This window comes from Pan troglodytes, chromosome 3 (genome assembly GCF_028858775.2).
Source record: "Pan troglodytes isolate AG18354 chromosome 3, NHGRI_mPanTro3-v2.0_pri, whole genome shotgun sequence".
Taxonomy (NCBI): domain Eukaryota; kingdom Metazoa; phylum Chordata; class Mammalia; order Primates; family Hominidae; genus Pan; species Pan troglodytes.
In genome coordinates this window covers 134,559,180-134,631,268 of record NC_072401.2, presented here as the reverse complement: position 1 = coordinate 134,631,268, position 72,089 = coordinate 134,559,180, and the positions used below count along the sequence as shown (strand labels likewise).

The following is a 72,089-nucleotide window of genomic DNA, read 5'->3' as shown; positions in this document are numbered from 1 at the left end:
TAAGAAACTAGACATACTATAAAATTCATACGCTCTACTCTGTTTTCCCCACAACAATCTTTAGTAAATTTCTAACAAGACCCACTTAATAAAGAATAGTGATTTGAAAGAGCACCGCGTTAGTAATCTAAAGATGGCAATTGTATTTCTCAAATCCTTGTGCATAATGGATTTCACTTTATAAAGTCATGTCACATCAGTAGTCCTGGTAATATATACCCTGTAATGTTTCATGTGTTTGGGTATGAGTAGTCTCTTATAATGTCTGAAAATGTAGAAAACTGTGGTGGATACAGAATGACAATATCAGGAGCAGACGTACACAGGAGATTTCAGCAGGCTTTCTTGTCCAGCACATCATTCATTAGATGGCCCAAGATATTTTTATAACAAATGACAGAAGACATAAAAGTTACACTGTTTAAAGTGTTTCTGAGTCAAATGACATTGATGGTTTAAGTTACTGCAATATACAGACACAAAAAAAGAGAAATACATTCTCAGAAAAAAACATTTGCCTCTTAACACCCAAAGTTCAATACTGAGGAATCATTAAGTTTATCAGAGATTTCTTTTAACATTTTAAGTGTAAAGATCAGTTACTACTAATGCCTAACTTGCTTCCATGGGAAAATAAAAGCAGCATTTTCTGTCTGTCTATATATTATGAACTTTATTAGGCTACTCATATTTTGCTCTATTTTAGACTTGATTTCAAACTCAAAGAATAGTTTGTCTGCCTTGGAGCTCACAGCAGATCGTAAACCAGAAAATATGCTCAAGAAACATCTATTCTGAAGTTTTACGAAATAATAAGTAATGAGCGTATTATCCTTTACTATAGAGAGGAGAAGTTCTTCTTTGGTGGCCGTATGCTTACATGTATATTGTAAAAACAAAAAGATGCATTATTTTATTAATACAGAACTCAATAATTCGGAAAAATTCAATCATTCAATAATTTTTGTGTCTTGCTTGATAAAACTTTTCTTACGACAATATAATGGCATCGTCCTGATTATGGGTAGTTTCTTGAGTATGGCAGTGGAAGAGCGGTCACCTGCTGATGATAGATACGACAGTAGTTCTCCTGGAACTTAATCTTACAGCATGGCTTTCCTAAAATCTCAACCAAAAATCATTCCTGTTTTAGCACTACTCAGGATTACGTGAGCCATTTAACAATCTTTAACAAATTCCTTCCTGCTTAAAATACCTACAGGGGACTTTTTTTTTTCCCCAATTGTACTTTGACCAACAGTGTTTGTGGTAAGAATTACATGTAATGTGTATTGTTTAACAACATGATTAGGATACAGTCAAGGTTCAACAAAGGTTAGTGAGAATCATGATTATTGAGAAGTTCTCAAACTTACATGAAGCATTAGCTATAGTTAACCAATTATAGATAAAATACACTCCTAAAAAGTTTAAAAACAAAGTAAATTCATGGGAATTTTGAAATATGACTGGCTATGTTCTACAATTCATCCTTGTTGTCAATTGTAACTTACTTTAGAGATGTTAAATTCAGTGTGAAGAGTCTAACAGCATTCTGCCTCACTTATAATTCAGAAAATATTAAAAACTCATTACTGATTGCCTGCTTTGAAACAGAGTATGGAACATAAGATATAGTTGATGACTGAATGAAGGAATACAACTTATCTTTGGTTGTACTCCAAGCCTATTTTTCTAAATTTTGAATTCAAGCCAGAAAGGATGCTATTCTACTCCCTCTGATAAAAGGAGAAAATAAGTTTGTCAGACCAGACGAAGGCAATTCAGTCCTCATTGCTTCGCATTTTAGTGTTCTTCACAATTATAGAAAATTTGTGCATAATGGGAACATTAGAATATAAGTTTTTGGTTTGTTTGTTTGTTTGTTTTAAGACAGTTTCACTTTGTAGTCCAGGCTGGGGTACAGTGGCATGATCTTGGCTCACTGCAACCTCTGCTTTTGGGGTTCAAGTGACTCTCATGCCTCAGCCTCCCAAGAAGCTGGGGTTACAGGCGCACACCACCCCTCCTAGCTAATTTTTGTATTTTTGTTAGAGACGGAGTTTCACCATGTTGATTGGCCAGTCTGATCTCGAACTCCTGACTTCAAGTGATCTTCCCACCTTGGCTTCCCAAAGTGCTGGGATTACAGGCATGAGCCACCATGCCCAGCCAGAATATAAGGTTTTGAACACCAGAGCTGTCTTACTTATTGAATCTCATGGTCTTATCTCAGGACCTGTAGTACTGGCTCACTTAAAAATCACTATTTTTGCCATCATTAATATCAGAGCAACAGCAAAAAGTCTACCAGTTATTGTCACTTTATAAAATGTTCATATGACAATGCTTGAGAAAAATCATTACAAACTCAAATTTACCTAGGGGCTCTGAGGCTCAGGGAAGTTACCCACAGTTACAAAGACAGCGGCAAAACCAAACATCAAACACAGATTTGTTTAAAACAAATGTTAATGAGTGAATAACAGAAAGCACCTTTGGTGTGAAATATTGTTTTTCCTATGGTATTCCAGAGATTATGCCACTATCTGCCTTTTCTATTATTTTTTATCAGATGAGCACAATGGGAATTTACTGACCATTCTGTTTCTACAACTAAAGTTGTTATGGCTGTTCAAGTTTCTCCCCTAGCTTAAAGAAACAAAAATAAAATAAATAAGAATGTCCTGCTTGAAGCCAAATTATTCTCTGTGACTAAGTCAAAAAGATATTTAGAAAAAAAATATTTTATTAAGAAATAGAAAACTGCCAAAGAAAAGAAGATACATCTACATTGATTATGCAGATTCCATAGGGAAAAAATGACAAATATTTTCATTTTTTTATTTTTTGAGATGGAGTCTCGTTCTGCTGCCCAGGCTGGAGGTGCAGTGGTGCAATCTCGGCTCACTGCAAGCTCTGTCTCCTGGGTTCACGCCACTCTCCTGCCTCAGCCTCCCCAGTAGCTGGGACTACAGGTGCCTGCCACCGCGCCTGGCTAATTTTTTGTATTTTTTAGTAGAGACGGGGTTTCACCATGTTAGCCAGTATGGTCTCGATCTGCTGACCTCGTGATCCACCCACCTCAGCCTCTCAAAGTGCTAGGATTACAGGCGTGAGCCACCGCGCCCGGCCCAACATTTTGATTTTTTAAAACATTAAAGTATAACATAAAATAGTGAATTTTTTTGGAAAACTACTGTATGTCTATACAATTTTCTCTGCAGAATATGTCAATTATTCCTAGAAGTCACATCATTTCATTAAAGACAAGCCACATTAGGAAGATACAATTATAAAGAGTTGGAACGCTATCCAGGTATGCCTTCTGCTCCAAAGTTAATTTGTCTCTGCTTTTATGGCATAATAAAAAAAATTACATTACTTCTCAGATTAATGCAAAACATCAACCTGAATTGAGCAGCTTTATTCACAAATCCTTTCAATTTATATTTATTTAAACCATACTAAGCACTGGACTTGGCACAAAGCTCCTGAGTAAAAAAATGAATTCTTTATAGTTCCTGATTTTGAGAAGATTTATTTCAAACAAAACCCTGCAAATAGAAGAATCCTAAATAGTAATCATCAAAATAGTAATTTAAATTAACATGGAAAAGAACCTTCAAAATGCTTTTCATTTTATTGCTGTAAAATATCTAGAGTTCATTTGGATGATAATACATAGATAAGATAGTAACTGATATATTCAGCAAAAAGTTAACTATTCTTACACAAATTTAAAATTCCTCTGTGGTTGTTATATTAAATTCTTTATTTCATCAACATATTGCTTTAATATGTAAGTATTATCACATCAACAAAATAAAGTGAAGTAGTACCCACCACAACACTTAGGGTAGGAGCATACATATTTATTACCTATAAATTATAATAGACGTAATCTACTCACACTTGATTGAGCTTCATTTGTCTTCTGTAATCTCTACTTAAATCTAATCTTCACAAATAAATCATCCTCTACCTGCTTTCACTCCAAAATCTCTTACCTCATAAGTACACCTTAGACAATTCTTATATATTGTCTTTCTCATTTCTAAACATTTTGTATATGGTTTTTTGTTTTTGTTTTCGTTTTTTTCCTGAGATGGAGTTTTGCTCTTGTCACCCAGACTGGAGTGCAGTGGCACGATCTTGGCTGACTGCAACCTCCACCTCCCGGGTTCAAGAGATTCTCCTGCCTCAGCCTCCTGAGTAGCTGGGATTACAGGCATGCGCCATTACGCTCAGCTAATTTTTGTATTGTTAGTAGAGATGGGGTTTCACCATGTTGGCCAGGCTGGTCTCGAACTTCTGACCTCAGATTATCCTCCTGCCTTGGCCTCCCAAAGTTCTGACATTATAGGCATGAGCTACTGTGCCCAGCTTGTCTTAGATGTCACTAGATAATAAACTCCCTGAAGCCAAAAGTCATTCTTTGATTCATTTTCAAATCACAATAGTTTTCATCAAATCTAGATAAGTCAAAGACAGCTCTGGAAAATTAGCATATGACCCATTAAGGAATGAAGAATTAATAGGGATTCTTTGGGCAAAAAGTAATTGAGAATGTTTTATATGCAATGAAGTAGTTTATGTTTTAACCAGTAAGGCAGTGTGGTGTTCAAGCAATATTAACAGTGAAAATCATTTAAAATGTTATTTGATATCTTAGATATGAAAGTAGAACGCTAATAGTTAGAATAGTAACCCAAATATCCAAATATCTTCTTGTCACAACCCCATCTTCAACACAACTGGCTCTATCTTCTAAGTTTAAAGATTTTTAAATTAAGATCATGGTTTCATGTTCATGCAAATAATGCCTTCAGTAAGGGGAGGACTTGACTCATTTGAGTTGGAAGAGAAGCTTACCAGCTCTGAAAACGTGGGCAGAACTAAAAGCCGATTATAGTTAGCAATTGAATTATGCATGTGCTAGCTTTAGAGGGGACCTGTTTCACTTCTGTGACAAAGATAAATCTAAAGCAAAGAGGACAAGTTCTAAGGAGATTCAAAGTGAGGTTTTCATTTTCAGATATATTGAGTTTGAGGAGCTGGCTTTTAAAACAAGATTTGAAGTGAAAAGGCATCTGAGTGTTTGAGCTAGGATATCTTAAGACAAAGGGAGAGATTACACATAACAATGAATTTAGATGTTGTGGAAGGATATGTAAGTTTGGATAGACTGGACATGTTTATGTACTGAGGGAAAATACACTGGAAGGGATAAAGAAAAGGAGGAGACGATTGATGGACATCCAAGGAGGCAAGCAGGAAGAAATGGGATTCAAAGCACTAATGAACAGATGAATCTTGGAATTTCAAAATTAGTCTTCTCATTTGGATCCTTGAATGAACTCATGCAGGAGCCTTCCAGTTACCTGAGCCAACGTTGTCCTTTTCTCTTAATCCAGTGTGGGTGGATGTTCTGTTGCTTGTAATCTGACAAAATAAATAACGATCAAAACATGTGTCTCTTAAAATGTAAGGATGGCTGCAGATGACGGTGAGATTATGAGTGTCTTAGAGGATGTTATAGAATCTTTTCTGATGCCTAAATTATTTCTCTGAACTAGAAAGCAAGATTATCCACTGAATAGTGTGGGTGAGGCAGGCCTGAAAATAGTAATGGAAACATTGTAACAATTTAAAGGAAAGAAAGGAGAATAGAAGTATATGTGATAATCAACAATGAAATGTCACTAACTATAGAGTTACTAAGAGAATATCTTTCAGATTATCAAATTTGCTTAAAACTCCTTGTCTCTTGAATTTAGAATATATGCATACTAGAGCTATTCAAACTTGAAAAAGTTGTTACTCACTCCTGTAATCCCAGCACTTTGGGAGGCGGAGGTCAACGATTGAGGTCGGCTCACGAGGTCAAGAGATTGAGACCATTCTGGCCAACTGGTGAAACCCCGTCTCTACTAAAAGTGCAAAAATTAGCTGGGCGTGGTGGTGCTCGCCTGTAGTCCCAGTTACTCGGGAGGCTGAGGCAGGAGAATTGCTTGAACCCGGGAGGCGGAGGTTGCAGTGAGACGAGATCGCGCCACTGCACTACAGCCTGGCGACAGAGGGAGACTCCGTCTCAAAAAAAAAAAAAAAAGTTGTTACGTGACCTGCTATTACTGATAATTGCACACATCAAATATTAATCAGGTAAATCATGTTAGAAAGCCTTTCCGTAATAAAAGAAAAAAATCATAATTTCTTCCAGTGCTTACATTAATTCTTTTCTCTCCTCCAAGGTGTTATTTCAATCTCCTTTTTAATTAAGAATAAGTGATGAATATAATTTATCAGTGTCTTCAAGAGCTCCTTAGTGGCCTTGATTACATGCAAATCAATTACTTACTAATAATCTGTTTTTAAACAAACAGTATTATTTTTCACATTATTTCTGAAGAGCAATAGATATACTTTTAGATAATTCGGTAAAATATCATTACATAACAAATATAATATGTATATATACACAAAAATAGAAATATATGTGTGCATAAAATATGTGTGTATACATATACCCACACTCAGTATATACAGTCATCTTTTGGTATTTGTGGGGGGTGGGTTTCAGGACCCCCATGAATACCAAAATCCAAGGATAATCCCGTCCCTTGTATAAAAGGTGTGGTAATTTGTATAACTTATGTACATCTTCTCATACTCTTTAAATTACCTCTGGATTACTTATAATACCTAATACAATATAAATGCTGTATAAATTGTTGTTATGCTGTATTTTAAAATTTGTTTTTTTTTGTTGTTTTATTATTTTTATTGTTTTGATTTTTAAAAATATTTTCATTACAGTTGATTGAATCAATAGATGTGGAACCCATGGATACAGAAGGCTGACTGTACAGAATGTGACCATGTATTTCCTGGACCCAACTTTGTAAAAGAATGTTTATTTAAAATTCTCATTTTCTGATCAAGAGAGCTAAAATATATTGAAGTGTGAAATAAAAATAAATTATATGTTTGCATTCATTGTACTTCTATATAAATTATCTAAAAAAAGAATGTTCTACAACAGTAAAATCAATAAAATGCGTTTTATCCATATATGGAGAAAGATAAGGCATTGATTATATTTTCATCTGTATTACTCAAAACATATGACTGAAGAACAATATTTTTGACAATCCCTGATTATAAATAATTTCTTTGCTAAAAGTTAATTTATAAGATGAATTTTTATGTTACTGAGGTGTTCCCAGGTCACCTGGCTACCACATGAAGACTATTCAGCAAGTAGATAAAACTTGTATATATTGATAAAAGAAAATAATTTCACAAAAGTCAATATAATTACAAATTGTTAGAATACTTAGCTAAAGCTCCTCTTACGCAGGTATTCAAGGCATAGTTAGGTAAACTTCAAATATGACACTTATAGTAAAGTGTACATAGTCGATATAAAATTTGTACTATCTTTTATCTGATGTAGAGAAAAGAACAAACAAGTGAAGATAGGCAATATTTTTCTGGAAAAAAACATGAATGTTATTAAAAAGAGGTTTTAAAGGTGTTTTAACATTCTTATAATTATGGTCTTTTTAGATTCTTTTCTAAAGTCAAATATTATTAAACTGATAAGCAATTTGTATTATCTTCATGTACTTTAAACAATCTGTCTCCTTCCTTCAGATATTATTCTCACGTTAGTCTTCAAATAGGAAATACAAAAACACTGACATCATTAAGTCCCTGGTAGGTGATCTGACTACCTTTGACCTCTAAAATATAAATCATTGTTAAGTATGTAATAAGGATGAAGAAATAAGATTTTAGCACCTTATTACAAGTTATAATTTACAGAGAGACATTTATAATCGATATGGTCTGACTCTGTGTCCCCACCCAAATCTCATCTTGAATAGTAATCCCCATGTGTTGGGACAGGGACCTCATGGGAGGTGATTAGATCATACAGGCAGTTCCCCCATGATGTTCTCATGATAGTGAGTGAGTTCTCATGAGATCTGATGGTTTTATAAGGGGCTTTCCCCACTTTGCTCTGCACTTCTCTCTCCTGCTGCCATGTGAAGAAGGACATGTTTGCTTCCCCTTCTGCCATGATTGTAAGTTTCCTGAGGCCTCCCAAGCCAGGTGGAACTGTGAGTCAATTAAATGTCTTTCTTTTATAAATTACCCAGTCTCGTTTATTTCTTCTTAGCAGTGTGAAAATGGACTAATACAATAATCCTCCAAAAATCTCATAAGTGTAGTTGTTGCTACTTCCATTAATGAACTAGTGAGTGATATATCCAGGATCTGAACCCACACGGAGAAATTCCAAAGCCGTGTCACAATTTTAATTATTTCTCACCTGTCAGACATGCAATTCTTTAATGATAATGTCCAAAGGTTTTTTTTTCTTAAGGTGAATTCTCAGCAGTACCATTTGTTGCTTCCTACCAATACACAAACAAGATTCTAGAGCTTACTTGCAAAATTAATGAAAAGGAACTATGTAGAGCATTTAGTACCTTGTAATAATTCTTCTCACTTCTTCTACAATCTATCTAAACATATATAACATACTACAACATTTATTGTAGCCATGATACATATAAATTTTATATGCATTATCCATGGAACGTGCTGATAATACATTGAGGAAAGTTAAATAATTAGTCACAAATTACAAAATAAAAAACTAAGGCACAGTTTGGTTAAGAGATTTTTCAAAAGTCATACGGATTTAAAGTATTAGAAGACGGATCTCAACCCAGGACCTCTACTTCCATGTCCTGAGTTTGATGTATGCATACAACGTATCAGCTTTGTGTATTTCAATTCCAATTCTGCTACTAGTTTGCCACAGGACTTTAAGTCACACTCCCCTGGGCCTAATTTTCCACTTCTGCAAAATATGTGGAACAATAAATCAACGTTTCCTAAAGTATGTCCCTCGTAACTATCATTTGTGGCTGCTAATTTTATAAAAAATAGTTTCATGATCAGTGGTTAGGAATAATAGGCTAAAAAATGTTAAATAAGATTTTTTTTAATTGAAGGACTCGAGACTTTTCTTGTTTTTTGTTCTTGGTTTTGTTTTTTGTTTTTTTTTGAGATGGAGTCTCACTCTGTCTCCAGGCTGGAGCTAAGGAATTGTACATCTTTCAGGAATTGATATAGGATGGAAATCCATTTGAAAATAAAAATTCCAATACTTCACCTCCATGCCCACCCTCAATCTAGTGGAACTGAAGGCTTAGGGAGCATACATTTGCGAATTTAAACAAGATCTTTAGATCTGATTTTATTCCAATGTATTCTACTGTGCTTCATTGTATACTATTCTATTCATTACCAATAATGTTACCATCTATCCTAAACTCATTTCTTTCTCTCTTCTCACACACACACACACACACACACACACACAAACACAAACAATATAATATGAGATATACTGTCATAGTTTGGAGATGTAGAAAAAAAGCATAAAACCTACAACTTAAGTCTTAAAGTCTGTTGATCATTTCAATTATTTGAACCATGAACTTTGTTTAAATAACACAGCTATTTGGTTTAAATATGGGAGGGATTTATGTATCTAAAATAATTTCTCTTTAAATTTCAATACACAAGATATGTATTTTAGACCTTTTTAATAAACATTAAGTGATGAATTGCTTCATTTTATTTTGTCTTATTTTCCATACCACTTAAGGGAACTAACAGCAGGTGTCATTTGGTCAGAGGTCACTTCTCAGCTCCAATACTCACTAGCCTTATAATTAAGAAATAAAGTGCACATGATCTTCACATCTTTATCATTTTTAAAAGATTAAAGATAGTACCTTTCTCATGTAAGTGTAGTGATGACCAGCATAGTACTTGTCACCAAAGGAGCACTCAATAAGTATTAGCTTTCACTGTAACTTTAGAACTATCTTAGTTTTTATTTTTAAATGAATCTTATATGCTTGTCATGGTTTGTGCCACAATTTGGAGTTGCATTTTCTTACAAAAAATTTTTTATTACTTTTGGTGCATATCTTGGTATGGACTTGTATAAAAATTCATGGTAGAGATGCTCTTTAATTCCCTTTATTCATTGGAATAAAATGAGCTCTAAAGATCTTGTTTAAGAAGAGATGACTTGTCATGCCTGCTGATAATATCTAGAAACTACTACTGCCCATCATCAATGACTGGAACAATTTTAATAAGTCATTAAGAGTATTATAAGATTTTAAATGTTTATTTTGCTTTTTTATTTCTATCCAGAACTTCCACTGAACAGGGAACTCCACATGAATACATGCAATGAGTATGCCCCCAGATCATAAAAGATTCTCCCTATAAAATGGAAATTATTTTGTCTAACATCATTCTGATTAAAATTTAATTCATGACCCTAATTCAGATATAAGAACTAATTTGTGTCTCTGAGTTAACTAGCAAAATTTCACCAAGGTCACATGATTTTAAGTAATAAAGTGAGAATTCAGTTTGTAATAATTTTAGAGTCATCATGCTATCCATTATATATTGTCTGTGTATTTCCAAAAGTATCAATTAATAAAGTGGCACTAACCTAATGTACACCTTAAGGCATAGGTTTGAAACTTCTGAATTTTTAAAAAATTTATGTTTATTATTTCAGGAAAAAAGCATTTTAGTAGATTGGATTTTTTGAAAAATTGTAGTGTCAGAGCTAATTAACAATTATGTTTTCCTTGACTATTACTTGAGTTTTCATCATTTCTTTCCAATACATGCTTTACAGATTATAAGTGGTAAAGTTTGCAAAGTGCAAAACATGGTAGAATTTCCTGGCTTAGAATGAATAACTAAGTATTGTATTCCTCACATACACAATTCCCTTTGAATCAGCATTAGTTTCAAAGTGTATGCTTTGTTCAAAAAATTTTTGCCCTCCTCTTATACTGATTTCAATTGTACCTACTTAACATCTGCACATTCTAGAAACACCAGAATTAAGGGTTTTTTTGTCTTAAATTTAAAAAATATTTCTTTTTACTGACAAACCCAGATAATGTGGATATTCAATTCCTTTGTTTGGATATAATTTCAGGAGAGGATATACACTGTAAGAAGAAAAAAAATGGATTCTCTATGAATAGCTGATGCAAGAGAACAATTCTAAGATATATTTTTACTTAATTCAAAATAGGTATGATAATTATGGGATATTAAAAGTTAACACTATGTACTCTTCCAATATAAAGTTGAGTTTCTTTATAATCTGTTTTTAAATAAGCATAGTATTGATTTCAAGTTGTGAACATACAAAAACCCATTTTTTAAAATCTTCCTGCTGTTGGTAAGAAAGAATGTGGGTGCTTTAAATACTCTTGATGTGTCTGTCACTGGCTGAATAATCGCCCCTCCTGTGCAGAATAGGCCTTTGTCTGTCACTGGGATCACAATGTAGGTGAAGATTGCCATGTTGGTTTTCTATCGACTTCTTAAAATATAAGCACCTCATCTAGGCTGCCATCTCTAGAGTGACAGATTGGGTAGATGATTCCATCACTAGATCGCACTGTGTTTTGCCATTTGAAACCAGATGTCATTTTTGGAAAGAGAGTTAATGCTTTTGTCACAGAGTATTTCTCTTGTTTCGCTTAACATCTACTCACCTTTCAGTACTGAAGAAATACAAAATACAAGCAGATAAGGCTATCCCCAGGCAGAGTTTTCATGCTACCCATGGCAATCTCTGCAGTTATAAAGACCCTTCAATAATCTGTCAAAAACTGACATCACTGTGTGAAGAGCTGTTCATTTCTATATCTCATTTTGGATTGATGTATGTGCACTTTTATATCCTTCAGTTCGACATAACATTTGGCCTTTCATGTTCTCAGTTTAAGCTACAGGGAATTCAGAGCTATTCCAAAGCATAATTATACCAATCTGCATATAAAAGGCTATACGTCCTACAGAGGATTCTATGGAAAAGCAAACTGTTTCAAAGAAGAAAACTAGAAGTAATTCCCACAACTAAAATTCAATAAAGTTACTACATGTTTCATCTGATGAGGACAGCTTTATTTTTTTTAAGCTAGTAGATCAATCCCAAAAATGGTGGGGATGATTTTTTGTGTGCAAGGTCAGGGAAAGAGGAGTAAGCAAGAACTGAAAATTGAAGACGAAGGTAAAGCAACAGGGTGTGTACATTATACATATTGGTTTTGAAAATGGCCACATCACACCAGAAAAATCAATGCTTCATATTACTGTATCAGACAATAGGATTCTCACCTACATAATATATTAACTATTTATTGCCACATGGCAATATACCCCAAAACATCGCAACATAAAACCACAAATATTTATTATCTCACAATCTGTGTGGTTCAAAAATTTTAGTGCAGCTTAGCTGGGTGCCTCTGGCTAAGGACTCTCAAAGGTTGCAGTCAAACTGTCAGCAGGGGCTGTGGTCTCATCTGAATGCTCAACTTGGGAGTCTGTTTCCAAGCTCACTCATGTGGTTGTTGACAGCCCCTGATCTTGTGCCACATGTGTCTCTCCACATAGCTGCCTCCACAATAGCTCTGCAAGGAATCCAGAAAATAATGAGACAGTATATAAGAAGTTCCTCAAAATGGAAACAATAGCATTTTGATACCCTAACGTCAAGTGTCAAATCACTTCACTTTTATCACTTTGATTTTTTTAGAGGTGGTTTACTATATCCCACCTACATTCAGGGGAGAGGTATTACTCAAGGCTGTCAATGTTAGGATGTGAAAATCATTATGGGCCATCACAGAGGCTGTCAACCCTACATAAACACAGTCATGTTAAATTGCTTTAGGTACTTTTTTATATTACAAAAGACATTTCAAAATGCAACTTCTGCCAGTGTGGTTTTAAACTAAAAGTAATTCTACTACACAAATTCTGCAGTCTTTTTTCCCAAATATATTGTTCTCCAAATATAATCTTGCTAGTTTTAGAAAGTTTCATAACTTGTAATTGATGAGTACAGTTACTTACATTTTTTGAGTAACAATTTTTATCTTTTTTTAAACATGAAAAATTGAGATTTGAAAAAAAAACCTCACAAATATAATTGTGTAAATTCTGGAGCTAACAAAGTACTTAGCACAGAAGTTATGCAGCATATGGTTATCCTAGTCCCAAACAGTAAAATGTGTCTGTATGTGCCAGCTCTTAATTAACAGCTCATTAACACTCAGGTGTCAATTGCTGGTGGCAAAGGCAATGCCCAAATGGCCTAGTTTCTGTCATGCACAGTGTAATTAAATTGACCTCAAGTATTGAAGCTTGCTAGTTGTCTGATACTATCTGGACACTAATTTCAGGCCACTATTCAAAATAGAGTAATATGGTAAATAAACCAATGCAATGACCGAAAAGCGATATTGAGTTTTATATTGTAATATAATATAATAACCTTAGAAACAACTGAATAAATAATCACTATTCTAATCTATAACAAATATAACAATGTATATTACCCCTTTGGTTTTAACATAATTGATTTAAAATTACTTTAGATTTCAAGATAATGATATTACAAAAAAAGTAAAAATAAGTTATTATAATAGTGGCATATGGAAAAATGAATTACATATTTTATTATTTTGTTTATTGATATGTAATGAAATAAACAAATTATTAATATTTTAAATTTTAATTATGAATTCCAAAATGTGATTCAATTTCAAACATGTCAGTGCTTTTCTATATAGCCCTAACAACAGCAATAAAAAATATACTAAAGAGAATCCCACATTCAAACTCTCAATAATGTAAGATCAAATTTCCTCATGACATTCTGCATTATGCTTATAAGGCTTTTCTTTTTACGTCCATAGTTTATTTTCAAGCTCTCATTTACAGAGAGGGGAGAGGTCAATTAATGCACTAACCTTTCTTCCTCCTAAAACTTTATGAATGTGAAAAAAAAATTAATGAAAAAGCTACAATGACAAATAAAAGACAAACGATAGAGGAAATAACTATGACAACATTCTGAATGTTTGGAAGTAGATAAAAAGTTATAATTGACATAGTAACTGCAAAAGTTTTAAAACCTTAGCTGGAAGCTAAGAGTGTAAAGAAGAAACCTGGTTTATCCCACACAAAATTCCCAAGGCTTAGTAATTGACAGCACAAATTAGTTCTGAAGTAGGGGTAAAAATAAGCCTAATGAAAAGGACCAAAAATGTTATTAAGAAGCAGTTAGACCTCCCAGATGTCCTCATCAACTGTGCACATGTAGGTGATCAACTATTCCCTCTGGTTAAGAGACACGAGATTTATTATTCTCTAAGGAGGTTGAAACAGAGAGCTCCTACATTAGGAAATAGCAGGCACAGTTTAATGTGCAATCGTCATACCAAGAAGTTTGGATCTTGGGTCTTCTAGATTTTTTTTTCCCAATTAGTTTTCAGAATTCAATTACCCAGGCTTACACCTCCAGGCAGAAGACCTGAAAATATTTCTCTTGGTTATCTAACAAGACCAAGAAGAAAAATATGTCTAAACATATTGACCAGGAGTTCCCCAATTAAATGTTACCTAGATTACCCTACAGACAAACATACTCAAAAAGCCCTCCACACAGGGACAGAATTTATCTTCAGCATTTTAGAGTACCTACATTCTTAATTATGAGCTGACAGCCAAGTATCATAAGACATTAAGAAAAGTCTCTAACATAATTCTAGGAGACACTATTCGGAAAAAACAAAATGAAAAATAAACTGTCATCAATATATTGGATAAAATAAAGTATTGCATACGCAAAGAGTTAAAAATACTTTAAAAGAGGAACATTCCGAAAACAAGAATAACTCTTAGAATTCAAGAAACAATAATAATAGTAGTAATAAAATAAAAACTCAGTAGAGGTTTGGAATAGATACATAAGAAAATACCCTAGAAAGTATATTTTTAAAATATAGAGAAGAAAAAGTAATGAAAATTGACAGACAAGTAGAGGAGGTTCAGCATCCAAATAACGAAGGAGCCAAAAAGATGAAGAAAAATAAGGGAAGAAATGATGAGAGTAATAATTTGAGAAATTTTCCAAAAGTTGAAAGGCTTGGATTTGAAGATTGAAAGAGCTTACAAAGTGACTGCAACATGGATGAAAATGGACCGTCAAGTTACACAATACCAAATTTCAGAACTTAATCACAAAGAGATTCTCTCACAAGTTTACAAAGGAGCTGGGGGATCCTGTGTTCACGAAAAGTTTATTTACAAAAATGGTCCACTTCCTTTAGAAGATGACATGGAAATCCTTTCAAAGAATCAAAGCTTAACAACAGACAAATTTGACATGAGTCAAGCCTGACCAAGACCTAAATTCTTCAAGTGTTCACATAGAGTTTTGATCTTTTTCATGCTAGATACTGTTCACCCTTAGTGTCTGAGGCCTAAAATTAAGGCCCATTGTTATGTGTTGGCATCACTAGGAAGGCCTCAAAAAGCCTAACTTCAAGTTCCCTTCCCACTCTGCTCCAGAAGATGAGGTCTCCTAACCAAACCATCTTCCTTATCAAGGAGACCACGCACAGGCCCTGCTTATCCTGGGTTTTCTGGTAATGGGTTTCAGTTCCCTGCTAACACAGGGAATTGTTCAAATAAGCTAATCACATCATCCCCTTGGAACCAGGGTGCACTTCTTGAAACACAAAGCTTTTCTCCCACAGTCCCTGGTTGTTCCCTTTGTTTCCAAGTACACGCTCCAAGTGGTCCTGTGCAGAATGCAGTGTCCTTCTCTCCCAGGCTGTGAGAAGATGTGACTAATAAATTGCTGTAGATGCCATTTGTCCAGTGTCCAGTTGCAGATTCTCCATCCCAATAATCCCAGGGCAGGAATCCCTCCCTCACCAATAGAGTGAATAGGAGGCAAGTAAAATAACCTCTTAAAGGATGGTACAACCATGACCAAGGACACCTGGTCAACTTTAATTAACTGCTTTTGGATAACTAAGTGGTTTCATGATACTGGGAAGGCCAAATTGGAACAAACCACTAATTGGTTCCAGCACCACTTTGTTTCCTCTCTTCTCTGTCTAGGAAGCTCTTGTTTTTCTTCAAAAGAAGAATTCTTGTTAATTGACTATACATGGGCATGACTGACGGTTGGGTTTGGTCTGTTTTTGGCAAGTGTCCCTGAGTCTCCTGCCCATAAAAGTAGTGACAACACAGCACCTTAAAGGTAGGCTGGTGCTTGAGTCCTGCCTATCAAGGGTAAGCTAGAGCTCTCTGCTTACAGCATCTAACATAGTGACCTTCACTAGCTGTTTGGGACAGCCATGTGGATGTTAACTGTGACTGTACACCCCCAGGAGGAATATGGGATGACATGTTGTCAGGTTTGTAGAAAGGAAGGGGACCAATACCCTAGAAAGAATTAAGCATGGCTCCCAGGTTGCCTAACAAGAGCTGCCGTTCAGGCAAGGGTAGCCACCTTGCCCATTTCCTGTGTAACTGTTTCCCTCAATGCATCCCATGCATCCTCCTGACTCCCAGGGGTATAAAGGTAAACATCTATGGCAGCCCATGGTCAAGGCACTGATGGAAAAATGAGAGAGAGTTTAGGAGCATTTCTTGCCAGCCCGTCTTAAAACAGTGGAGAGGTAATGCAACTGCTCTCCCAATGAAAAACCCTACCCAAAATTCTTAGGCTTTTCTTAGTGTTGCTGTTTACCAGCATGCAAAAGTACTTCACTGCCATGCCTGACTCACAGTCAAAATGACCTTACTAGATGCGGACTCCAGCACTGAGGAGATTTGAGTGGCATTCCCTGGGGAAGGAGATAGCTGTCCACAGGTGGACTGCTAGGCTCCCAACATTTTTACCCTCAACCACACAGAAGGTCTGCACCAAGAGTGATCAGGAAACGAACTGAAAGCTGTAACTATTAAACTTTACATGTTCAGAAATTCAAAATATTCTGAGGAAATTTGTACAGAGAGAACAGAGAGATTAAAAAAAGAGGAAGGCTGCATGCCTATAGTAGACAATGGTTTTGAGAATGACCTCTGGGTCATGACCCCAGAACACTTCCATTGTGCCAAAATGTTGTCTGTTTCTCTGTTGCAACAAAGATCATGATTCTCAGCTTGATAGGGTAAAATACCCATGACACCCCTATGGCATAGCATAGGTGTTATTTAAAACCCACCTTAAGTCTGGGGCTCTTAAATCCTATGATGCAACCATTTCCTTGGAAAAGACCCCTAACCTTTATGATAATTATTTGAGGCTTTCTAAAGTAAAAAGTTTATAACTATGAGCAGAGTATAGAGGGGAAAAACAAAAAAGAAAGAAAAAGAAGGAAGGAATCTTGAATACAAGGGGAGAGAACAAAATTGAAATAAAGGTATAAAATTGGACCACTTCTCATTGCTCCTGTGATGTCTATACTATCTCTATACCATGGCCATAAGCTGACGGTGGACTTCTCCTTGGCCCTACACCATACATCTTTAGAGTGGCAATTTTTGGCCACATACTGGGCTTTTCTGGAAATACAGATCTCTCATAGACATTGAGCTTCTGATCCTCCATACCAAGCTGGCCATTATGTCTTGGGTCATGAAATCAGCATTCCATAAGCTCTGCACAGCTACCTAGGACTTCCTTCAACAGACTGACACCAAACTGGATCCTCTAATATACTCTCCCTGAAAGACCAAGTGGCCTCACCTCTCCTCAGCCCCTTATCTGATGCCTCAGTGCTACAAGAGATCAACTCACTTGTGGAGCTCTTGACAACCTGGGAACAACTGAGGGAACATGTTGATATACTTTATGGATCAATGACCACCATTACACATGATGGAGCTCAATGGACCTTTACTGCTTTTCATCCATTAGTCAGGATGTCCCTGATAAACAACAGGATGAAAGGGTCAGTATAACTGGCCAAACATAAGACAGTCAGTTTTGCACCAAAAGTCCAGGACAGGAAATGGCTTCTTCTGTACATTTTCATAATCTCTCAATCTGTTGTCTAAGAATTGACCCCTTGGAGGTAAAGATTCCTGAGAATCTCTTGCCCCACAGAGACACAATATAAAAATCAAGGCAACAGATATCACTATATGTATTAGGGCCACAATACAAGGCCTCACCAGAACACCTCTTATTCCTTTAAAGTTGTAAACATTATTGATACTGACTAAGGCATTTACTTTACTTCTTAAAATAGACAATGTTGGGCTCTTGAGTAAGGTACTCAGTGCAACTTCCATGTACCCTCAAGACCTCGAACCAGTAGTTTAATTAAGAGGCATAATGCCATCCTCAAAGAATTCCTATTTAAGCTACTAACTGGCAAATAGAACCCCTGGTATTGCCATAGGTATAGATTAGTTTAAATCCACATCTGTATTCTCTGCAATAATGCCACACAGTCCCTCACTTTTCTTTATTGGCCATAAAAAGGATACCGCTAAAGTTTATGTTTTTGAAGATTACTTCATGCATAGCCCTCTTTACCCTGGTCAAGTGCCTACTTCACATCCTAGGGAGTTTCTTCCACTGCATAGCAATCTACTTATCACAAAGATATAAACTGATGCCAAGGCTTCAAGGAGCTAATGGGAGTCTAAAATTAAGGCCCAATATTATGTGCTGCCTTGATATCTTGTATAACCAAGAGAGCCTCAAATGCCCTAAGCCTTCTTCACTCTGCTCCCAAAGATAAGATTCCCCTAGCCAAAGAATTGTCTTTATTAGGGATCCCCAAGCACAATTCCTTTTTTTTTTTTTTTTGAGATGGAGTTTCACTCTTGTTGCACAGGCTGGAGTGCAATGGCATGATCTCAGCTCACTGCAACCTCCGCCTCCCAGGTTCAAGCGATTCTCCTGCCTCAGCCTCCAGAGTAGCTGGGATTACAGGCATGAACCACCATGCCCGGCTAATTTTGTATTTTTAGTAGAGACAGGGTTTCTCTGTGTTGGTCAGGCTGGTCTCAAACCTCCGACCTCAGGTGATCTGCCCACCTCGGCCTCCCAAAGTGCTGGGATTACAGGTGTGAGCCACCCCGCCTAGCACAATTCCTTTTTATCCCTAAGTATTGAGGTTTCAATTCCAGGCCCAGCCCCACAGATTTACTCAAACAATTCAATTACATCCGCTAGTGGGAGGTTGTTTCCTCTGTCCCTGAGTGCAACCCCAATGTGGCCTTTTTTGTTGTGCAGGGCCTTCCCCCCAGGCTGTGAGAATATTTGACTAACAAATTGCTGTCATTCTCATCCATCTATACACTGTTAGGTGTGTGTGTCTCCATCCCCATAATCCTACGGTGAGAATACCTCCTTCGATGGGGTGAATAGTAGGTAATTAAACTATCCTTTACATGCCTTCCTATTTTTCTTTCAATTTTTCACTAAATTAGTTAAAGTAAATTGAGCTAACTGGGGTGGAATTATTAGGTGAAATGATGATGGTTTTGTAAAATCGGGTTAGTCAGATTTACTCTTGGTGATGCAGCAGTTTGTTCAATGTGATTTCTCTGGGAGATGTACTCATATTTGGCTGTAATTGTGCTTATTCACTACCAATATAACATGTCATTAAGAGGAATAAAAATGCCTACATTTCATTTTAATATAAATCCATAAAAGAACAATAAGAACTGTCTTTAGGTTTTTAGGCCAAATTTAACAGTGCCTTATATGAGAGAATCATCGTTATGGGTGAACATAGCAAGAACTGGAAATTTTAAAATATAAAATGAGGTTCTAGATGCTATAATTTATTTGTATATTTTCAAATATCACTACTCCCAAGATTTCCATTTTAAAATAAGACACAGAGAATGGAAACATAGCCTGGCACAGGTGGAGAGCTCAGAGTCAAGAGAAAGGATTAGGGTGGGTTGTTAAGTTTATTGTTAGGTTCTTCCATGAGTTGACTTATATTTGTGTCATTTTCTTCATAGGTGGGATTCAGACCAAGATATTTTTAAGGCCCTGTTCTGCATTAACATTCTATTATCCTGTGGGACCCGCTTAAAAAATAGAAAATAAGATTAATTGCTAGTAGAGGTTAGAAGATAGTTGATGAATATAGACTTAACAACTTGAAGGTGTTAAGACTTCTTCAAAAATATTTGTTGAAAACATTAGTTGAACTCAGATGCATAGGAAAGATTTTAAAATGTCTTCTACAATTGTTACATCTTTTAAATATTTTATTAACATTTTATTTATCTTTATTACTTATTGTTATGGGTGTTTGTTACAAAAAAAAAAGAAAAAAAAAATGCCAGAAGGTTTGAGTTAACCTGTGTCCTTTTTACATGGGTCAAGACTAATTTTGGTACATATACTAGCCAAAGTTATATATACAAAAAAACTTTAAAACTAATTATAATTTACATATGATATATTTATAAAATTACTTCTAAACATTATTAATGAGAAAGTTTTGACTTAAGAGATATAATTTAAATAATATTAATAACCATTAGTAGAGAATAAAGCAGAATGCAGCATGAATAGTACCATTTTATATTAGAATAAAAATAAAAGGCCGGGCGCGGTGGCTCACGCCTGTAATCCCAGCACTTTGGGAGTCTGAGGTGGGTGGATCACGAGGTCAGGAGATCGAGACCATCCTGGCTAACACGGTGAAACCCCGTCTCTAATAAAAATACAAAAAAATTAGCCGGGCTTGGAAGCGTGCACCTGTAGTCCCAGCAGCTCGGGAGGCTGAGGCAGCAGAATGGCGTGAACTCGGGAGGCGGAACTTGCAGTGAGCCGAGATCAGGCCACTGCACTCCAACCTGGGTGACATAGCAAGACTCCGTCTCAAAAATAATAATAATAATAATAATTAATAATAATAATAATAATAAACAACTGTGGAGTTGTTTAAATATAATGCAGTTCAGGCCCCACATGGGCAGCAAGCATAGTAAAATTAAATGATAGAGAAAATTAGAAAGCCTTTCTACAAATAAGATACCTTTTTGCAGAGTTTTTTTCCTTTACATTAACTTGTTTAATGGCAGAATGGTCCTCTCCGGCAAAGAAGAAAACATCTGTCATCATCATTTCTCCCTCACCTTCATCAGCTGACTGACCAACATGGTAGTGAGGAAGTACATCCTATTTGTCCCCCCGAAATGCCTCTCAATTCTATCCTCTCCCCTCCATTTTTACCAGTCCATTCTAAGTCAATTGTGTTCATTTGTTCCTTACCTAGAGATTCACAGTAGTCTCTTCCTACCCCAATGTCTCTTTTTCTCTTTTCCATTTTTACAAGTTATCTTGCTATTTAATTAATTATTATTATTATTATTATTTTGAGACAGGGTTTCACTCTGTCACCCAGGCTGGAGTGCAGTGACACAATCTCAGCTCACTGCAACCGCCACCTCTCCAGCTCAAGTGATTCTCCCACTTCAGCCTTTCAAGTATATGGGACTACAGGTGCGGGCCACTACTCCCGGCTAAATTTAAAAAAATTTTTTTTTGTAGGGACAGGGTCTCTCCATGTTACCTAGGCTGGTCTCCAACTCCTGAGCTCAAGCGATCCGTCCACCTCGTCCTCCTAAAGTGCTGGGATTAATTACAAGTGTGAGCCGCCAGCCAGGCAAGTTATCTTGCTAAATCTAAATTAGGCAATTCTTAGTTATTTGTAGCATTTATTTTTAACTTTTATTGTTATTATATTTAGGACTGGGATAGACACTTCTATAGAGTGTTAAAAAATGCTTTCACACACACACAGAAATACATCTTAAACTAAAAAAAATCACCTAATATACCTTTTCACTCCAAATAACTGACTTGCAGATAGAAGCTTGCTTCCCACCTCAGCAGCAACATCTATAACCAATAACCATAGTGTTGTAGCCTTATCATATAGCTTGATAAAAAGCTATGCCAGTATTACATATTCTTGCATGATGTTAGTGGTGTCACCAATTTTCCCCTATTCTGGTTTCTAAAGTTATAAGTACATCATCTTAGAATTAGGAAGACACCTTTAAACGGAGTAATATTTGCAAACACTGTCATGTGAGGCCATACATCATTGTCAAAGAGACAATGGAAGCAACGTAAGCATCTATGGAGGCATTCAGTGAGGTGGTTTGATATTACCACATTTTAAAATCAAATTTAATATACCTCTTAATGTTGCTTAAGGACTATTGTACCACTTTATTTCATTCTTTGTCAGGTTAAAACTAGAATTACTTATCATTTGTTCATTACTTTTTTCCTTGTTTTAACTTATGTATGTTAAAATGTAACTCTCACAAATATCTCTCATTCTCTCTGCCTTTAATTCAATTTTGTTTGGTATATTCTGTTGCAACCATTGTGTTGTTTTTTTGTAGTCTTTGTAGCCCTGTCATAAATAAGGGTGTTCTTCACGCAATGTTAAAATAAATCATTGATTGCATGGGTTGAAAAGCCCATGCCAGCTTGTTGATGATCAAATACTATTGCTTTCCAACCAGGCATTTTGATACTTTAAAGACTAATATTAAAGGGGATCAAAATGCAGATGTTTTACCTATAATATTATCTTTTATTTTCATGTATTCTTTCATATGAGCCTGTTATTACCTTTCCCAATCACACGCACACACACACACACACACACACACACACACACACACACATGATTTTGAGAGAAATACTTTGCCAGAAAAGTTTGAAATTGGCTATTCACTCTATTATTAATTAGGAAACACAACTGAGCATAAGAGAATTCTCACATTTTTGAAATAACATTTAGAGTTGTGGGCTTACACAATTCACCATGCCAACACTTCTTTTCTTCCTTTTTTCACGATCAAAAGAAGAGTTATTCACAATGATAGGGAGAAAATGGAGATGGGGATTGTGTTTCAGATTAGGTGATTGCAATGTTATCTAAATGTTCCTATCTTTCAGACAGATTGGTTGAGGAGTTGCCCAATGATCATCACATGTTTTCTATGAAAAATAAAGAAGCAACCCAAAACAAAAATATCTTCATCTACACAATATTTTCATTATGGATCAATAAATTCCCTTCACAATATGAATACTTAGAAATATCAGTTAAGTTACAGATTATTTTGAACTACCTTAACTGGGAAATTTAAAACCTAGTTTTCATGACAAGGAGATAAAACTTTTAATTGATTCAAAAGAAAAAAATAAGTAAACAGGAGGACACCTCTAGGGAACAGAGCCTGTCAAGCTAAGTAATTACAACTTCAAGAAGTCTACTATTAGAGCAACTTTTAAAATTCAATTCTATTGAGCAGATACCAAATACTGCCCAAATTCATTTTTATGAAAATCATATGCAAACAAAATGATTCTGTCAAATATGCAGTATTTCCAACAAGCATTTATTTGTATGGAAATACATATTCAGAAAGGACATTGGGGTCAGATAAATATGTCCTAGTGCAAACATACACATGTATTTTTCAATAGTAGAGATAGAGGACTATTTGAGAGCTGTAGAAGGAAGTGGAGGAAGAAAGCGAACCCAGCCAGATTTGTTTTATTTCCTGTACTCCATACCACTGATAAATGGAGAGGCAAATATGAACTAAGCTGATGAGTGGATACCAATGGCAAGTCTACTTTCATCTTGAGGTTTTGAAATTTGCACTGCTTAGACACAGCTCTGTGGCAGGTTGAAATTTTGAGAAAAGAATTTCTTTTGTTTGTAGACTGTATTCTATACTTTTGGTAACCAAGATCAGTGGTTAAATGTTGAAAAAAATTTAATAACATATACTACTTGCATTGTGAAACTGCCATTGCAAAATTTTAACTGAGAAAATTATTGCAGTTAAAGAGATCCGAACTAGCCAACTCCATCTTGCTTTTAACTTCCAATCTGTCCTTGTTCACTCCTGGGCATAGGCCAAGCTAACTTTGGGAGGAACTTGGTTTATAGTTTAACTTTGAAACAAACATGATAACAGCCCTTTCCCAAAACAAACCACTTTCCTGTCTGGGGATTAGACTGCCTTTGTAGGACTAACAAATTAGCCACAGGATTAGATATTATGGTTTAGGAATCATGCAGCTGGAGGCTACAAGATTCTGACCTTTTCTGAATTGCTTCTGGGGATAACCTCACTATTGTAATACCTAATATCACTGCTTGAGATATTTTGGAGACCCTTCACTTAATCAATCAGCTGGCACCATCCAGATTGATAAACCAGTGCATCCAGTCTTGTGACCCCCAGCCAGGAACTAACAGTGCAACATGACAGCTTAACAGCTTCTATTTCCTATGATTTCATCTCTGAACCCCCCAATCAGTACTCCTATTCACTGGTCCCCCCACCCACCAAATCATCCTTAAAAACTCTGATTCCCCAAATACTCTGGAAAACTGATTTGAGTAATAATAAAACTCTGGTCTCCCTAACAGTAGGCTCTGCATGAATAGCTTTCTCTATTGCAATTCCCCTGTCTTGATAAATTGGCTGTGTCTAAGCAGTGGGCAAGGTGAACCTGTTAGGCAGTTACAAGTCTGTGTTAGAATTGTTCTATGCATTTCAGATTCATCAGTTCACCTAATCCTCACAGCAATTCTACAACTAAGTGTACTTATCCATATTTTACAAAGGGTAAAAGATTAAGATTCAGATGTGAGGTAACTTCAAAAATATCTTCCCTGTTTCCACAGCATTAAATAAGTTTAAATTTGAAATACAGATCATATGGTGCAGTGCTTTTCAAATATTTTGGGGAGTGATTCACAGTAAGAAATATATTTTACATTGTGACCTATTTTATATATGTATATATATCTGAAAAAAGTTTCACAAAGAACAATTTGCTTTTACATAAATGATGTATTTGGATACTTTTCTAATCTATTTTTCTATTTTATTTACTTATTTTTTATGTTATAATCTCGGGCCACTGATAAGTCTCAACCACAAATTTTGATCACTTAATTATTTGACTATTTAATATTTTCTTCCAATTTCCCTGGAAATTGTAATTTTCCTAAAGGCAGATAGTACCATTCATTCTTACTTTCTCTCACTGTCAGACCTCAGTATATGTCTGTAATCTAATACAATTTAATTTTACCACTGAAAATTCATAATCTTAAAGAGTCTATATTTCCCAGAAAGAGTGAAAATAAGGGATAAAAGGTAGTGATACACAGGGGGAAGCAAGGCAACTTGTAATCATAGCTGTTAACTTTTCATTGAGAACTATCATTCTTCTGTATTTTATTCGGTTCTTTTCCACTGAATTGGTTTATTAGATGTTCAAAGCAAGAGAAACACCTAGCCACACCCTCCCCCTGGCTAACTTGTTGCCTTATAAAATGAACCTTGGTCCAGATACGTGCAGTTTGAACTCAAGAAAATCAGTTACAGAGAACACACATGAGATTAAGAAGAATATTTCTTCTATTACCTTGTAGTTAATTCAGACTTAAATTTCTATAGGGTAAATTCTGATTATTTTAATATTGTAAAAAGTATCTATCCCTTAATTCATATTTTCTTCTTGGAAGATGATGCCCATATGGATTTTATTTTTCCTTACATTTCTATCAACTTTAAATATGAAATGCTGTGTTTCTAAAGCTATAGATAAAATCCCTTTCTTTTATTGCTTGAAGGTACTCATATCTTATGTACAACCTCTATGTTAATCTTTGTGGACCCTTGGTATTACTACACATCAAAAAAAAAGTTAAAAAGTAAATACAGCATTAGGTGGAAAAATATATACTTCTATGATTCATTTTGGGTATCTTGAGAATCATATACAACTAAATGTCTACTTTCAAAACTATAAATATAATGAAATCCTTTAAAACCTAGCATATGCTGCTTCAAATGAGACTCAGTTTTGAACAGATGTCCCCTTAGACCTGTTATATTAAGACTAAAATTACTAAATCAGCATTAGATGTTTTTAAACTTAGAGCCATATTTGCCACTGATTTTTATTCAAAGCTCCCACAGGCGTCAGTGGAAGATCCATGCATGGAAAAATGGCATAATATGTATCCTAGTTTTATTTATTTCATATGTATACAGCAGTATAAAATAATTTATTACATTTACACTCATTTTACTTATGTATTATTATAGCATTCACAGTAACAAACACTATAGTTAAGATTGAAACTCATCTTTTGTTATAATACCCTGTTTTCACTCACAGATAACTGTCTCAAAAATGTGTTTAGAGCTGAAATTCCCTGCTTACTTTCAGCTCTAGCATGTATGAATGTATTGGAAGTCTGAGTTCCATCATTCAGAAATTTTTGAGTCTCATGTGAAATTTAATATTTTTTGAAAGATGAATGCAAGATTTTTATGCAACTCAAAAACATCTGGAGAGTAAAACTTCAAACTAAGCATGTGACAACTTTTCAAGAAATAAAAGCAATTTTTCTAATTTTACAAATACTTAAAAAATAACAGTGATTAGAAATACACGCATGCACACTAAAAGTATTAGAATTTTAGTCGTATTATTGCCTGCAATACTCTGGCGGCACCCATCTACCTGCATTCATACAGAATGCTATAATCTAAAACCTATGCCAAGATTTGAAGAAAAAAATACTCTACTGAACAGTTTCACAAATTACTATATAAGGATTTTGTCTGACTTAGCAGAGGGATGTTTCTTGAAGTACTAACAATATATAAAATAATTTTACTACTCCATGGTGTAAAAAATATGGAATTCCATTATTTTCTGTTTTTCCTTGTTAAAAAGGAACACAAAAGGATGTTAAGTGCAAAGCCTTTACCACTACAAAATTAGACTTGAAAAAGATAAAGAACTCAAGAATTTGTAATATGAAAAATATAAGATTTTCAGAAAAATCATCAAGTATACCAATATTTTAAGTATTTTTGAGTTCCTTGGGTATCAATAGCACACATAGAAACATGAGGGGGAAAAACACATGCAATGACAAATAACAGTGCTATGATCAGTCAATAACTTAAATACTTTTCTTGATCTTGCTGAACTTTTGCCACACTCTGCCTGAGTAATTGTTTTAAAGACTAACTGAGCTCCAGTAAATAATGTTTAGAAGGTAAAATGGTACAATTAACGTACAGTTGTTATAGATTATGTTGGGAATTGTGAGATTCTTTTTCCTCCTCTTATTGAAGAAGCAAGATAGCTTCTATAATACAGAGAATCTGATGGCAAATTACAACCCAATTAACAAATAAAACAATGAGAAATTAAAATATTTAAATATTCTACTATAGTTCTTAATTTGCAACGTTTGATAAAGGCAGTGCATTTAATATCTTTAAAAAATAAAATACACATATTTCCTTAATATTTGCCAAGAAAAGATGATACATATATCATTGACACTATTATATCTGTGAAGTAATTCTGATGTGATATTTAAATTTGATTTAAGATGATTTCATCAAACTATGTTCACACGTTAAAAATTAGAATTCTACATGTGGATGAAATATTTTCTAAACATTGTCTTTTGACATACCTTTGAAACATTAAGACACTGTTTCCACAGGAAATTTTTTTTGACTTTGACTGCTCTAAAACTAACCATGTTAACAAGGAGTAAATGACATGATTATTTTTTTCTGAAATAATTTATTGACGAAATACTGTCTAATACGATGGGTATTATTCTTTGATGTATATAAAATTATGTAAGATTGGATATTAGAATGACCAGATTAAATAGAAAACCTATTCTAAAATTCCTTGATATATTAATCTAGTAAATGCTTAATTAGAAACCTTCATTATTTGTTGGTTGCACTTTCCATTTTATAGTCCCCCTCATTGGAAGAAAACATTTTAACCAACTTACAAGAATCATATCCTTACTCTGTTGTAACTTCTAATTTACTTTGGATGCAACAGATAAGTTGATTAAAGACCTAATAATTTAGCATTTTATCCTTAAACAACTCTATTTGTCCCGCAAATTAGGAAGAAGTTCTGGTTTTGGTTTTGTAGATTGATGATAACTAAAATGTAAGTTAGTATAACTAGTTACTAGGATATATGAAAATAACTAATACACAAATATATAACAAAAAAGTTGGTTTAAGGGAGATTATATACAATGATATAAAAGGTTAAATAATTAAAGAAAATGTCTTTGAAGTAAATGACTTAATATAATTACTATACATGAAGTGAGTATAATCTTATTTTCAATGCATGCAGTAAGGAAGATGGATGTGGATATTCACCCATGATTGCAAAATGATGCATGAAACATTTTAATTAAAGCAGAGTGACTCAACAAGAAAATCATTTTCTTGTTAAAAAAAAGAATTGGAACAAACAGACTTTTTTCCAGTTAAATTATGTATAAACATTTCCTTACTAAAATAGTCTATCATTCAAAATATTAATGTAGTAATGCCAAAGTTTAAGAAAATGTTACTGCTGCACTTAGTGAATTTATGTGCTTTTTGTATTACATATGATCTGTTAGCTTCATATATGTTTAAAGAGACTTCAAAAGGCTGGAACATTACATACATTATTTTGATATATGAACTGATTGGAATATGATATATTAATATCTAATTTGATAACAGTCAAATGAGTGATACCAATATATCACTCTAAATGTACATATCAGGACCTAAGTGTGTGTGTGTGTGTGTGTGTGTGTATATATGTATTTTAAAGTTAAATCTAGGGAGAAATTTCCACTTAAGTTACATAAAATTTGATGAAGAACATTAGTCAAATGTTAAGTTTTAGTCTATTCTTTAATAACACAGTGCAGCTCAAACTGTCATTGAATATAAGATCAGTTAAAAATTAAGGAAAGTATTTCAAAACAGGTTTCTAATTTGAACTGGGCAAACATTTTGATATAATGTTGAAGCTTTGATATAATGTTTTGATATCATATTTTAGAGGGTGAGGGGAGCTGTGACAATTCTGTTTTTTGCTTGAAAGATTATCTTATATTCTCTGATTTTTTTCCTCTCTCGATTGTGTTCTAACAAGGCATACACAACAGTAGAAAAAATATATAAAAGAAAGGAAAGTGCGTCTTACTAAATTTAATAATTAATATTGTTGACATAAAAGTAAAAGGCAAGCTTAACTTTTGAAGGCTGACTCATGAAGAATTTTTTCATTAATCAAACACTGACTACATTTAAGCTATAAAATTTTCACATGGAATACTGAAACAATAATGTACCATGATTCTATCTCTAAATTTATTTTAAATTTAGAGCTCTTTCATATTTTATAGTTATCCTTTACCAGTTCAGATGTTTCTATATCTCTATATATTCATATAGAATTATAGATTTTATATTCATGTGTAATTAAGTCACAAAACTATGTAAAATAAAATTCTGTGTGAGTGATATGACTGATGACTTCTTAAAATAGTAATCTTCAATTACATATTTTACACCACAAAATGTACAGACACCCAGTTTTTTTCTAACAACAAATACAGGTGAATTTATCGATTCTTTATAAAAGCTTTAAGTGATTCTAAGTTCAAAGCCATAGAAATAGAATCAGACTTATGCAGATTGTTAGATAGTTTGATAGTACATAGTCAGTGCTCTGTCTGATAACATCAATAGCTACATCTTTGGCATTGAAAATTCAATATGAGTTTTTGACAAAATTTTGTAGCTTAGAGCATCATTTTCTTTTAAACAAGGAAAAACAGGGTTGAGTAAGGTATGAAAATTGGGAGAAAACTATTAATGATTTTTCTTAGTAGGTTTGTCTTTGGGACCCTGAATTACCTTTTATTTTATTGTATGATGTGGACTGTATGCATCCATTTAAAAACCAACTGAGTTGTACCACATTTTAGGAAAATTATATAATATAATATATATATTTTATATTTATTTAGAAGCTTTGAAATAGTACAGTAAACACTTTGCAACACGGTGTATAAACTACAGAATGTCTTTGATATTTTGTGGGTCTTCAGAATACAACATTTTTTATAACCCACAGGTGAAAAGAACATAATCACAATTTCTCTTGTAAAGTTGGAATAGTTTGGGGAACACTTGATCACACAAAAATAATATAAAACAGTCAAGTTTAAAACAGTGATATTGCATTTATAATGCACAAATTTCCTTTATCTTTATGACTGGCTTCTCGTGTGAATATAAACATCTAAAGGGCTCAGTGACATTTGGAGAGAGAAAGATAGATAGTGCTGTAAACAGGCACACACTGATCGGGGAGGCAAAATCTGTTGCCTCTAAAGTTTCTACAGTTCTGCACATTTCAACTCATTTCTCAGGCCTGCTGAGAGCAATTAGGTCCTATAATTGGCCATGATGACTCCAACCGAAATCTAATACTCAGTTACACATGACTAACTGGATGGCCAAGATAATGAAGTTGAAAAGTTGATGCTTTTGTTGGTCGACTTTGTGCAAATCATGCTGCTTCAGGTAAGTCCTGTAGAATTGACTAGCATATCCTTTTCCGTGCTGTGAAAAAGAAAGAAAAATACTCTAAGAAAAAGAGGTTGACTTTTGGAGTTTAGAATTACACATTATTGTAAAAGAAAGAATACAGTTAGAAACTAGTTGTACCCTCATACCAAACACATGTAGTGTCAAACTTTTTCACTGCTAGTAGTCACAGCCATTCTGTTGTTTGGTTTTCTGAGAATGATAATTTTGATATTCTTATAAATTAGTTTTGCATGGGAAATGTACATTTTATATACCAAAGATGAAATTTGTGAAGATTAACTTTTTAAAGTTATCTACATAAAACAATCCCTACACTTCACTATTTATGCACAGAGTATAGAAAAAAATGTGTGGCCCTTACATTTCTAGAAAAAGTTTCTAGCAAAATCTATAAATAACTTGTTTTATATTTAATTTCATAAACTATAAATTATACATATTAAACCAATATTTATTATGGAAAACTGTACCAGAAAGTGTTTATGTAATTAAATAATTTAAAGATGACTCACATTTTCTAGGTTTATTTAATCTCATTTATAAAATTTTAAAACCAAGTATTTTTATGGCCCATACATTTTTTTAAAGTATTCTTACTATGAGAATCCATTTTCTCATAAAGGAATTAATAAAGGCAAAGGGGAGAAAGATATTATCAAATTTGCTCTAGTTGTATAAAATATATTAAATTACAAAGCAGAATGCCCAGATTTGATTGCCCAGATTTCATAATTTTAAGTATTTTGTTTATTTGTAATGATAAATAATATTTCTTCCCTTATCCATAAACTTTGTAATATTTGACCATAAGCACAATGAGAGCAGAAGTTGTATCATATCTATCCGTATATGGCACATAACAGACATATAACAAAAATGTGTTGAAAATAAAGCTAGTTGAATTTAGATTAAATTTTCATATATCTCATTAAAAGTTACAAAGTACATTAAATAGCAAAGCAATTATTTTAATCTCATAAATGGTTGCTTTTTTTAAACAAAGATAAGAACACATTGATCTTCTCAACCTTATTCTCTGGTATTTCAACTCATTTCAAGACTATCTAATTATCTATTTATCCTAATTTATTTTTCCTCAAAAGCTCAGTTTCTGACCATGAAACAGTTCTTTACTAGTTCACCATTTAGCAGGCACATCAACTAAAACCATAGCAGTCGGCCGGATGTGGTGGCTGTCGTCTGTAATCCCAGCAATTTGGAAGTCCGAGTTGGGTGGGTCACCTGAGGTCAGGAGTTTGAAACCAGCCTGGCCAACATGGTGAATCCCTGTCTCTACTAAAAGTACAAAATATTAGCCTGGCGTGGTGGTGGGTGCCTATAATCCCAGCTACTTGGGAGGCTGAGGCAGGAGAATTGCTTGAACCCAGGAGGCAGAGGTTGCAGTGAGCTGAGATCATGCCATTGCATTCCAGCCTGTGAGACAAGAGTGAAACTCCATCTCAAAAAAAAAAAAAAAAAAACATAGTAGTCAGGCACCATCATCAACAGAAATGAAAGTGAAAATAAGTATCTACATGTATTGTGTAGTATAATAACTAGTAATGAAAGTAATCAGAACATATTTTGTAATGTATGATATCCAGAAGTATAAAACGAATTCGATACAATATATGGTAGTCATTATAACCAGGTATAATATTCCAGAGAATATTCTACAAGTAAACGGAATTATTATTTTAATAGAATGAAATCCTATTTTTCTGTGTCCTTGAGTTCAAACTGTTTCATGAGAAACTTATATGTGAAATAATTCAAACAAATTTGTTTACACCAATCAGAATTGAAAATTATACAATAAATTAGAATAGTGAAACCTTAGAAGTCCAAGTTTATAAAACGAATCAGAGCAAATCATTACGGTCACCAAATAATTTGTCGTCTAAACTGGACCCACTGGTGAGTGAAAAGAAACACTATTATTAATTACAAAAGATTTTGTGCTTTCTGGACAACCCAGGAAAATATTGTCACCTACAAATAATATTACTCCTTTCAAAATAAGCTGGGTTGGGGCCTTTCCTGTTAATAGTAAAAATCAGAAAATGCTGATTTAGAGGAAACATTCTTTTCTTAGTTCAAGAACAAAAGAAACTCAGGAGTGACCTATAGTCAACCTATAAACTAATTCATTATGTCAAAAAACTAATATACTGAAAAACTACATTTTAGTATAAATTCAGAAAGTAGTCAACATAGCATATGTTTAGAGTAATAAAACATCATTTCTAGTTCTTATGGCTTAAAAGCCATTAACATAAATATTATGTGTTCACTTGATTTAGTTAGGATACAAACAGAAATTGTTTCTTTTTAATAAAAGAAATTATTAAAATGGTTCACAGTTTTAAGAACACAGAAGCTTAACACACATTATACTCAATATCTTAAATATAAACATAAACTTAAACGACATCTTTTAATTGCTGCTTAGAGTTACGTGTTTTCTTTTTTAAAGTTCACCTATTGTACTTGTTGTCTGAATAATATAATCACCTATTATTAAATTTACTTCCTCCCACCTACGTGTTAATTCAGTAATGCAGATTTGGATAGGACAAATATAAGATCTGAACTTAGATCTGATCTAAGTTCCGAAGGTCAGAATTAATTAGATTGAGGAAGGAAGATTTCCTCCATGTTAGAAGAAGCTAATCTTACATTTATGAAGAGTTATCCCTCAGTGTCTGTGAGGGCGTGTTTCCAGGTTGCCCCCAAAATCGAAGGATGCTCAAATCCCTTATGGCCTGTAGTGTATGCATATATCCTATGCATGTCCTCCTAAATATGTTAAATTATCTTCAGGTTACTTACAACATCTAATATAATGCCTAACACCAGGCACATCCCTTCATTCACATAAATTCAAGGCAGTACTCTGTGCATGGCAAATTCAAGTTTTGCTTTTTGAAACTTTGTTGGACTTTTTTCCAAATATTTTTAATCCACAGTTGATTGAATCCACAGACAAGGAGCCCAAGGATACAGAGGAGCCAAAAATCCTGCCAACCTAGAAATCGTTTATACTATTACTAAAGTTTTAGTCACATCCGCTTTATTTCAAACCTTCTACGGGTTGAGTTTAAACACTGAATAACTGTTATTCTTGGCTGGGCACGGTGGCTCAGGCCTGTAGTTCCAACAATTTGGGAGGTCGAGGCGAGCGGATCACTTGAGCCCAGGAGTTTGAGACCAGCCTGACCAACATGTCGAAAGCCCATCTCTACTAGAAATACAAAAGTTAGCAGGGTTTAGTGGCACAGGCCTGTAATCCCAGCTACCTCGGAGGCTGAGGAACAAGAATTGCTTGAATCTGTGAAGTGGAGGTTGCAATGAACTGAGATCCTGCCACTGCACTCCAGCCTAGGAGACAGAGCAAGGCTCTGCCTCAAAAAACAAACAAAACTTATTATTCTTTTAGGGTTGTATGGGCTAATGTTGGACAAGTAGCAAGCAAATATTATCTGACCCTCCCCACAAAAAAAAACATTAATTGATGACATTTTAGAGCCAGTAGCAGGACAATTATTCCAGTGTTAAGTAATATGGCTATATATTTGCTGATGCATTTTAGGTTTGACAGAATGAGTCAAATACACAGAGAATCTCTATGCTTTCTAATATATTCTATGTATGTTTTGGAATTATCAAAGCATGCTTGGAGAATTTCTTTTTCTTTTCATTTCACAAAAGCATTTTTTTCTCGTGATGCATCAGCATGTAGGGAATTGATCACTTGATAGGTAGGGAGGTTTTATTTTCAATCAAATGAAATCAGAAGTAATAGGAAAAGGACTGTGTTCCTTCTTAATTTTATTCATTCAGTGCTTTTATTCTTCACAGTGAGTCATAAATGCTAGATTAAGACACTTATCTTAATATCTAAACCATAGGTGAAAATGTATCCTTAATGGAAAAGAGATTCTCAAGTATCTACCTTCTGGTAACTTAGCATAGATATAATTTTTAATAAAAGTTCCATGGTGTATATTTTTCTTTATATTGTGGAATCCTATTTTTGCCTTTTATAATTTGCAACTGAATTAAAGCTATGAGAAAAATTAAATACTTAAACAAATTAAAATTTTAAGGTATTAAATTGACTAATGACTTAAGACAAATGACTGTCACATGTATGTTGCAGAAATAATTGTAAAATGGTCAGTACTGATATACGGTTCATTGCATGTAATTGCCTGGTAAAAATTATTTTATATTATACATTAAAATAACAATTTAATAAATTGAATATTCACATGGTCAAACTTGCAAAAGAGGAAAGAAAATACCCTTTATACTTTATGATTGTATAAACCACAGAAACTAAAGCAATACATTAAGTTTATGAAATAATCTATTTCTGCAATTTAAAGAAAGGACACCCTTCGAATATCTCTGATGCCTGAGACTCTCCACTACAGTGAAAAATTTCCAGAGGCTGAGATCAGTAACCTACTCCAGAGCTTATTCAAGTGTTCAATAAGCCTCATCATCAGGACACTTCTTTACATATAAATGCATCTAGCGTACAAGAACTTGAACAAATTACTCCCTGTGGAAGTCAGAAATATCTGCTCTCTGCTCTATGTAAAAGCACATCACACACTTCAGGACAGTTTTAAAGTGAGCCTCCATCAGAAATTTGTACAGTTAATCCATTTTTTTAACTTTCCTCTGTCTTATTCTTGAGCCACGTTTAATGGTTCCCTTTAAAATCTTTTTGAATTTTTTTTTCAGTTTAACCTTATATCCAGAAATGAGCACAGTAGTGTTAACTATTAACAGAGGGTAACTGCTTGATTTTTCATTTGCCTTCCATTTGAACGCTCATATTTGCTTTTATTTTTGAAAATATAGTTGTGTATTGTTTGGATTTTAAATCATATCTTTCTCTCCCCAGAAATTATGAATAAATTCTAAATTTAAATATATATATTTATATATTTATTTATATGTGTAAATATATACATATCTAAATGGAAAAGTTAAAAATGATTACTGTGTTTTTAGATATGTTCCTCAAATCAATTCAAATAATATTCAAAGTGTTTTGTCTATAAGGAGTTAATATACTATCACTAGTTTTTGTCATAGTTAAAAGCACTCTTCATTCATATAATTAATTAGAAGTAAGTATGATTAAATCAAACAAAATTGAGTTACTATAATTGCATCTATTCTCTTAATAATATGAGAGGTAGTTGACACAGTTGCAGCAGTCCACTGGGTAGATATTTCCTGGTGAAACAGTTGTAAATGTACTATTGCCTTGTGAGAAGGTAGTTCTCATGTGTAAATAATAAATATATATATAATCTTGTGTATATATATATTTATATTTATTATATATAATAATATATTATTCTATAGTATTATATAAATATATATTATTATATATTTACACATATATACACAAGATTATATATAATATATAAATATATGTAAACAAATATAAATATATATTATATATAAATATATGTAAATAAATATAAATAAATAACTTATTTATTTATATTTATAGATAATAAAACCGGTTTATTTATTTATTTTTGAGACACAGTCTTGCTCTGGTGTGCAGTGGTGTGATCCTGGCTCACTGCAACCTCAGCTTCCCAGGTTCAGGCGATTCTTCTGTCTCAGACTACCAAGTAGCTGGGATTACAGTTGCGCACCACCACGCCAGGCTAATTTTTGTAGTTTTAGTGGAGATGGGGTTTCACCATGTTGGCCCAGGCTGGTCTCGAACTTCTGGCCTCAAATGATCTGCTCACCTTGGCCTCCCAAAGTCCTGGGATTATAGGCATGAGCCACTGTGCCTTGCCAAACTACGGTTCTTAATTTTAATTCATAAGGTTCATACTATCCTAGACTAAATTTGCTTTTTTCCTTTCATCAGACAGAATTCTTTAATGCTTTTTTATTCTATTTTGACAGAGATAAGGGATTATAGAACATAGGTGGAAAACAGGAGTTTGGAGATGGTAGTATTATAATATGTACTATATGTAAACCTTATTAGTCTTTTAGAAAGCAAATCTTGTAAAATAAATGACTCAAACAAAGCTTTAGACCATTAATGTGAGAAATACATAGTAAAGGCAGGTATTTATTTTTATTTTAATTTATGTGTATATTGAATACTTACAACATAGTTTGCAATTAATAGTTATTAAATTAAAATTTAAATCCAGGGATATTTAAAAATAAGAAATTGGCAAACAATTTTGTGAAACAGAAATATACATCAATGAATGAATAAAATGTATAATTTCAAATAGAAGAGAGAAGCATGTTGAGCATAATAATTGTCTCATAGACATTCTCGTTCTAGCAACCCTGGCACCCTTAAATAGTTGGCCATCTCTCCTAAAATTCTAATGTTACCATTGTGAAAGAGACTATTTACAACTTCAAGCTATGAATTAGAAATGGATCCATCCTAATTTTCTCACCTAGCAGAGTGTGGGCAATGAATAAATTTATTTCATTATCTGGGAGATACCTTCCAAATCAAGTAGAGCTGATATACTGTGAACGGCCCTAAGTTTACTACCAAGAGAATTTCAGAAATTAGTATTGATCAGTGCTTATTTTTAAACCAAATTTCATTGCTATGCAAAAGACTTAGCAGCTTTAAAAATAGGAGCTTTTATTTGTCCAAAAGTGTACTCCACAAATACAATGGTATACAATTACCCTCACATAGCTTTGTATGACAAAGTGAATCCATTGAAACATTACAGATAGTTTTTCTAGATGGAAGATCAGTAGGCACTGAGAAATTTCTATGTATGTGTGTGTGCATGCATATATGTGTATGTGTAAATCAAAACTACCTTCTCATAAGGCAACAGTACATTTACAACTGTTTCACCAGGAAATATCTTTCCAGTGGATTACTGCAACTATGTCAACTACCTCTCATATTATTAAGAGAATAGATGAAGTTATAGTAACTCAATTTTGTTTGATTTAATAATACTTCTAATTAATTATATGAATGAAGTGTGCTTTCAACTATGACAAAAACTAGTGATAGTGTATTAGCTCCTATAGACAAAACATTTGAATATTATTATTTGAATTGATTTGAGGAAGATATCTAAAAACACAGAGTAATCATTTTTAACTTTTCCATTTAGATACAAGAATTGTCAGTATTCTAAAGATCTATTTTTGAAACTCTAAAAAATTAAACTTTTAAATTAAAATATTTGTTTAAAAAAAGCCAAGACAATGTACTAGCATAGAATTTTGTAAAATGTTCTTGAACTTAGTTCAAGTTTCTCTAAAAATGTGAAAAATTATGTTTTAGAAGCGTAATAAATTTTCCCTTAGGAGAAAAATAACGGGATATGACCCTAACCTGGGCACGTTGGCCACCATACCAGGCTCTATTTGACAAACAGAACACCATTGCCCAATTAGTATCTCAAAGTAAAGTTTGGAGACTGAATTATTTTTCAGATGTTCTGACCCTATGCTGGTGTACATTTAGGAAATTTAAATATAACATATCTTTCTCTGCATGTTTATAATATCACTGAAAATTTTTCTGGAATCCTTCATCAGAGTCCACTAAAATATGGAAATTGTGATTTGTTCCAGAAATATTTGAAAATAGCATTGTTTACATTATCAATGAAGTATCCTTAAAATTTATTTTGAAGACAATTCACTCAGTTATATCTTACTTCAATAACAACAAATGATACTTTCATTTAAGTTACTTTATCAGTATTGTGTGTATCTGAAGTTCCAACAAAATATCCCTACTTAAAAAAATACACGGTTCTTTTTTTTTGAGAAGTACAGAGCTGATAATATTTAGTGACATTTAGACACTTACTTTTCAAGTGTTTTCCTTTAAAACAATATTATAAGAAGACTATATTAGCACCTTTCCTGTGAGGTTGAAACTAGCATTGATTTTCAAAACAGAAGGCATGAAAATGCTGAATGGGATTGGTCATTCCTGACTACAGGAATGTTGTGCTTGTATAAATCTATTTGCACCTATTGTATCACAATATTCACTCCAGCTACTTGTGATGTGCGCAACTTCATCTTTTATACGAAAATCAAGTATAAATTCCAACAATGTAAGATGAGAAAAAAATACAGGCAAATAATAAGACCTTCATTAAAAAATATATAGCCACGTAGCTAATGTATTAACCATCAATAACCTACTTAAAAAAGGGTAAAGTTTCAAAATAATTTAACCATAACCCAACAGATTTAAGAAATGTAAACAATTGGAAGCTCTGGGTTGGTAAATATTTCTAAACAGCCTATTCAAACATATGTTCAAAGAAGACACAAGACATACAACTTAGAAACAGTGTGTAAATGTATGGCTATTTACATACTTGATGATCGGATTTCCCCTAACATAATTCAGTTACTTCTATGTCAAGGCAAACAGAAGTTTAAAAGCAGGAAGGGCAGACTAAGAAGGGGGTTAAAAATGTTCACACATTGAAAACTGGCCACAGAGAAGAGATGCAGAAAAAACAACCCTGCACTAAAGCACCAAGACTACACGTTCTGATAACCCCTTGAGTTGGGTTGCCAGAAAAAATACAGAGTGTGCGATAATCTTTGAATTTCAGATAAACAATGAATAATTTTTAGTAGCTGTATGTCCCATAGAATATTTGGGTGCTAAGTATTTTTTGTTTGTTAAGTCTGGCAATGCTGTCCTCAGGGCATCTACTTCATGATAGCACAGATGACACTACTTACCACTAAAGTCAAAAAAATGTTGCATTGTGTTTTTAAATTATAGTATAGGACTAGTTTGTATAATAAGTTATCTATATATTTCCATCAAAATAATTTAAAATTAAGGCATGAGAGTTCAGAAAGATTAAAAAAAACTAAGTTATCTAGAATATAAATTTTTAGTTAATGACTAATTGTCTGATTATTGTATAATCTTAACTGTTATTTAAATTATTTCTTTGTATTATGATTACATTTTATCCCTGTTTTTTGAGTAAAATTTTTGTTTTTGTGAGATGGATATAGCCTATTAAATAAATATTATTTCTTCTTGGCATAGAAGGTATAATTTTTAATTGCCTATCCTAAAATGAAGGCCTGGGTACATACTTTAGTTTTAGTTATACTCTAGAAACTCATTAAACCACCTCTTTTTCTTCCTTTCAATTTAACCTGTCATCAGATAATTAGAGATTTGAAAACTCATAACCAATGAATTAAACTTAGCTTTAAAAAATCACAAAAATGCTAAATTATTGAAACAAGATAATATCCTGCTTGTTAAAGGTTAAAATTTATTTAATTACGTTCTAATTAGATGCCAAGATTTAGATCCTTAAATCATTATGTTACTTTTGGAAACTTTAAACTTGGTGTTGAATTAGAGATCATCTTAATTATTATAAACATTTAATTATATAGCAAAGTAAAAATGTTGCATTTATATTTACTATCTATGCAAAGTATTACAATAAATTTAAATAAAAGTTCAAATTTTAATTAATCAATCTTTCTTGGGGCCAGTAAAGAATTCTGGTTAAAAAGTTTTGAAAATGTATACTCACATATATGCTTTATCATTAAACTATCACAAGTGTACAAAACTACCTACATATCTCATAATAATGTTCTTGTAAAGAAAGCAAAATCCTTCAACATGATATAAAAAAACAGCATCTGATGTACCCATTCATTACTACAATGCCATAAAACAAATATAACTTATGCAATAATGATGATAAGTAAGAATGCCATATACATACAAACTGTTACATAAAAACTTCAGACACCTGAAGGAAAACTCAGGTGAACTGCCTCCAGCCATAGGTATACAGTACTATCAACAACCTCCTGTTCATAAATATTATACATATCCACAATAGCTCACCCTTTATGTTTATATTTAAGATTACCTTACATTTACTTAGTGTTTACGTATACGTTTTCCAATGATACATGGCAGACAACTGAAAAGAAAATAGCTTAGTGAAATTAGCAGGGAGTGATGGTGAAACATGAGCTTAAAGGAGTTGTGAAAGACAAAGTGATATACCAGAAGAAAGAATAAAAGAACTAGTATAGTTAGGCCAGAATAAAAACAGAAAATTATGAAAATGTGAAAGAAGATAAAATACAGTGGAGATTATTTAGGACTGGAAATGGTTAAGATTTTTTGTGGTTTTAGTTTGCTTTTTTTAATGTCATTCAGAGACTACTGTAATTTTATTATTTATCTAAGTCAGGGTAGAGGCCTAGACAAACTATCCTGAAGAAAAAAGATTTGCACCTCATTTCCATTCAGAATATTTCATTTATTGACTCATTGATGTAGTCTATAAGCATTTATGAGCGTCTACTTTGTTCCAGACAGTTATGGAACATGGGACCCTTAAATGGAGCAAATGATTCAGCTCTAAAAGATTTTACAGTCCAGTGGACCAACAATTGTTTCACAAAATATTCTAAAGACAGCAATTATGTATAAGAATCTATAAGAAGTTACAGTTAGAGTGTCTGTATCTTAGTGTCTGAGAAGTCTTCTCATTAAAAGTAAAATAAATTGAATCTTGATTGATGAGTGAGAGACGGTCATGCAGATGAATGGAGAGAAAAGTGGGTTTTCAGATGAGAGAGGATGTCAGAAGAACAGAATGTATAAACACACAAGGGCTTGAGAAAAAGTATCTATGAAGAAGCTGACAAATTATTAAATGATGTGAAACAGAAATGTAGGCAGAGCTTAAGTATAAAAGTCTTTAAAAACTAGAATAAACATGAACGTTATTGTGGCTTCAACAGAGAGCCTCAAAAATGTGTTAAGAGGAGAACATGAGTCAAATGTTTTGGAGAAATAGTCTAATTACTTAATATTAAAAGCTAGATAGTAAAAGAGAGGAGTCCTCATTGATTTTGGTAAGCTAGTCAGAAAGGACTGGATTTGAGGAACACAAAGTATACGCCTGCCTTCCCACAGAGCCCAGTGGGAGAACTCAGGGTTAATACTTTCCATATCTGGAAGTAGTTTGCATTCCATTACTCTAAATCTTCAAAATGTAACAAAACGCTGCACTCAAAAAGACTGCCTGGCTACTTTGTGGCCAACTCAATTCTAAGGATGACTGTGAAAGGAAAAAAAGAGATGAAATGAGATGCTTAAAGAAGGGATTCCATGCCACTATCTCAAGCCTCAGGTAGTGTCCACAGCAACAAAATTTAGGAAACCTATAAAAGAGTACAGGAACTTTTTTCCATAACATTTAATGAAGAAAAAATAAGGCACATAATGATCACAGACTAATATTGAATTCACTTTATAACTGTGAGACTGAAACTTTTTAGAATAAATAATTGCTTCTAGGTTTCTTCTTTCATAGAGAGACATTCACAAGTAAACCTGACCCTAGGAAGATCTCATCTGTAACTCACAGAATTAGTGAAGACACATGGATAATTTGAATTATAGCATTTCAAATAACATATTTCAAGTGATTAAAAGTAACATACATTTGATTAAGTGTTTCCTATGCAAAAATAACCCCTGCTACATTTCAATTTACCAGTATTTTAAGTTATCATCTTTCCTCATGTCTGTTTTTTGCTTCCAAAAACTTTAATTAAAAAAAAAAAAAGTCCAGGCAGGGTGGCTCATGCCTGTAATCCCAGCACTTTGGGAGGCCAAGGCAGACCAATCACCTGAGGTTGAGAGTTTGAGACCAGCCTGACCAACATGGAGAAACCCCGTCTCTACTAAATATACAAAATTAGCCAGTCATGGTGGTGCATGCCTGTAATCCCAGCTACTAGGGAGGCTGAGGCAGGAGAATCGCTTGAACCCGGGAGCCAAGATAGTGCCATTGTACTCTAGCCTGGGCAACAAGAGTGAAACTCCATCTCAAAAAAAAAAAGAAAAACAAAAACAAAACAAAAAAACACACACACTGGCTTTTTGTGCTGTCTCTATAAATGTTAGCTACTATTACTATTGGTATTATTATTCAAAATGTGTCTTGGTCTATCCAAAACAACTTTCAAATCTTAACCTTCACTATACCTCTGGATATACCTGATAGATTGGACAAGCTAGAATATTTACTTCTCCAAATTTATTATTTGCTCTCTAATTCTGCATTTTGGTTCATGCACTTTCCTGCTCCTAGAATGCCCTTGGTCTCTATCCGTTAAAAATCACACAGATAGTGCTTAAATAGTGGCCCCAAAGTGAGCTCTGCAAATTCTTCCTTGATTACACTGTAAGGAGTCTTTTCCAAAGATAGTCAAAGATATTTTATTCTAATAAATTAAATATCACGTTCCTCTGTTAATGCGATGAGAAATTTAACATAGACTCCTTGAAAACTAGTGCATTTTGATAAGAGGAAAATGCTTAATTGCAGGTGACTATGGCAATTGCATTCACAAGCATATTAGATTAAAAAACAATTACATTTGTTCAATATTTAATTTCTTCCATTGCTAGAAATAGCAATATTAAATGCAAGAGCTTTATCATTGTATAAAAAATGAAATTTTTCTTTTCATATGAGGAATAAACATAAATGAGAATGATTCTGAAATGAAATTGGGCACTAAAACAGTTGTTAGGTCTCTTGTTATTTGGGCAAACTGGTGATGTACATGCAAAACTGATGTAGAAGTTAGAAGACAGAAACACATAGAATCAAAAAAAATGAGAATTACACAGAGAGCCCAGTGAATAAACTATAAGCTGAAACTAAAGTTTGGGGTTTTTTTCAAAGGGGTTTGTGACACTATTTGTTAGTTCTGTGTCACTTTGAAAGACAAATGTACAAAAATATAAATAGAAAGCTGATTGAGAGAATCAGGTTTATTAGATAATAAGATTTTAGTGAAGAACAAAGGAGGCAAAAGTATCTCTAGGCTTTTATGTGTTCAAATATTGATCTGTAACAGATACAGATATATTTGGTATACGTTACAGAAAGACAATTTTTCATACTAACAGATGGCTTTCATTTACTTTGATCATTTTCGGGCATCTATGTCTTTTACACAGGGCTATCAGAACTCTCTAGGATAACAATATTTTGTATAAGGCTAGAATTTGCACTAATATGCCAATACAATTCTCTAAACATAGATGAGTCAAATTCTATATGGACATTGGTTTTCATTATTTTAACTTTTTTTGCCTGAGCAAATAGAAATCCTTTATTTTTCTACAATTATCAAATATAATATGCTATTTCCTATACTGAAATAAAAATCTGTTGCTTGAAAAATGAGTATTCTTCAGACGATTTTCACTGTTGTATATAACCAAGTATCTTTACATATTGTAAGCATACAAATTAAGTAAAATAATGAGAATATGAACTTTTAAAAGTTATAATCATGCTTTGTGATTAACACATGAAACAAACAAAGCTTAATCTTTGCTGAGCATTATGTATTTGGTTCTATAATATCTGTTCCATTGTTTTCTTGAATGGAACAGAAAAATAGGGAGACTGTACTTTTAAAACATGTATTATGTCAAAGAATATATACACTGCAGATGTAAAATAGTGATATATTGTGAAAAGAACATTTGGAGTCTGATTTTTCTCTGGGAGTAAAAGAGAGCATAATTAGTTCTATTTAAGCCCAGAATTGTAATTTTGTCCATACTCAGGCTGATGTCATTGTTCCAATTTTAACTGAATATATGGTTGCCTTGAACACTTAATGAGTGCTTCTTTTGGGCAGGCATTCACGGCTTTAAATATGTTAAAGAATTTAATTTCCACAATGAGCTTTGGAGGATGCATGTCACAGATGGGGAAAAGGAATTATAGGAAGGTTAAAGAAATTAGAGAGGTCCCACAGCTAGTATCTGGCTGGGTCAGTAGTTGAAACCTGGCTGACTGATCCCATAACTGGTGCTCTTCACCACATTGCTTCTCTGATGCGAGAACATGTACAAAGGTCACTCATAAATCCATAGTAGGCTATAAGTTCAAAGGAGGTAAAGGCATACTTGGAGAACAAAATAAAAATGATATCTTCTAAAATTAAAATTATAAGTTATAATAAAGTCAAAATGGTAAAATTAGTGATGCTTAGGGAAAACTTATTCTGAAAGCAATAAGAACAGGGTATGTTTCAAGCATGTATTTACTAAGTATACCACATCCAACCAGGTGAGCACGTTGTGCTTCAGGCACATTTTAAAGCTGAAAACTTTTCAGGAGTAATCCAATATGCCTAAGGTTGGTTTACTCATTGCTAAAAATCTCAAAGGAAGACTGTTGATTTGCATAAGGTTTGGAGAAGGGAAGGAGGATACAATCATTCAAAACACTTTTGCATTTTTTCGTGTTTTGCATTTTTCAGTGTCTCCAGGATGACCCTGAGCATATCACACTGAGATAACCTGATTGGAATATTTTTATTTGTGCAGTAGGTACAGATCACTTAACATGAAACGAGGATGCATTGGGCTATGTGTGGTCACTAGCAAGTAAGTTGATCTAATTCCCTTTACATTATCAACCAGAGTTCTGATAGTATTTTTATTTTTCCTATGGAGATCTCTTAAGAGTATTTCAGTTTATTTGGCTATTATATTGGTATTTTAAATTAAGATAATAATCATATTTCCATATATCAGCCTGTGATGAGTTCATGAAACATAAGCATTTTCCTATACTCTAGGCCACAAGAACATTTCTATAATCTAGTTCTAGGCCAAACAAAACTGAAGACCACTGTGCTTGGAAAACAGTTGTGCCCAACAACGAGTTTTCTTGAATGTAGGTCACACTGTTCTTGTCAGTAGCTTGGGAAGACTTGCTTAAAGCAGTTGGTTAAAAAGTTTTTACAGTTTTAAATTGTTATGGCGCTTCTTTACAATAAATAATACTACTAAAAATAATAGGGCCAATTGATGTCCCTTTGAAATTAGAGAGGAAAGTAAGTTAAATGAGAAGAAACTTAAAAGATTAGAAAAAAGAACACAGACTTAAAATTAACTTCAAAACAATATGATATGCATTTGTAACTACTTTAGATGTTTCCTTGAAAAAAATAAAGGTAATCTTTCTCTATATTGGATATATAAGCACACTTTTTATAAGCATTATGAAAACAATTTCTATAAAAATTACTACAAAGAGTGATTTACATTATCAAGGAATATGTTACTAGATTTCAAGCTCAATTTTTTTTTCAAGCTCAATTTTAACTGTGAGAGGCAAATATTACATTATTCAATGTTAAGTGTTTTCTAAAAATAATTCTAATATAAGCCTGAATTTTTAATGTTTGTAATAATTTCCATAGGAGTTAATATTATGTTGTTATAACTTGAGAAATAATTATCTTCACATTACTCCATAATATAACTTAAAAGTATAGATTTCCTCAATCATTAGCTTAATTCAAGCTCTAAGAAGTTAGAATTCACTCTAATCCATCAAAAAAGGCATTTCTAAATTGTCTAATACCAGTCATTTTGCCTATATAAAATTATGTATATTTATATAATAATATAAAATATTTATAAATTGATTCTAAAATTATTTACTATAGACTGTTTCACAGGACATAACTGTGATCCTTGACAGAAGAGAACTGTCACCTTGTAACAATTTACAAAAGTGATGTCTTTATTTTGTCTTATTTCATTTACTCATGCCTATAAAATGGACACTCAGTAGGTAGTTACTTCTGTTATTATTAAATTTAGTATTAATGTTTAGCCAACATAAGTTTTCCATTTGATTATTTTCTCTTTCATTTTATTTTTCTGAAGTGTCTGACTAATTCATGCTTCCACATTACCAAGCTAGGATATATTATAATTTAATCTCCAAATATCAACTCCAGATAGAATTATATACGGCAAATAAGATCTGCTTTCTATATCTTCCAAAGTGATGAAGAAAGCATGTATTACTTCTGGGTTTAAGGGTAGTAGGCAATTATGACTTTGGATGATTAATAATAGGTGTTTCATTTTTATTTAATTGTCAGCTGTTCTATACTAACTGCCACCATGGACGTGATACCAAAAGTGAAAATTCTCATTCAAGCCAATGTAGTAAAGAGAAGACTCAATATTAGACAAGGTTAAGATATTTTTCATCTAGAGTCAACTGACTTCGTTGTATAATAATAGCTTACTGTGTAAGCTATTATTACATACAACATGAAGTTTTAAACCTGCGAGTTATGATGCATACTTTTTAATACACACAATCTATGGTATTTATTAGATGTGTATATATTTGACATTTTCATACTCAGCATTTATACTCTATGCATCTCCCCAAATCTCTTTTGAAAACTACAATATCTTAATATTTGTTCCTGGACATTTCATTCTCCATTGCAATTCAACATGTGAGATGACAAAAAAAAAAAAGACTTTAAGAAACTAAATTTTTTTCCTCTAAAAAATTCCAAAGAAAGAAAAATAAAGTCATTCCCAGAGAAACAGGAAGGGAGGGAAATGAAACCAATGCTTTTTCAATTGTCTCTTCTTCATCTTCAAGTAAATTGAACCTTTCCCTCCTTTGCCAGATGCAGATGAGGAAAGGCATTTCATGGGAAAATACAATGCACAGCTAGAACATGATATTTCACCAAATCACAGATGGCATCTGCAAAAGTATATAGTTTATAAAGCTTTCTAGGTAAAATGTTTCCATATCCCTCAGGACCAAGAACCGATGTCAAGGTTAGGATATTTCCTGTAATGTGGAATTTAAATCTCACAGGAGCTATATAGATACATTTCCTCTTTTCTGCTCTCCATGAAGACAGATTAACTGATTACCATCTTATCTATATAGCATTTGTTTAAATGCTTAACATTTATTATGTCACCTCTTTACTTTTCCTCTCAATTCAGAATTCCTTGAGCCATTTAAATTCTCTTCAGATACGCCATTTCCCAAAATGTTAATCTCTTTACTCTATTTAAAATTTCCTTTAAGCATCATAGTCCACAATTTGTCACAATCTTCTAATCTGCGTTCAAAGAAAAATGAAATACAAACACCTCAATTTTTCTACTTTTTTGCTATTAGATGGTATTCAAGTTAATATATTTAAATATTTGTTTCAATAAAAGCCACTAAGTTAACAAAGGATTAAATTTCAATCAATAAGAAAGATATGAAGACAAGTATAAAGCATTTCTGATAGACTAGCCATAAAGAGAACTCCAAAGATAGAGAAATGATATCCAAGGAGAACACTGTAATTTCCAAAATGATGAAGAAAGCATGTATCACTTCTAGGTTTAAGGGTAGGAGGCAATGTGACTTTGGATAATTAATACTAACTAAATTGTCTCTTTGCTCACACACTGGTATTTATTATGCTCTGCAGATGGTTTTCCCTATATTATCAAGGAAATAACTGTCTATTAAATTTTAGTGGAACTCAAACATACTCCATTATTTTTCCAATTATATAAAGTTGAAACCCCAGAAAAACTAATTTTTGGTTAGAAACTAGGATAGTAGTAATGCTTTGGGTGGTAGTAACTGTAAGTGGGCAGAAGAATGGATTTCTTGACATACTACAGTAGTAATATTTTGGCTACTGGACAAATATGTGATAATGTTTTTGTAACTATACAGGTGTACTCATTTTGTAAACATTTCTTGAGTTATACATTTACGATTTTTGTACTTTTCTATATGCATATTATACCTTGATTAAAAAATCTTAAAATAAAAAAACTGCTACCTGTAAAGCTGATTTCAGTCATGAATCAAATCAATTGGAAATATAAGTAATATATGTGAGAAAATTATGGAAATTTAAATAATAAGTAGATAACCAATGATAGTAAAAAAAATTATTTTTAAGAAGAAATATTGCTCTTGTGGTTATGTCAAAAACTTTATCTTTTACAAGCATAGTGTAAATATTAATGGATTAAACAGTAGAATCCTTCTGGATTTGCTTTGAAACATCTGAACGAAGGAGGAGTTGTATCAGTGTTTGGATGAAACAAGTTTGGTCAAGAGTTGATTGTTCAAGCTGAGTGATGGAAAACATGGAAGATTTAGTATACTATTCTCTCTACTATTGTATGCTTGAAAGTATTCATCATTTAAAAAATATTTTAAAAAATTACTTATGAGAAGGCTCTAGATTCTGTATAATATTGTCCTCTGTTACCACTGTTTTTTAATAAAAAGATTGAGGTAAGTAAAGAATCAGGATAAAGCTATTTTATGGCCTCTAATGTAATCATCTGATATGCATTTCTAAAGAAAATAGACCTAAAATCTGCACTACTAGTGACTAACAAGGCAATTAATTCTGGAATCAGAACTAGGTTATTAGTGGTGAAAATAATATACAAGAATTTTATCCTAATTTTTCAGGTCAGCCTCAAGTTTTCTATACATTTTCTAAGTATACAATGTCGGGCAACTGCCAAGCTGTAACATTAACCCTCTTATCTATAGACTTATTCCTACCATTCAAATTAAATCTACCTGTGAAACATTTAAGCTTACATACACCATCAGGTATATATCGTCATGACAAATTTATTATATCTATTTTGTCTACTGTTGCCATTGTTGACTCAGAACTTTCTACTACGTGTTGCACTTTAAGAAACAAACCCATATGTTTTGTTAGAAGAGGAGAGCACCTCTATCTTGACTATTTCTGTATCCAAGGTGATTCAGAATTTAATCCAGAAAATATGTATTTAATATTGATTTTAGTTATGTGTTACTTCTATGCTTATGTCTTGTTTAAAGAAACTTAGTTGAAAAATATGATGAAAACATTTTAAAATATGTTTTTATGGAATAAAGTGGTAATTTTCAGCCCAAATATAGTGACTGACATATAGATGAGCCTTAAAACACTTGGTGATAAATTAAAGCTAATTTTCTAGGTTGTGTAAAATATATGATGAATATCAAACACAGGTAATATTGGAATCTAGTGTAAGATTCAGGCCAATCTTAAGGCGGGGAAAACGTCCTACTGACTACAACATTTTTACTAGCAGTTAAAAATACTGCCTTTCTCATAATACATAAACACTAGAACCAGAAACCTGTTTCATCTACAGTGTCATAGTTTTTTTTGGCTATACTTAAGCACTGTAAACTTAACAATCAATACCTTAAAAAAAAAATAGACTACCTGGGCGAGGTGGTTCGTGCCTGTAATCCCAGTACTTTGGGAGGCCGAGGCCAGGAGACAGAGACCATCTGGGCTAACAGGATGACACCTCGTCTCTACTAAAAATACAAAAAATTAGCTGGGTGTGGTGGCGTGTGCCTGTAGTCCCAGCTACTCGGGAGGCTGATGCAGGAAAATCGCTCGAACCCAGGAGGTGGAGGTGGCAGTGAGCCAAGATCGCACCACTGCACTCCAGCCTGGGTGACAGAGAGAGAGACATCATCTCAAAAAAAAAACAAAAACCAAAAGAATATACTAAAATGAATTGAATCATGTATCTGTTTCTCAACAAGCACCATACTGTCATGTTAACAGCTTCTGATAATAAAGTAGCCATTAGTTAAATACATTGACTCCTATGTTGCACATAATCAAAGTCTGTTCGATAGATATAATTAAAAATTAAATTTAACTGATTAAAAATTTAATGATTCTATATGGGATGTAAATGTATGTGAGTGTATCCATACCACTGAATCATGAAACCAGAGCATATAAAATGTATTTATAATCCCTTGTTGAATGACTTAAAGTTATCATTGATAATTTAAACTAACACTGTATTGTGTAACAGTGTATATACATATAGACACTTTACCAAAGTTAATTTCAAATATTGTCTTTTCAATCCATACAGTCAAAAGAACTGTATCTCTAAGAGAAAGAGTATGGGTAAGTGCCTTGCTATTACCATACATAATGTATATACATGATGCCATATAAGGTACGAGTTATAGAATCATAAATAAAATCCTAATTTTTATCTGCAACATTTCTAGCTTATAATTTGTTTTTATCTATGTCTTTTGGTATGTAATTACGTTTTGGGAGACAAGGTTTTTGAATTTCCTACACTCTCCTCACCTAAATTGAAGTAGGTCAAGCTTTAAGGTGACTAGGAAGTCTTATTGAAACTCAATACAAACCTAAAATATTTTGTTACACTCCAGGAAACATTAAAATGACTCACATTATGCTGAGTTTAATCTTAATTCAGTAATATTATTTAAACTTGAACAGTGAATCTCAGTGTTCGAAACAGTTTCTAATCTATATTATCTAAATGACATGATCTAATTTCTATTAAAAGGATTGAATATGACGAAGACTCACCCAAAAAATGTCTGGCACATTGAGTACTGAATAATGTTTAATGATATTTATAGGCAAATGAATTTGTAGATTCCAGACTTATTTACAATATCTTTATAACTTAACACATTCAAATTTTGACTCATAAATCTTCAGTATGATGAGGCAGGAAAAAATTCCCAAGTAGGTATTTCTTTTCATTGAATAATTCTATTTATATTTTAATTGATAGTCTTATTTTGTTAAGCTCATATGATGGACAAATGTTTACACAGTTTTACATCAATGTACAAAATAAGAGGATGAAAACGATATGTAATATAAAATGAGGTATATAAATAATGTTAATACGCTAAATGTTAATTCTAAGAAGTCCTAAATATGCATGAGATAAACTGCTTTGAAAAACAGTTGAAGAGTCATACTAAAGAACTATAAAATATTGAATAAAAGTGGTGTAATTAACTTTTATCGATTATGTTTTCTCTATATGCCCTTAAATGACAATATTTTACTTAACCATGTATCTGTGAACTCAAAAATGTAATTTTAAAATGCAAATAAATAAATCCTACATGGGAATTAAATAAAGAAAAAAGTGACTAAACTAGAGGAAAATATAAAAGCTTTATAAAAAGCTTTATAAAAAGATGAAAGATGAGAGCTAACATATTAAGCTGCTAGTAGACAAAAGAAAGATGGTACTGCAGACGGGGAAGAATGGGGAGTAGTTAAAATTCTAAAAGGGTTAAGAAATATGAAACAATTTAACTCTACCTTAGGATATGAAATAAGTTCTTAGAACAAATCAAAAGAAATTTAACATCTCAAAGTCCTGAAACACTCCATGATATTTTACACAAACGCCCTAGTTGGGTGCATTTCAATAGCTTGAATTAATTTAAATTCTACTTCCCTATGTAAAAATCTGTAGGTGTAGCTAAAAAAGAATATAACTAATTAAAACATTTTTTAAAAATTAGAAGAAAAGAATAAAGTTTGCTTGGAGTTATCAACAACTGAGTGTGTGCATAAATGAATGAATAAATAATGACAACATTAATGAAATTTTGCATACTTTAAAAATGCCCATTAATTCATTTTTCATCACATAATTATTTAGCATTTATAATATGCATAGCTGGATAATAAGTTTAAATATGCCAAGGGAGTAATTGTATTGGGAAGAAACATCATAGTAGAGCTGGAGCAGATTTTAGCAAAGTTAATAAATGGTGAGAAAGCAGTTGCAAAACATAGTACTTATAATTGTGTAAGTTTTGAATATTTAGAATATAAAGGTTGGGGTGAACCACAGGTCAAATTGTCAAAATAAAGTCAATTCAATTTGAAGTCATTAAAATGGCACTTTTAAATATTACAGATAATTACAAAGATAAATATATTGATAAAAGAAACTATGAAATTGTTCTTTAACTGGGGGAATAGAAATTTCTTGGATGAAACTAGTTCCAAATTACCCACAGGCACAAATTTTAAATGACTTGAAATAAGTCACAGGGAATTACTGATGTCTGAGTAATTTTAAAAAAAATTGCTTACAGAAGTGACCAGATACTTATATATAAAACAACTGCTGTGTTTCATATCTGCACCTCAGATTTTTATACCTTTCACTTTAAATTCTACTAGCTGAGATAGATACAACAACTAAAGAAAAAGAAAAAAATATTATAATATCTCATGTATCTAGTGTTACAGAGAAGTTCCCATCAACTGCTGCATCAGTTAGTTAACTGGAGGAATAACACGAACTATGAATAGATGACCATTTTTTCAGAGAAGTAGAATAAAATAAAATTCACCAAATACAATAAAATAAGTAATATTTTTAAAATAAGTAGCATAAAATATAATAAAATTCAGATAGAGAAAATGAACAGGGTTCAATTTTTTTTCTGATGTCAAGTTACCATTTGTTTCCTATTCATGGAGTTGAAGTGAGTAAACTTTTTGATAATGCCAGATTTATTCATAATTCCTGGATAAAGGAATTTAATGAAAAAAATATAATGACTAGTATATTTCTAAGGCCATAAAACTGTCCCAAAGAAATAAACTGAAAAAGTGAGAAAATTAGGTTCACCAATCTGTATGTATATAAAAGAGTAAAAGAACAGCAACAACAAAAAACCCACCCTCAGAAACAGAGTACACATAGTAGCACAACATGGAAGAGAACTAATCAGAAATTAACATATCAAGTTAAAAAGAAAAAATCCTACAAGAGAGGTCCATTCATTTAGCGGTGTATGGGCCTATATGAAAGCAAGGCCTTCTATAAAAATATTTATTTTTGGACTTTGACATTGGATAGTGAGAGTATATTTAAGACATTAGAGGAAAACACAAATCCTAGAGAAAACACTATACAGAGGTACATAAGTATGAAGGTAATGTGTATCAATAAGAAAAGTCATTTTATTTTGAATTCTATGTATGCTCTTACTGCACTACTGAGTTCAACAAATTATGAAAACTCACAGAAGGCAGGCTGAGATAATGAAGGGATTGGAAGAAATGTTACTAAACAAAACATGTTCTACAATTTCAATCAACTAAAAACTTGAAGTGCACATAGACATAATATAGATGTCTAAAAATTTCCCTCAAATAAAGTTTATTGATAAAAGGTCTAGATAAGTTTTAGCAGTATTTTAAATGCACTGTTTTAGAAATTTATTTTTTTAATCATCATATGGGTGCGTCAAGTTGAAATTTCAGGAAGATTAACAAGTTGGCAAAAATAAAATTAGGTCAGGAGACAACCAGAATGATTTTTAGTATACTTGGACTAGTCTAAATGTTGTATAATATGAAGGCAGGATGGGCCATGAAAATAAATGGTTCCCTTTAGACTCTAGAAAGCTCCATTGATTTAGAAATTTAGTCATTATCATGCAGCTTTTTTTCACTTTATTCAGTCCAATTTATCATTGTATGACAAAGAAATATTTTCACAAGTATATTTTGATGTAATTGTATTGAGTATCTTATGATTGTCTTCAATTTTTAGGAATTGATTATGTTTATTGGCAAGAAATCAACAAGTATCCAAATAACACATACTTACGCCTTTATTACTGTATAGTTTAAGCTGATAGGAACTGAATTTCATGTTCATTTACTGACAAAAATCTTAAGAGATGGTGTTCAAAGTATAAAGCCAAAATCATAGGCAGGAATGACTACAAAAATATTAAAGTGTTTTAACTAGTAGGGTTTTCTGAAATTATACTAATAATATAACTTTTGTCAATTACATTCTTGACTTTATATTCATTTTATATTTTTATTTATGGAGATTATCCAGATGGTTTTACACATAACTTACTGTGCCATTTGAAAGACTGAATCATTTAAAATAAGATGTCTGATTCTAAACAAATCCTTAAAATGTTCATGATAAAAATGCAATGTTATTTTAAAACTCCAGAAAATATTTTCTTTCATTTTAACATGATTATTTAAAGTGCTGTAGGCAATTATTAATTTTAATTAAAAATGAAAGTGGTATTTTCGTGTTTTTAATTATGCTAATGAAAATTAAAGGTAAAGTAAAACTGAAATTCATTAACATTTAAGGTAAATCTAAACACGGCATTTCTGAATATATGGCCATGTTCTACCTGTTTAAATTTATTTACTCAATCTTTGAGTGTATCCCTTTGCTCCATATCAACTTAGCAAACTACAACATTATAGGAAAAATAAGGGAAAGCAAGCTCAGAAAGTGCTCATGAATAACGCAGCAAGTATTGAATGATGTGTTCAAAATTATTCCTGATTTTTAAAAAGTCTCCTTTTATTAAATACATCATGTATACTTTCCATGGGTCTTTTGTTAATACATTAAAATAAAAAGAAATGTAAGTGTAAGCATATTTTTAAGAACATGAAGTACATTATTTAATGTTTGCATCCACCTATTTTTGTGTAAAAGTTGTTTTCTTGCAGTTTTTAGTTTTAACTTTAGCAATCGGAGGTATAGAAATCAAAAGTTGTTTGTACTGACATTGATCTCTTTTGTATTTTTAAGCATATCGTCATTTCCTTGTCATTATTGTATAAATGACAGTGACAGTCTCATTAGGCTTTTTAGAGCTTTACAAAAACATAACTAAATATACTGCTATTTTTCCTAACATCAAAATGTACATTATATTCATTATGAAACTGCATATTTAGCAAAAAAACTCTACAACTTTAATAATTATTTAAACATTCTGATTAAAAGCAAGTAGTGTCAATTTTTAGCTTTTTTAATTATGTAAGGGACTTGCTTTAGACTTAGAAGATGACACTATTTCTATTCTGACTGAAAAAGGACACAAGTATCAAAAACTATCACCATATGAATTTGAGGGGCAAAATGGTCAGGAATAGTTTTGTTTTAGAGTTTGTATTATCAGACTAACTAGAAATTTTTTATGATTATTAAGTCAGAGTCATGGTGTAATTTTAAATATAATTGGATGACTCTAAGATGACATTAAATACTAAAAGTTAAATTAAAAAAAAACCAGTCTAGACATGATTAAAGTTGTATGAAGAACTAAGAAGAGCAGAAGTGAAAAAAACAAAATAGCTATTCTTCTGCAAATTTTCCACCACAGGTCACACGTCAACCCAAACCCTAAATTTTGAGCCGTGTGAACTGGCTAAAACAGATTAGGGAAAAAAACTACTATTAAAAACTAACTCATTCCAACATATATATATTCATATATATATGAATATGTGTATGTATATATATGAATATGTGTATATATATGAATATATGTTGGAATGTGTTAGTGCATATATATACAAATATATATGAATATATTTGTGTATATATATGAATATATGTATATAATGAATATATGTGTATATATATGAATATATATATAAAATGAGCAAATAATTAAAATTTTCCTGGTGAAATAATAGATGCATTCTTTTGATTTTTAGCAACACACATAAATGTTAATAAATTTCATAATCCCTGAATCAGCTTTCTAAATGAAAGACCAGATTCTTAAGAAATAGAAAAATTTGCATTAAAATATATGCAGCATTAATATTTTAATAACAAAAATTGTTTCCATTAGTCTTATTAATAAAAAAATCCAGTCAGTAAAGAAAAGACATTTGTAAATGTTTAAAATTCCAGGTCTATATGTAAGTGTAATTTCACCAAGATTAGTACTCACTAAGAGCAAAAGAGGGCAAGTTGATTTTCCCACTATATTTGAAGTAGATTTACCTGTTATTACAAGGTAAAAGCAAATATTTGTATTTATTTAGAAATGCAAATTTTTATTAATCTGAATCATATACCCTTCACTTTTTGCCTTGAAATGATTAATAATGTATTTCTATAATGTACATTCTTAGTTTAAGTGAAACAGTAGTTAAATATGCTGTTTAAAATTTGGAAAAGTTTTACTTTTAATAATAAATAAAATTTTGAATCCAGAATTCAATTTCAGAGGTAAAGATCGCATCATGTTCCTCACTTATTAAAGTTTGATTTTAGGCTATTTTAATTCACTAGCATGTGTGGATTTGTGAGTTAAACTTAAGACATTAGCATCCAAATTGCATTTTAGACATCTCAATATTTCCTGTCTTTAAGTATTTGTTCTCTCTTTGTATAACTTTAAAAAATAAAGCAAAACAAATGATTTTTTGGTTCTGAAGTGCTAAAGTGGTACATCATGCTGGGGTATTTGTGGTTCTGAGTAATTTGAAAAGCTGAAAACAATCCTTCATAAAACACCACCTATTGTTGTCACTACAATGTATGCATCTAATAAAAGACCATTCCTTTAAGCATATAACACTTGTCTATTTGCTTTATCTATGTCCAGGTTAGTAGCCACAACCTCAATGCATTCAATCTTTGCTTTTCACGTTATACTTCATAAAGGCTAAAATAAATATTCCTCTGTTTTTTTCTTTAAGTTTTTAAAAACTCTTTTACTTTTCAATTTCATCAGTCATAAAAGAAATGACATATCTACAATCTGTCTCATCTTTTGTTCTAGCTTATAAGTTCCACAGCTATTTTTGTAGTAGATGAAATAAAACATTATGTAGGATGGATCTGCTATATAAGATAAGTCATCTTTTGATTGAGTTGTTATGAGTTTTATCTTTATCAAACATTATTTATGTAGTTTGACCAAGATATTGAATTGCCAGTAATATTTATCCATTAACTAAAAGAAAAATATTTCTATTTCTCATTACCAAGATCCTCAAAGGAAATATATTATGGAATCTCAAAGCATTTTTATTGTTCGCAATGATTATATAAAATAATCAATTTGGAGAATATAGTCCTATATTTTGAAAGAGCTCAGTGCAATTATTAATGTCTCAATGTTAGAGGAATCTATTATTTTAAATAAAGAATATTGCCCTAAAGTGCTGCCAGCATCCAGTCACTTTTATCTTTATTTCTTAAAAAAACCTGAACTCCATTTTTACCAAAAAGAGTGGAATGTTGAACTTTACCTCCTCAAAGGGAACACTTTAACAGAGCCCTTTGTGTAATACTTACTCAAATATGGTGGTTTGTAAGGCGCTCGCGTATTAGTCAGCAGTCCATCCAGCTCCTTCCTCTCCAGAGTGCTGTGAAGGGCCTTCTCTTTGCCAAAGGTGGAAAAGGACCGCTCTGCCCCAGGCTGGGCTTCTGGAGTTTCAAACACCTCAGTGTCTGGAACAGAGTCCATGCCGGGAACATGCAGATTGCTGCGATAATCAGCAGCCTGGCGTCCATCAGAAGGGACAAAAGAAGGCATCCAGCACCGATCTGAGTGGCCCAGAGCTTTACATTCCTCAGTGCAATTGGAGAAGAGATCCATACCTGTAAGCAGAAAACAGAAACTACGGATGTAGTCTTCACCAACATGACCAGTTACTTAGCAGTGTAAGATTACAGGTAGCATAAAGGGTGACAAGTGAAGGTGTCTTAACAAATTTTTCCTGGCTTATCCTGACAGGAACCAAATATTGTTTTGTCTCATTTTTGTTCATCACTTTAAAAAGGGAAAATGATCTGCAAATGTAAAAGATAAGACTCTTCTGGCAAAGAGGCCTCTGAGATAGATGTTTCTAAACTACTTAGGGTATTGGGGAAAATATTGGCTCTAAACAATTTAAATAACTGGGAAATGGTGAATAAAAATAGTAGACATCTTTTAAAAAATCTCTTGTGAAGTTCATAACAGATAAAACAACAAGGTGTAAAAGCTTTAAAATCCATGATCCCTAACAATGATAAATATCTGACTTTTTTCCTTAAAAACAAATAAACATAAGAAATATGCCAAGCACCAAAAATGATATTTAGATTATGAAATTTGAATATGAAGCAGAAAGTGAAATTCAACAGAAATGTGGCATACACAGAGGAAAATCAGTAAAAAACAAGAATAAAACACAATTTCATTAGCAGCTAAAAGCATATTTTCCGAGGTTTCTAGGAAATGACTTCCTAAAGGTATTCCTCAATGACACTCTGGTAGTCCATATTACTAAAAACCACTTATTATTTACCACCTTAGACAAATCCAGAACAAATGACTGTAATTAATGAAACCAAGGTAACCAAATGCAGTGTAAATCAACTGCAGATACTATTGACAAATACGTTATTACTTGCTCTATAGTGGAACACAATTGTCCTAGTCAACAAAGAGTTGTTTGCTTACTAATCCTATAATACCAAGATTTCAAAGGACAAGTTCAAATTTCATTGTCTTCCTTAGATTGACAAGATTACAAATATTATCTGATTATGATCAAGAAAGGTCATTCAGTTTCTTAAGCAAAGCATAAGAATTTTCAAGCACTACAGAATACTATTTGATATTAATGCTGATATATATAGCACTACACAGAAAAACACATAAACAAAAATAGCATTTTAATGTTTTTCTAAACATAGTAACATATCTATCAGATATTTTAAAACAGGGCCAAAGCAATCTCAACCTATTCTCAAACTTTAAATGGCTAAGAAGCTCCCCGGCTCACTGGCGTGGGGCTGGGTGTGGAATGACAGTGCCTAGTAGGCCACTTTATTTTTTAAATAATATTTTAAAAAAAGAAAAAATAATAAAAAAATTTTAAAAGAGGATCAATTTGAAAAACAAAAGTATATTATTAGTCTGTAGAAAAGAAACTCGAATCCATGCACAGTCTGGAAAAACATTTTTTAAATCAAAAGAATATTTATTTAATGAACATACTTGATTGTTACTTCTATTAATATCACAAGTGATTTGAGCTCTTGAGCAAGTTTTGGTTTTTAAATTCCTGATAGTATTCTGTTACATATTGATTTATGTGTATTTGTGTATATGTTATCTGCATATATAAAATAAAATAATTTTTCAAAATTATGAACACTCTAGTTTGTCTAACACTATCTAGATTATCTAGATTATCTAATACTTAACTCTAGTATTTTGGAGTTAAGAACAGCAAATTACATAAATTTAAAAAAGTAACACCAAGCTTCTTATCATATATTAATCTCATTGCATAATGACTTTTTTAAAATTTTATATTAAACTATGTAGAATGCTAAGTCTGACTTTGATTATAATATTTCACTGATAATTTTCCTGTATAAGTCTGGAAATAAATTACTGATCAGTGAACTGTTGAGGAACGGAAACGTGAGCTGAAGCTGGGATTAACGAATCTGACTGAGAACAGCATGTAAAACATGTAAATGTTTCACTAGACACCAGAGAAGCTCACTCCTTTATCCTAATTCTGCAAGAAGATATGTGAAACGAAAAAAAGAAAGGGAACTAGAATGTCCCTGATACACATTTACATACTAACTAGGTAGAGGCTACAGAACCAGAGAGAAGATTGATACTTTGACATGATAATTGCTGCCTATTTATTAATAGAATGATGGGGGAACATAGATTTTTTTAATAGTAGAAACGTCTTTAAGAGTAAAATTATTATGAGCAATTATTTATTTTTAAAATAAACATATACTCAATTTGAATAGCTGATATAATTACATTCCAATATACATTAGAACTAATATCATTTTTCTTCACATGACGACTACATATCATTTTAAATATGCTAGACAAGGCAATATACAACCTTTCACATATTTTTTTTGCACCTAGGCCCAACTACTCTTCTAATTGTGAATATGACGATTCCACACATAATTTTAATAATCTAGTATGTCAACATATATTAGGATACTGCTTGATTTTGGTAGAAATTACTTTTATGTAGTTTATACCCCAATGTGCCTATTTTCCTATCTGGCAAGTATGTTTTTCTTCTGCCTCTTTCGATTATTTGAGTTTGGTTAAAATTTCCTTAGATTATGTAGTAAAGTTCACACAAGTTGAGAATCTGTATTAAAAATAAACTATAGCATGTGCATGGCAAAAAAAAAAAGTGAGGATATAGAAAAAGTTTTTTGTTAAATGAACAGTATCACTCTACAGAGACAATAAACATGTAAATAATGTTGTTAATAAATCTATGAATTAATCCTTTTAAAGTGGAAGTCCTTTAGTAATAATATACAGCTTCATATAACTAGAAGGAAAGGTAAGGTGGCTCAAATTGTACATAAATATTTCACCAGTTTTATTGATAAGTGTACCTATTTCTCAGGAAGAAAAGTCAGACATAGAAACAAACATTTAAAACAACGTAAATAGTAAATCAATAAACTTCAGATAAGTAACAGAAAAATTAATTAAAGTTGATTTTTTCATTTGTTATGTAGTTATATAGTTTGAGAGCTATATAAATTTATTCCACTACGATTCCTCACCTTCGGAAGATACTGTATAACTAACATTTTATCTTTTATCTCCTGTCGCTAGTCCCATTAAATATAGTACTTTAATTACCAAGTAAGCAGAGGCATATTTAAGTTTTGTTGTGATAAATGACTTTATGATGCACAGGCATGCCAGATATTACAGTAGCTAGGATATGTTAAAATGCATAACTTTAACACTGCTCTTACAATTTTTTAATAGCTCAAATTGGCAGCTCAAAAGTTAATAAGTTTAACTTAATTTTTCTTTTTCTCATTCAAATGCCCTTACTATGGAAACTGTGGGATTTTACAACAGAAAATTACAGACCAAAATTCAATTAAATTAAAAAAACAATTAAATAGACTTTAGGGATACAAGTGCAATTTTGTTATGGTGGTGTAGTCTGGATTTTTAGTGTAACTATCACCTGAATAATGTAAATTGTACTCATTAGATAATTTCACATCCCTCACCTGGCTTCAGTCTTCCCACCTTTCAGAGTCTCCAATGTCTATTATTCCAAACCTCAGTTTTGAAATTTTGGTAATATCTAATAAATGTTGCAACATATACCTTTTACTTGCAATCTCTTTTTCTAGTTATTTATTTTTTCCACTTTTCAGAAATAATCTGTTCTGCAAGGGATGACAGCTGACGTGATAGACTGCCTGTTATGCAAAGATATATTTAGACAAATTTTAAAGTACATGGTTTTCAACTGGCAAGTAACCTGTCCTGTGTACTCACAGGCAGTGGATATTTCCATTGAGACCAAATTGTGATTTCAAAAATTTTAGAATTCAATTTGTGCTACTTTTTTGGTGACTGTCATAATACAATATTGTGTGAACATTTCTTTTTGTGCAACAAGCTTTCATTCAAAACGTTTATTTTTTTCCAAATATGATAAATTAATTTTAAAGAAGATATAAAACTTTTCATTTTTTGAGAAGATTTCTAGTCCTCTTTTAACTACTTAAAATACATTAATTGTAACCACAAAAATTGCAGTATGTTTTAGAAAAACATGGTTTTGAAGCAGATAGTTATTAACATAACTCACTCATGAAAAAAATCAAAATATGCCCATCAAAATTTTCTCCCTACCAATAATCTTTAAAAATATATATATTTTTCACCATTTTCTCTCAATATTTTGTCTTCTATATTGCCTCCAGTTATAAATCTCTCCACATTTTCAAGTTGCAGCTCAAAGTTTCACTAGTGAATAAGGTTTTATAAATACTGGTGTAAATCCATTTTATATATAAACCCAAAATCAAATTTGGCAATTATCTAAATTCTTAATGGAGTTTGGAAATAGGTATTTGTGTTTATAATAAACCAAGAATTCTATTGCTGATATTGTAGTAATGCACTGGCTCAATGCATTTCAATGATATATTTTATCTACTAATTTGAAATTACTGACCAATCAAATCACTTTATTTTTAAAATTCATAGCCAAATTTTGACCATGCATTATATCTATAATTAGTTAGAAACTAAATATATTTGGAAGATAAGTTCTCCTGTAACTGAAAGAAAAAATTATTGAAGAGAAATTTGACAATTTTCAGAGAATGTCTAACAAGTAATTCAATCACTTATTAGGATTCTCTCTTCAACATATTTTTTTAAAGGCACAAGGTATTAAAAATAAATCTATAATTAAGCTTAGCATTATTGACAATGTAGGTATTTTATAACGGAAAAAGCAACCTCTCACTACTAAACAGATCACTTTAGATATACCTCAAATAATATTAAAATGTTTAAGAATATACAATTTAAAATATTCTATCTGTATCCTAAAATAGAAGAAATAATTATGCTTTAATCTAATGATATAATAAAGTTGAAAACATATTTCTTTAAAGTCCAATCTTTGGCTGTTTAAGCTGTGATTAATCAGTTTTTCCTCTTGTGATGGTTTATGTCTGCATTTACCACTTCTCCTTGGACTACTGCCATATCTAACCAATACATCAATAGTGCACTGAAAAAAACGGGAAGCACCTTGACAAGGCTATAGAAAGAAAGTGCCACAGAGCAGTGGTCAAGGCGAAGAATTTCACACATGGAGCCAGGTGCAGTGGAAAACTGAAAAAGCTTATGTGATTCTCTGTGCAGCTGCCTTCGTGTTTAAAGCCCTTCTATGAACAACATTGGTGACGGCAAATGGCTTAGAAAAAAGAAAAGCAAGAAGGAGGGGGTGGAAGATAGAACAAAAAAAGAAAACTATTCATAAAAGAATAAATAGAAGGCATATCTAAATAAATAATACAGAATAATGTTAATGTAGAAAAAGAAATAGGAATAAAGAAAAAGGAAGTTTAAACAGGTGAAGCACTAAGCTAAATAGTCTGTACACTATAGTGTGGAATATGGTACAAACTGAAAGAGAGAATTCGGAGTCTCTATCTTTCCAATGTTAGTTTTGCTTGATAATCTAACTTTTCCCTACTAAAACCTAGTTAAGTGAGATTTGCTAATTGTAACACAATGTTTTTTTCCTATCCTGAACTTAGAAAGCTATGCTATGAGTAATATTACCTAATTTTGCAAAATTGGAAAATCATTAATATCTGGCTTTACAATGAAATAAAACAGATTTATCTGAAATGGGCTTAAATTTTTGGAAATAGTCTAGCTGCTTGATGTGAGGTTTATAGTACATAACAGCAGTATGGATTGAAAAAAGTCTTTAAGGAAATGCATTTTAATTCTCTGCATTTGAGGTTTTATACTTAAAAAAGAAAACACTTCAAAATCATTCTTACAATAAAATTAGACATTAAATCTGATTGCAATTCAGCACACAAAGGTGCAATTACGTTACTTCTTAACGTAAGTGCTTTATTACAATCCTAAAATAGCTATTATTGTGCCCAGTATGTTGTGGCTGCCGTGTAACTACTAATGAGATACATAAAAGGATTGCTAATTCTGTAACACTTTTACATGTTTAAGAACTTAAAGATACAAAAAAATTTTTAACATTTTGATAAAAACAAAAACTGCCTGGCTGAAATGTTTTCCACAACACATTTTAACATTTTAGTATTCTTTTAAATGCTTTGACATCTCCAATAATTTGAAAGAAACATTACAGAAATGGTAACACTGAGTGACTGTGAAATGAAGTAGCTACTGGGAAGATGCACTGATAAGAATATGTTCTCATCTATCTTCCAAATTTGGCTCTTTTGCAGATGTTTATTCATTTCTCTTTCTTCAGTTAGGTTATTATGGGTCGTTATGTCTGAGGGACTAAACTAATTGAAATGTTCATTGAGATTGAAGTGCTACAGGAAAAACAAAGTGGGGCGTGTGGGGTGGGAAAGGAGTAAAATGCATCCAAAGAAACATGCAACAAATACTCTTTTTAAAACATTAAACATTTTGTTTTAAAAGTTTTAAAAGGTTGACAGTTAAATTAGAAACTCTGAAAAAGAACACGAATGAGCAATGCTAAATGTACAGTTTTTAAAGATAACAATAAATCATACGCCATATATAGGGCAAAAATGAAAGGGACTTTGTACTCACATATAAACTTCTGGCAAGATCTGGTTTGTTGTCAGGTTCCCAGACACTAAATAGATGCTCTGTTCACTTAGCGTGAAGGCCCGCAAGGGGCAGAGACCTCCGGGGATTCTTGGCAGTTCTCAAGTCTCATTAGGCCTGCATATTAATGACTCACAGCAATATAAAGAGACCCTTGAGCAGCCTTTTTTCCCTTCCTCCTGCCTGGGTTTCCCAAGGCTAAGGCAGCCACAGACACAGCACACATTAGCCAAGTGAGAGGCTTGTAGCAACCACTGCTGCCAGGCCACCATGGGGTGTACGCTGCCCTTTGACACACTGCCTCAGCACCATCCAGAGGTCCACAAGTGTGTTAAGGAATGGGTGCTCTCGAGGACTAATATCACCTTGAAAATAAGAACCTATCACTCTATGGTTATATTATTAAGTAAAATAAAGGTCCAGTCTCAAGAGAGTTGAACCCAGAGACAGTCTAAGATCGACATTTTCAGGAGTTAGAAAAGTTGACTAGCCTTTCTATTTCTTCATGTGTCAAATAAACACAAAACTACATAGAAAAAGTAAAATATTCAACAAACACCCTTCAAAGATGAAAACCAAAAAATTAGGAAGGACACCAGAAGTTTATTAAATCATTTTCATTTTAACATACATATTTTATTTCATGTAAGAGTTTCCTTTTAGTATTAGTAATAAGAGTTACCAGGATCTCATAAAACTTGACTTTCTAAAAAGAAAAGTAAAATAAAATGAATATATAGCACATTGAAACCTATCAGTGACTACCATCAAGCCCACAAACAAATATACTCAGAGTTCACCTTTTGATGTGTCATGGACCCTGTTGAAAATATGAAGAAACCGAGGACACTCCAAAAAATACACATTATCACATATTACCTAAGGTTCTGAAGCCTAAGACTCAAGATTAGAAACTCTGTTTTCAATCCATTAATGACTTTTGATCACCATTACTTTTCTCATTCAATACTTGGTGGTGTGTAAAATGCATTGCCCTGGAAAACAAGAAATGTGGATTCTAGTCTTCAGTCATCCATTTATCTTCTTGTGACCTTGTGCAGGTCAATCAATTTTATCCATCTTCAGTTATCTCATCCATAAACAAGTTTAAGAATACCTTAATTGACTGAAGACTGGTAACCGGACCAGGTGAGAGAGCTATGTCTTTCTGTATGCAATGTGTCCATTAAAGAACATTACATAAGCAAGATATATTTCGTATTCTGACACTCTCCTCAATGAATTCCTAACATTAACTCTCCAAAGGAACATCGCATTTTTACAATTCTCTTTAAGTCTGCAATTATCAAAGTAGAGTGACACTATTTTTCTGTAGAGTTACCAGCATTAGACCTGTGGAAAATTGCCTAGGACATCATCCTTCCTAGGTTTATTTTTAAAAACAAAAACTATAAAAGTTAGCATTTAGATTGCCCTTTGATCACACTTACCAGCTGACTGGGCACGGTTGGTGGCATCATGATCACTGTCTCCCTGTTCACTGTCTCCATGACCACTGTCCTTAGAGCTTACTATGTCGGCTTCCTGGAATGCAGAACTAGAAGTACAAAAATGTGAATATTAGAATAAAAAAGGTGAAGAAACACAGAAAACATTCTTCTGCCACCACATGGTCACAGATGGTGCTGCAGACTCACAGACCTCTTAGTTGGCTTTGTTTCTGCATAAAGCTAGTTTTTATAGCCTAAGCTTAACTATTTAAAAATGATCGATTAACAGTCATTTTGAGCACTTAAGTCATGTAAAGTTTAGGCATTACTCTATAATTGGAGCTAAATACATGTTTATATCATTTTCATAAAATAGATATAAATATACATTTGGAACAGTGAGGAAGACTATCGGAAGCTGTGTAGGAGTGTAAATTGACAAAATATTCAAATATAGTTTAAGCGTTGTATATAAATGAAATATAATGTATAATTTTTAATGTATTGTCTAGGAAACACAATATAGTTCATATTTATGTCCTGCCTTAATTGAAAATATTTTGTACATTTTAATTTTAATTTAGAATAATATACCTACTTCCTACTTTTCCTAGGTTGTAAATTGTCCATTACTGCTAGGGAGAAAAAGAGTCCATACCTGTTAACTCGGCGAGGTCTGTCAACTAGATAGCTGAGCTCTGCTCGCTGGTGTTTAGTCTAGGAAAAAAATAAATAAATCAAGAGCATTTGAATGCTATGGGTTGAACTAGCAGTCTACTTTTGAGGTTAGGAACTATATCTAGCTTAAGTAATTGTATATATTTTTATCAATTTCCAAGCTCTCCTAAAACCTCATCCTAGTGATTGTTCTGTAAGGGCAGGGGAGATATGCAGAGACACTTAAATCCACATTTTAGTCACTTGTAAAGGTTAAAAAAAAATTGGCTAACTTTAAATGTGTGTGTGTGTTTTAAAGAGAAAATGCAAATGACCTCATGGCTAGAGCTCATATATATATTGTCTCTAACAGAGTCAACCTGTTTATATTCTGCTGTCTTTTTCTTCAGTGGCTTAAAAAAGTGTTTAGGTGCATACTGGTTGACACAAGAAAAACAGCACGCTCAATAAGCAAAAAGTTTGGATATTTTATGGAATTATGTTGTTGTTTATTTTCAAAATGTGCTTAAGATACAAATGAGCTGTACAAATATTCATGAAAGTCAATTAATAATATCTAAGACTCAAATAAAATAACCTGCCAGGAAAGGAGTTCATAATCCTGCCCGCCCCCCCCACCCCCATTCTTTTCCCCTCCAAAGGCCCTCTGCATTCGCCTCCCCACCTCTACCACCCACACACCTTTCCGGTCCAAGCTTGCTTTCACATAAACCAACTTTGTTCTCCCCCCAACCCCCACCCTCCAACTTTGTCACTTCTCCATCCTTTTAAAAAGAAGTCAGAATTGACAAGCCAAATTCTTTTATGAAGAAAGCCAACAGCAGTGATTTATCCAAAACAGTGGCAAGAAGGTGATTATTAGCTAAAAAGATATATTTAAGACAACAATTGTTTAAGCCTTTCGTTAGTTTACTCTTAACAGGGGTTTGTGCCAACGCAGCTTCATTCAAATTCACACTGTGTGGGCGCTCGGCTTCAAGAGCGTCTGTAAATGCTGTCCAGAGCCGAACTGAAGGCTTTTTTTGCAACCCGAGTTCAGAGGACAAGGATCTGGTAACTTGTTCACTAAAACATGCATTCGAGGTTAGACAACTGTGTAAAGTTAAACAATCTATAGCTTACTTGTACATGCGACTAAAAGCATCGTTAAACAAAGCAAAATAGAGCCAACTTTATTAATGCCTGGGACAGACGCAAAGAAAAAAGACCTTTGCCAGTGCTAGAAAGTAAGTCCCTCCTCCACATTTCCCTCTCCCTTCACGCAGTTTCCCTTCATGCCCAGGTTACTGAGAAGGGAAAGGACTGACAGGAATTGAGGTTTTAAAGGAAAGATGGAAGAGCAAAGGAGGGAGCTCCAAGGTGGCAAAGTACCAAGGGGACGGAATGAAAATAAATGTGAAAGGGTGGAACAACGCGAAAGTTAGGTTACACACGAAGGAGTGGGAGAAGGTGACCGCCCATCTCCGCTCCCACAACGATACACATAAGCTAATATCCTAAAAATAGATACAGTGCACCAGAGATACAAGGGCCGGGCTAGAGGAGGCTTTCTGATGGAGGAGATGAGAGATGGTGGTCCTTTAGCTTCAGCCTTACCTCGTTGGACAAAATGCTTCCGTTGGAGATGATATCAGGCTGCTGGTCGGTGTAACCGGTGACGATGGCCCCGCAGGGGTTGTGCTCAGTGTCCGTACTCCGCGAAGGGCTGCAGGGCTTAAGAAACATCAGGTCGGTCTTGGCGGACTCAGGGGTCAGGCATACCTGATAGCAGTAATTCTGGTTGTGGTGGTGGGAGCCAAAGCCCCCGGACTCCTCTACCGGCACCTGGGCCGGGTTACTGGGTACATTGGAGCTCTGCACCAGCATGATGTCCGACTTGCTGAGTTTCTTCTTGCGCGCCCGGGCTTGGCGGCCACAGCAGGTCGAACCTCCGCCACCGCAGCAGCAGCAGCAGAGGCAGCAGTCGCTGGCCAGACAAGTGTAGATGTTGAGCTTCTTCTCTTTTTGGCAACGAACGGCCAGCACGATCATGGCCAGCAGGAAGATGAAGGACACCGAGCCCAACGCGATGATGAGGATGAGGGTGAGGTCTAGCGAGGTTTCCCCGCCGCCAGAGCGGCTGGGGCGCTGGTGCTCTCCTGACCCTCCGCCTCCGCTCCCGCCCCCGCCCTGGGGCTCCACGGCGCCATCCACCAGCTGAACCACCAGGGTGGCGGTAGAGGACAGGGGCGGCTGCCCATGGTCGCGCACCTCGATCACCAGCTCATAAGGCCGCTGGGGGTCGCGCTTGGCCGGGACTCGGCGTGCTGTGCGCAGCTCCCCGGTGCGCCAGTCCATGCGAAAGAGGTTCATTTCGTTGCCACGCACGATGCTGTAAGTGAGCCGGGCGTTCTCGCCGTCGTCCGCGTCCACGGCGGCCACGCGGGTGAGCAGGTAACCCGGCTCCGCCGAGCGGGGCAGCACCTCACGCGCTGGAGTCCCGTTGCGCCCTGGTAGAGGCGCCACGATGGCAGGGGCGTTGTCATTTTGATCCACTATGAGGATGTTGACAGTGGCGTTACCAGCCAGCGCCTGGGGGCTGCCAGCGTCCCGGGCTTCCACCTGAAAACTGAAGTCCTTCAGCTGCTCATAGTCGAAGGAGCGCAGGGCGTACAAGTAGCCGTTCTCAGAGTTGATAGAAACGTAGGTGAAGACGCTCATGCCCTGGATCTGGCACTCGAGGATAGAGTAGGCAAGCTGGGCGTTGGCGCCCTCATCGCGGTCGGTGGCGCTCACCGCGTAGATGTAGGCGCCAGGCACGTTGTTTTCAGTCACATACACGTCGTAGACCGGCTGGCTGAAACGCGGCGCGTTGTCGTTCACATCCGACACTTGTACCTGGATCGACTTACTGGTGGAGAGCGCAGGCTCGCCCCGGTCCCGGGCCACTACAGTCAGGGTGTAGGAGTCCCCCGCCTCTCGGTCCAGGGGGGCTTCGGTAACGATGGTGTAGTAATTCTTAAAGGAAGACTTGAGGCGGAAAGGCACGTCTCCCAGTAGCTCGCACTGCACCTGCCCATTCTCCTCTGAGTCGCGGTCAGTCACGCTGAAAAGGGCCACCACAGTGCCGGGCGCCGCGCCCTCACTCACCGCCTCCTTCACGGTGCTGAAGCTGATCTCTGGCGCGTTGTCGTTAGCATCCAGTACTCGCACTAGCACCTTGCAGTGCGCAGGCACGGCGTTGGGGCCCAGGTCCTTGGCTTGCACGTACACTTGGTACACTGGGCTCTCTTCATAGTCCAACTCGCCGCTTACCTCCAGTCTGCCAGTGCGCGGCGAGAGTCCGAAAAGCTCCCGCGCCCGGGGCGAAATGTGGCTGCTGAAGGAGTACACTACCTCACCGTTCTGGCCCTCGTCCGGGTCGGTGGCGTTGAGCTGGATCACGAGAGTGCCTGGGGGAGAGTTCTCTGGTAGGGACACAGTGTAGACGGGTTGGTCGAAAGCGGGCACATTGTCATTGGAGTCCAGCACTCGGATGGTGAGTAGGGCCGTGCCGGTGCGCTGCTGCTGGGGGGGCAGGCCTGCTCCCCCGCCACCTCCCCCTCCTTCTCCTACTCCTCCCCCACCTCCCCCGTCCACCGCGGTCAGCACGTAGCGGTGCACCGCTTGCTGCTCTCGGTCCAGTGGCTTCTCCAGCACCAGCTCAGCGAATCGGTTGCCATCCCCCTGGGTCTGCACGTCCAGGGAGAAGTAGCTGTTGGGGGTGATCTCGTAGTCGCGCAAGGAGTTGGTGCCCACGTCTGGGTCGAATGCGCTCTCCAAGGGGAAGCGAGTGCCTGGCGTGGCGCTCTCAGAGATTTCCACCGTCAGGTCTGGCTCCGGGAAAGAGGGAGGGTTGTCATTAATGTCCAGCACCTCGATCTCCACCTGGAACAGCTCCAGGGGGTTCTCCAGAAAGACCTCCAGGTGCAGGACACAGGAGGGGCTCTGTTTGCAGATTTGTTCGCGGTCTATTTTCTCGTTCACGTACAGCACCCCTGTCTCCAGGTTGAGGTCTAAGTAAGGGGTCCTTGAGTTGGGCACCGTCTGAAACCCGCGAGCCGAAAGTTTTGTAATGTCCAGACCCAGATCTTCAGCGATATTCCCCACGAAAGTGCCATGTTCCTGCTCCTCCTGTACCGTGTAGTGAAGCTGGGAAAAGACTCCTTCCACCATCCAGAGCAAGGCAAACAATAATAGCACAATCATCTCCAAAAGGAAAGGAAGTAGCTTCCCGCAGCCAGTCAGCCACCCAATCACCTCCCCCACCACCACGAAACAAAAAAAAATCTGAAAAAATACAAATAAAAGTGCGCTACGTGGGGGCTCCTGTGGCTTTCTGTCTTTAAAAATCTTACTCCTTTTGCTTCATTTTAGAGCTTCCCGCAATCCAGCCTCATTTTCTTTTTTAAATCTTAGCACAGGAAGGGTGACAGGCGTCCCCTTTCCTCATCTGTAATCTTTCCACTGACCAATTAATAAAATAACAATAATACAATAGTCAGCGTCCTTTATTCCGACAGTCTTGGCGCAACGCGGCGCTGGCAAATCCCAAAGAGGAAATTTCGATATTTCAAGACTGTCCTCGGTTTGTCTTCTTGCTGATGGGAGGAGAACGAGGAGGAGGAAAAAGAGGAGGAGGAGGAGGAAGAAGAAGAAGAGGAAGAGGAGAAGGAAAAGGAGATGCTGTTGGCACCGTTAAACATGCCTCTTAATGTCAACGGCTGGCAAATGCAAAAGGGCTTAAAATCAGCGATATAATTTTGTGCCGGAAAAGCACAGAACGGCTCTGCAGCTTAAAACTTTCATTCTCTTCATTTCTCCGGATGGATGTTCTTCTTGACATTTTTTTCCTCTTTCGCTCTATTTGTATTTTTTGTCTTTCAGAGTCTTGGTTCCCTCTGTCCTCATCTCCACCGTTACTTGCCTCTCTGTAAGTGTAATGAGCAGTTTCTTTTCTGCTGTTTTCTTCCCAAGCCTCTTTCCCTCTAACCTGTCTCTTTTTCCTTCCAGTCCTTCCTTCCTCCTGCTTCAGCCTCTGAGCCTGTGGTCTGGGCTGGCAGTTTCTGAGCTCCGAGCGCTCGGCTTCTCCGTTTTTGCGCAGCGCCCTCATTCTGCCAACCAATCGCCCAGGAGCACCACCCACCGAGCTGCCGATGATTGGCCAAACTGGCCGCCAAACAGACACGTCACGCGGCAGCCGGGCGGGGCGGGACAGAACTCTCGCCCGAGCGGCCGGGGTGAGTGTGAGTGTGAGAGCGAGAACAGCCCCGCAGGTCCCGAGGCGCTGGCTGGGGACAATGCCGCGGAAAGTTCCCAGTCCCCAGCCGCAGGTAATGGGGAGGGAATAGAGAGGTTCCCCTGTTTGCATCAGCAAATGCGAAAACATAATAGCAACAGCTGCGATATCCTCTCCTAGGAGCGGGATTTCCAATGATGCTAACATTCTTTTTCCTTTAAGGTATTTTCCCTAATACGGATCATGGAAATAAATCATCGAGAAGGGAAAAAGTAGCGCAGGGCCCACTAATTGGCAAGGGTTACCTAATTAAGGGACCCTAGCAGAGACTGGCAGGGCATTTAAAAAGTTGGTATTATATGGCATGTGTCAATCTAAAGGTGAGGGGGTCTGACGGGGCCGTGAGGAAAGGCGCGAAGCATACGGAGTAGGGGGTGGAGGTGACTCCTAAAAAGCGGAGGAATTCACGCTAAAGGATGTGGGGATGACAGCGCTTACAGACGGGCAGACGCGTTCGACGTGCCTCTTTCCTCCCAAAATACATAT

The 72,089-nt window shown here is 34.1% G+C and overlaps 1 protein-coding gene across 2 annotated transcripts; it reads right to left on the bottom strand.

Annotated features, from left to right (window-relative positions):
- Positions 1-12,020: 12,020 nt before the first annotated feature.
- On the bottom strand, positions 12,021-70,890 carry PCDH10 (protocadherin 10). 2 transcript variants are annotated; one of them, XM_016952221.3, is made up of 5 exons: positions 67,883-70,890; positions 66,267-66,325; positions 65,609-65,715; positions 57,326-57,631; positions 12,021-12,551 (listed from the first exon to the last, which is right to left on the bottom strand). In XM_016952221.3, exons 1-5 carry the CDS (start codon positions 70,511-70,513, stop codon positions 12,481-12,483), a joined length of 3,174 nt encoding a protein of 1,057 aa, XP_016807710.1. In that variant the 5' UTR covers positions 70,514-70,890; the 3' UTR covers positions 12,021-12,480. The 2 variants fall into 2 exon arrangements, with proteins under 2 accessions (XP_016807710.1, XP_001134989.1); XM_001134989.5 differs by lacking the exon at positions 12,021-12,551 and adding an exon at positions 23,839-30,462.
- Between the last annotated feature and the right edge of the window lie 1,199 nt (positions 70,891-72,089).

Bases quoted from the DNA above. Each gene is read 5' to 3' on its own strand.
- PCDH10 (XM_016952221.3), bottom strand. From the start codon at position 70,513: ATGATTGTGCTATTATTGTTTGCCTTGCTCTGGATGGTGGAAGGAGTC. The intron at 57,632-65,608 runs GTAAGTGTGATC...TTCTGCTTACAG, and splicing joins CAACCGTGCCCAGTCAGCTG to GTATGGATCTCTTCTCCAAT. The intron at 12,552-57,325 runs GTAAGTATTACA...GATTCCTTGCAG, and splicing joins TTACAAACCACCATATTTGA to AGCTATTGTGGAGGCAGCTA.